General features: G+C 38.9%; 3 protein-coding genes across 7 annotated transcripts; 1 reads left to right on the top strand and 2 right to left on the bottom strand.

The window, feature by feature from the left end:
• The first annotated feature begins 25,815 nt into the window (after positions 1–25,815).
• Positions 25,816–46,350, top strand: ptk2bb (protein tyrosine kinase 2 beta, b). Of its 4 annotated transcripts, none has more exons than XM_044169568.1 (31): positions 25,821–26,016; positions 32,134–32,369; positions 32,787–32,965; positions 33,104–33,191; positions 33,855–33,934; positions 34,108–34,170; positions 34,432–34,486; positions 34,626–34,766; positions 34,920–34,994; positions 35,684–35,785; positions 35,952–36,069; positions 36,222–36,261; positions 36,491–36,522; positions 36,703–36,747; positions 36,840–36,937; positions 37,723–37,804; positions 37,898–37,998; positions 38,269–38,384; positions 39,497–39,597; positions 39,843–39,932; positions 41,295–41,499; positions 42,122–42,230; positions 42,336–42,395; positions 42,513–42,635; positions 42,804–42,956; positions 43,174–43,209; positions 44,064–44,088; positions 44,215–44,249; positions 44,503–44,637; positions 44,765–44,845; positions 45,344–46,350. In XM_044169568.1, exons 2-31 carry the CDS (start codon positions 32,172–32,174, stop codon positions 45,557–45,559), a joined length of 2,982 nt encoding a protein of 993 aa, XP_044025503.1. In that variant the 5' UTR covers positions 25,821–26,016; positions 32,134–32,171; the 3' UTR covers positions 45,560–46,350. The 4 variants fall into 4 exon arrangements, with proteins under 4 accessions (XP_044025504.1, XP_044025503.1, XP_044025500.1 ...); XM_044169565.1 differs by having other exon boundaries at positions 25,823–26,016; positions 36,488–36,522; XM_044169566.1 differs by lacking the exon at positions 25,821–26,016 and adding an exon at positions 29,647–29,791 and having other exon boundaries at positions 36,488–36,522.
• A 422-nt stretch (positions 46,351–46,772) lies between these two features.
• Positions 46,773–58,212, bottom strand: chrna2b (cholinergic receptor, nicotinic, alpha 2b (neuronal)). The gene is made up of 6 exons (XM_044169570.1): positions 57,444–58,212; positions 53,115–53,266; positions 52,391–52,435; positions 52,112–52,221; positions 49,874–51,041; positions 46,773–48,169 (listed from the first exon to the last, which is right to left on the bottom strand). Exons 1-6 carry the CDS (start codon positions 57,508–57,510, stop codon positions 48,044–48,046), a joined length of 1,668 nt encoding a protein of 555 aa, XP_044025505.1. The 5' UTR covers positions 57,511–58,212; the 3' UTR covers positions 46,773–48,043.
• Positions 58,213–59,561: 1,349 nt separating this feature from the next.
• On the bottom strand, positions 59,562–65,508 carry si:ch211-142k18.1. 2 transcript variants are annotated; one of them, XM_044170084.1, is made up of 3 exons: positions 65,355–65,508; positions 60,091–60,632; positions 59,562–59,799 (listed from the first exon to the last, which is right to left on the bottom strand). In XM_044170084.1, the coding sequence occupies exons 2-3, from the start codon at positions 60,624–60,626 to the stop codon at positions 59,661–59,663; spliced, it is 675 nt and encodes a 224-aa protein (XP_044026019.1). In that variant the 5' UTR covers positions 60,627–60,632; positions 65,355–65,508; the 3' UTR covers positions 59,562–59,660. The 2 variants fall into 2 exon arrangements, with proteins under 2 accessions (XP_044026019.1, XP_044026018.1); XM_044170083.1 differs by having other exon boundaries at positions 65,241–65,485.
• Between the last annotated feature and the right edge of the window lie 6,581 nt (positions 65,509–72,089).

Raw genomic sequence — 72,089 nt, 5'->3', positions numbered from 1 at the left:
CTTATTCCACCATTGAACATAACACAACATAACATAACATAGCATGGCATAGCATAGCATAACATTCAAATGTCCTTAAATGCATCCTGGCTTGATAATGGCTTGACAACAATGTAATGATATAAGCATAGAGCCATTTTCAGTTCAGCCCCTGAGGGCACCCATTGTTGAACATGTTGTCCTCCTTTGATGGATGCACAGTGACAGTGGAATAAACAGCAGTCGTGGCTGGTGACCCTCATTGCAGGGTGGGGACATGCCTACCCATGGCATCACTCAAAAGAGGAAGAAAAAACAGTACAGTGAAATCAAGCCTTATCTGCAAAAAGGGGTTACTGAGTGCAAAACAAGCAGGCAAGAAGAGTGAGACTATTTGATCTATCGTGTGAGTCAGATTTTTTCCCCAGGAGACAATTTCTGGATGAAAGCAGATGCTGTTGCTTTTACATTGAGCGTTGGTCAGTCCGCGCAGGATGTTATGTTTTCACACTGTCCCACTCCTTTATTGTACAGCTGGCAATGTGTGAAGTGTGATTTTCTCAACTTGTCACAAAATTCCCATGCACAGTTCATTGGCAGACCAGCAAACAATCCCAGCTCAGCCTTGTTTAAGCTGCCAACCCCCCCATCCACACCGACCCCCTCCAACTCCAATCCTGCAGCGAAAAGGACCCCACCCAAAATTTGGAAGAAGACATCAGATGGTGGTTGTTTTTGCTCACTCTCTCTTTCTCCCTCTCTTTGTATTTATGTGTGTGTGAACATTCAAGCAGATTGCATGCAGAGAAATGAACAAAAATAACAAAATGTTTCTGTTATTTTGCTCTAAATCCCCACAACCTATCAAGTGTTAAACCCCCTTTGCATGCTTTGCATTCAAAATATAGGGGGAAAATGGAAAAGTAGACCTACTGAATGGTTGCTTATTCAAATATTGCGACTTCTTCAACAACATTTTTGACCCAATAATACTAGTATTCAAGCTGTCATGGTGTTTACATTTCATAGCTGCAACATAAAGAGTCATGGAGGTGTCAATAGCAAATATTTACTAAGTAATTTAGATGAACCCAAGTTTTATGTTGGCAGCAAATGCTATACTATTTGATCTGAAGTCGACTGATGTTAAGATATTTATGATTTGAAGGACACAGCTGTGTTATGTGAATAATAACTAATAAATACCTCATTAAAGCACCTTTTGAAGAATAAAAAGCTGAATCAAAACAAAAAAAACCCCACTGGAATTAAAAAGTTTAAAACATCAGTTTTGCAACAGTTTGATGTGGTATTCAGGCATTTAAAACTACTTTTCAGAGGTGGAACCTTTAAAAAATTAATTAGTCCAATGTGTGCTGCATTTGAAAAACAAAGACATGAAAAAAATCGAAACGCCCATAAGCATTTCATGGCTTTTTTCTCCCCGACTCCCCCTTATCAATAACTAATTAATGTTCCTAAACAACAGCTCCAAGAATATTGCATTTCAATCACAGTCAGTTATCTCATTGCCAGTGGACTCTGGGGTATACAGTAGTTTTTCATCAGTTAAATGGTGGTTTGGTGAAGTCTTTTTGAACACAGAGCTGTTAACCACATTTGTGTTGCAAATTGGATTTTTGTCTCTGTTTTGGCAGAGAACATAACATGATGCGCTGTCAATGCAAGAGATTCAGAAACACAAACGTCGTGCATTGTGCAACATCATCCACAGTTTTAAGTCACTTGCTGTCTTTTACTTTCAAGTGCACAGCTTCAACCCCTTTGAACAAGGAAAACAGTCTTTGTGTTGGTGCTGAACTCAGAACTTGTCATCTAAACTGAAACTTCCAGTATCTCTAATGTGTCAGCTGCAGTGGCAGACAATGTGTCCCAGCCCATTTTTATTCGAGCAGTTTTCCCCAGTGAGGCAGTCAAAAATTATCCACAGTGAGTTATTTCTGACTACGTGCTGCCAGCAGAGGTGATAAGGCTCTGGATGTTGAAATTTTTCAAAGTTCACTGCATAATGATACAATTTGCTTTGTGGCTTTTTCCCTAATGGTGCCTGACGTCCAGACGCTTTGTCTTCATTCTTCAATCCGTTCTGCACCCAAACAACTCCGTCAGTGTTTGTACTTGTACTGCATGCACTCTCGCATCACAATTTTATGGTTTCGATCCCCGTGCCATTTAATTATCTACCTAAATCCCTGTTTTAGGAGACTGTTTTTCACATAAATTGATTGTGAAATTTCATGACAGACATGCCAACTTTTCACAGGTTATTGGAAACCTCTGTCCGCCTCCACCCCCTCCTCCTCCTCCCTATTCTGTCAACACCTCTTGATTTTAACCACAGGTACAGCAGGGACTCAGCGAATGAACATGGCTTTCCCAGAGTTCATCCAAAGGTAACACATTTGAAGCCCAGAACCACCCGAGGGAAACACTTTCATACGGTTATGCGTATTTTGACACCACTTTAATGCCATGAATTAAATGTAACACAATAGAAAAGTAATACTGGGCATGTGTTGGATGAAGTGTTGTATGGAAATGAATTTGTTGCATTGTGCTGTTCAGTTTGTCTTCACATGTTTCCAGCTGCAATGGCAAGTGGAAATAACTGAACACTTAATGATTACTGAGCAGCAGCTCAGGTGGTAAACAAACCATTTGTCAGGCTGACTGGCAGCCTGATGACACCTGTGCAACATCCAAAACAATTCCTAGATCCAGTTTTCAGGTGTCCTTGCACTGGTGTATAGCCATAGATTAATGTAGTTACATTGTTACTCTTTGCTAGGCTACATCGCTAGGCTATACCTTTTATTACTTGAAATGCAATGTGATTTTATTCATCATTTGTTATGATTTATTTGTATCATAAAACACAGACTCAAACTGTTCCAAGAGCACCTGTGCACTGACTTCTGTGCAGAAGCATGTAACTATGTCTGGGAATTTAAAGGATAATTTCTGGTTTATTAAAACTTTGCTTTTATATTCGTAGTTTTGGCCAGTTTGGCCGTAGTTTCCTTCTGATCTTATGATATCACTTTGCTCACTGGTGTAATTGCTGAGTTCAGTAACCCGACAACTTTGCCAACAAGTTTTGCCAAACTGTGTGTGCACAACTACAGCAAGTTAAACGTTAAAGATGAACCAGGAAGCCATTTTGTAAACTCTGATGGATGTTTGCAACAGATAGTTTGGGTTATAATTTTTATTTATAATTTAAATTTTTTCTTCTTTTCTTTAAAACCCAGCCTTGTAGCCTAGGAATTACGTCCATATTGGATGATTCCATTATTTTTAAAACGCTTGCATTTGCAAGTACAAGTTGAACACAATCCGGTGTTTTGCAGAATTGTCGTCTTGTCTGGTGATAGGTTTGTTAAACCTATGTGATTGTCTGACTGCGTATGTTCCTTGCCGGGTCAGACGTCTTTTTAGTAATGTTGCCGTCTTCCCAGATTTTAACCATTAACTTAGTGAGTACAGTATTATTCATACCAATAAGAATGATGGCCAAAACTATGAAAATAAGAAATAAACCAGAATTATCCTTTAATATGAAGCTATAGAAACACAAATGGGTTGCCATGTGTCACATGGCCATTAAATCACTGTTCTTTGTGTCTATTTTGAATAGAAGAATTAGCTTTCAAAATTTGTTCTGGAGTTTGTGACTTTGAGATATAAGTGAGCATGTCATTTTGAGGTTGCTCCACCCTTCCATGTTGTGTTTTGAGGGAGAATGAAGTGGATGCACAGTGGTCGTCTGTCCACTCACTTGCTGCTCTCGAGTTTAATACAGTGTGCACTCAAGTGGCAATAATGGGATTTTGGGAAGCCTGTGTCAGATGTGATGAACTACCCCCCTCTGTTAACAGAGAGTTCAAAGGGGGGTGGGAGAGATAACATGTTGGTGAAAGATATGTCTGAGTTTGTTTTTTAGGGTGGGGGAGACCAAGATATTCTGCGAAACACCAAGACAGTTAATCTTGTTACCTCGCAATCTTAACATGTTTTGAGCGCTGACAGCAAAAGTTCAGGTGCCACGGTACAAGATGTACCTCAGCATGTGCTTCTGCAATTCTTCATCTCTGCTTTTATACAGTTCCTCTTCAGAGATGTCACACACTTTTCTAAATACTTCATTGGCTGCTAAAGTGTTGGTAGGTAGGTGCTATGCAGTGGATTAAAAAAAGACGATAAATCATTGAAGGAAGGAGACATGGATGGAAATAGAGTTGGAGTTGCTCTTGTTTCTACGGTAACTGTCGATGGGGAGGTACCAGGGATGAAAGTAGAGGGAAAACAAACCTCCCCACTCCGATGGCAACAGCACAGCAATTGGTTCTCGTTTCCTGTGAGGACAGGAAGAAAAAAAAACATAACAAGGTCCCCTAGTAGCCCAGGAGACACAGTTCGATGTTGCATCAGAAAGCAAGAGGCAGGGCAAAAAGAACACGCGCTCGCAAACATGCACACTCAACTTGCACATACACACACCCGCTTGCTCTCACACACGCACACACAATCACATGCTCCACTTAACCCTGCAGCCGCCCCTCCCGCTCCTGCTCTCTAACTCTCCCGCCAAAATATCTACAGCACGTGAAACCTGCCTAGAAACCGAGTGGAAACTTCCGCCTTGCTCTGATTGGCTGAGCTCCCTAGCAACCGCGAATGCCCAACCAGCCAGTCAAGCGCGTTGTGAGAGGCACACTGACCCAATGAAACAGATTATTCAGAGGCGCGGGGCAGGCACAGTGACCTGGTAACAGTCAGGAGAAGAAGTCAGGGAGATGCTAGAGGGAGAGAAGGAAAGCTTTCTGTGATTGGCTCACAGATTTCCTCTTTGTTCTGATTGGCTTCATGCACTCCTCTTTGCAGTCATTCATACATTTCTCTGCCTGCCTCAGCACTAGTTGCTCTGTTTCCTTCACCCTCAGCCAGTTCGTTCAACTACCTAGTGGCCACCCTGCCCTCAAGGAAATCCACTGCCCAAGGTCAAGGCAATAAGACTGCCCTGCTGAAATGGGATTGGTTTAGACAAGCAGGAGCAGAACAAGATCCTAGTAACAAGTCTACCTCATGTCAGTGTGGGATTAAAGCTTGTGATCAACAACTTGTTAAACAACAGAAGTGCTCTTCCTGTTGTAGCTGCTGATGAGCTTGTTATTGTGTTGCTTGTAATGGGCACGGGCCAGTGAAAGGCGTAATTAGCTTTTCACTTAATAATGCAGTATTTGACAGGGCTGTTCTCCGGGCAAGTTGAAAGACACAAATTAGCAAATGGTTAGTTTGTTTTGAAAAACTTAGCTTTTAAAGACAGCCCAGGCGAGGTTTGCAGAGTCTTTTTTAACATTCCAAACTGCTTGCTCCAGTAGTGTGGGGAATTAATGTCAATACCCTGCAGGATCAGGAGTTCACATTGAATAGTTAATGAGTTGGGGGAGAGAAGGACTCAAATAATTCTGCGAATCGAGCATGCCATGCATACTGCCTAATTTAACATAACTGCAGGCAAAAACTCACTCGGGCAAGAACATTATACTGCTATGATTAGTAAAAACAACATTACCATCCAACACAGAAATTGCTCATAGCTCTCTAACAAATTAGTTTACTCGGGTTGGAAGATAAACTGAATCAATATTAGAGAATTTATTTTCACTTTGAACAATAAATGCTGCACTGTGTTATTTATTTTGCACTGAATGTTTCATTTTAAATTGTGATTTGGAGCTAATAAGTGTTTTCAAGCTTTTTACCAATGGTACAATATACCTACCAGAAAGTGTGTTTTTCATTGAATGACATCACAGAAGACTGACTCGCTCAAGTCAACATATGCATGAGTCAAAACACAACTGCAGTCAAAAAATGTTTCTCCAGAGAGAGGCGATGTCAAAGGTTTTACTGCACTCTGATGCACTCACTTGACAGTTTATTCAGCACACCTAGTTAAAACTACTGCAGTCTAACACAACAGCCCTGCAATAAAGCCGGCCTTGAGACTGGAGGGAAATAACAGAAAGGACTAGAGTTTCTGAGGAGTTCTGAGATCAGTCAGAGGCTGAGCTGAAAACAAACATACAGGCACACTCCCACAGATACCACTGATGCGTACGTTAGCTTACAGCTAAAGTCTGTACAGTTGGTACATTGGCAGTTTGGTGTGGATAAACACAAACGGTCCAAATTTGCACGAATGACGTGAGGTGAAAATTTGCTTCGCTTTATCTGAACACGCCTTCAGACTGCAATAGTGTCAGCTAGGTGTAGGCTACCTAATAAACTGGCATCTAAGAGTGATTCAAGACTTTTAAAGGAATAGTTCCACATTATGGGAAATACGCTTAGCTCTTGTTAAGAGTTGGATGAGAAAGATGAAGCACCTCTATAGCTCACTAATTAACATGTCATATCTTGTTTGTTTACTTGAGCCTCTGCTGGTTGCCTGGCAACCTTGCTGTGACAACAAGACTCCAGGAAGTCACTGCTCCCGGCCAAGAAATAGCTTGGCACATAACCACAGTGTGTCATCTTTACACTTTGTTTTTTGTAAAGATTAAAGAAAATGAGATATGACATGTTAATTAGCGAGCTTTAGAGGTAGGTGGATTTTGTTACCTTTGGACAGAGCCAGGCTAGCTGTTTCCCCCTGATTCCAGTCTGTGTGCTAAGCTAATCTAAATGGCTGCTGGCTGTAGCTCCATATTGACCGGACAGGCAAGAGAGTGGTATCGATCTTCTTATCTAACTCTCAGCATGAAAGTGAATACGTGTGTTCAAAATGCTGAACAATTTCTTATACTAACTCAGGGAAGGGTGTCAACAGTCCCCTAGTAAAAATGGGACCTTTACCCTATGTTTTTAGCCCTGCCCTTCTGCATTTTGTATGTGCGAACATGCACTTGAGTTAAGTCAGTATCCATGCTCTGTTGTATATGATAGAAGCTAACTTTGTTCCCCAAATGAATTGAATTGCTATTAGGAGTCCCCTGGGTCCTCGGTAGCCTGAGGAATTATGAGATACGGATCACATCACGTTTAGCAGTCATCACAGGAGGATTTCTCATAGGGAAATCTACTTTTGTGAAATCTTAGATGTGAGTTTCTACAATATGCTTATTGTCAATATGAATATTAGCTTGTGGGAGTCTACATGGCATGTGCAGTTGAGATTAAAGGAAGCCTAGCAAGCCCTATATCATAAAATATATCAGAAGGTTTGATCTTCAATGCGAAATGTCAGCACCCCAAGAAATTTTGCAGACCTTGTTGTAACAGGGTCAGCACAAAACTTAATTTATTTCCTGCACAGACCTTTATCTAACTTGTTAAAGTTGGTTGGCGATCTTAGTTTGTCTCTTAACCAAGGCATGATTAATGTCAGAGGGGATGACTTCAAGACAAACAACCCTTGAGGGCCTTTCAAAATGGCCTGGAGCATCCGATGACTCACCTAATTTGCATTGTAGGGGACCATAAATCCCCCTTTTCAATACATGGCTCCGTCTTTCACGAGTCCAGGCACTTCTCGGAAGCCGATATGTGTCATGATTTAGAAGATTTTATGTTTTGTATTACGTCATCCCTCCACGCTATAGGGATTTACATATTCTTGGGTTTCTGGGGGGGATCAGCAGAACGCTGTGCTCATCCGTGAAATGACCTATTCAACTTTATTTTTGTTTGGCCTGTAGAGGATCACCTCTGCTGTCTGTGTGAAGTTAATTGGATACAGCAGAGCTTCCAAGCCAGGCTTCACAGCCAAGGGGAATAATTCCAGGAAATAAAGCATAAAGGTATTGTCTCCATGAAAACAGTGTGCGTTCAGCATTTTAAGCACATCACCATCAACGGAAAGGACTGGCAGAGAGAGCAGAAAAAATGAAAGAGGTTGGACAGGTCTGTGAATAGACAGCAAAATGCTCTCTTTTCCTCTGAACACCGACACACACACAGTTTTGATTCCACAAGATGTAGTATTATCATGCAAATAATTACTTTAGCAGGAAATGTCAGGGAAGGGATTAACATACGCAATATTCATTCATATTAAAAGAGGTCCATAATATTTGGCTATAAATCTTCCAAATACTGCATAGCCTTGTTCTGATCAACTTGACACACTAACTGCAAGGTTGTTATTATGGTATAGTTAAAAACTGAATATACTCCTTGTGGAAAGAGAATTTTAAATGATACAAATGCTGAGAACTTAGCTTTAATTGCATATCATTTATTCATTCAGCGCTGACCTACATAGCAACTTTCCCAAAAATCATTTATCAACCAAATCAATAATCTCATCTAGGGTTAGCAGACATAAAAGACCCACTAGAATTTTACAACATCACCTCTCTGATATGGTTTAGAGATACAGCAACCAAAACCAATTGAGCAGCTGCTCCTTTCTTTGAAATCTCTCACACTTGTGCAGCTTCCTGGGCAGCCTCAGTGTATCTCAGGGGGGTCAGCAGCTCTGAAGGATCTTCACTGTGCTGCTTAAGATTGCCTGGAGGTGTGACAGTCACCCTCTGATCTACCGGCGCCTCTGAAGATCTGAGGACAGACTTTGCCCATATCGTCAGTCGCACACGCTCCTCACATTAAAGCAGTGGCACTTGAGCAAGCCACGCAGGCACACAGCATGAGCCCTAATTTCCACCGTCTTCCTGAAAATAAAGAGCTGGAGAATATCGAGGAGGGAAAGGCAGATATACTGTAACCAAGTCAGTCCCCGGCATGTTTTGAATAATTGTAAGGTTGCCTAATTAGACCACCATTATCCAGTAGCTCAGTCAGTGTACACTGGAGTGGTGGTGCAAAGCATTTTAACTAACACCCACCATGCTTCACACCTCCAATGTTAGAATAAGCTGAATGCAATTTTGTACCCCTCAGCAGCGGCTTTGCTGAAATTTGTCAATCGGTGTTAAGAAATTATCCAGTTACCACAGAGGAATTTTATGCTTGCGAAATTCTATTTTCTGGTCAATTTAAGAAAGAAGGAGGAGGCTGCATGACTGAGCTGCAAATTCATTTTACTGTCTTTACTCTGGCTTCCTTCCTCTTTTCCCAGGGGCTTTGCTTTTTGGGTGACTGAGCCTTACACAGCTTTCTGTCACCGTTGCATACAGCACATGGGCAGCAGATGTTAGCAGTCTGATTGCCAGGATGGTATTGGTACCAGAATACCCCTTGTACTGATTCGACAGATGTGGATCCAGGCAGAGAGTCTGACAAGCACACCTGTGGCCAGGACCACCTGCTTTTGACGACCAGCACATTCCTGCAGCTCACAGTCAGTGGAATTAATGGGTTGTTCTGAATTCACTGTGTGTGTAGGAGGGCTGGCTATACCACAAAAATTCCCTAAAACATTAACAAGACCAAAAGTCTACAGCCATGTTAGTGGCTCTTTGAGGCTGTATGATAGGATAAGAATACTTACAATACAAGCCATGCCATATCTGAGAGACACGAAGTAGAGGGATACTGATTAATAAAAGCTAAATATCAATGTCAAGTCAAGAGAGGATGCCACTTGTGTTCAAAGCTTGAGCATAAAATATAATGACTTAATGAGCTGTGTTCAGAATCTGTCTCAGGATTTTCAAGAAAGGGCATCAAATATTTATGAAGATGTTTCCTAGGCAGATATTTTTAATTGTAAGAGATTTCTCCTCTGCCTTGTTAATAATAGAATATACCAAGTAGGCATCTAAGCAGCAGTAATGGCTGGAGACATTGTCTTCTGCTCGGAGCATTTTTGTGCGGATCAAACGACCATCATCCAGGAGCGCTCGCACACTCAGACAGCATTGTGACAGCCATGCCTTAAATTCAGGAGTTCATAAAGGCGAATACGTCTCTGCCTACTTGAGAGAGGATTAGCAGATTTTGGCATAGTGGATATGAGCTGCAGCTGGCTGGTCCTCCATAGTGAGCAGTCACAGTCAGTCTCCTCATCTTCCCCTAGTCACCGTCCCAGGGGAAGCAGGAATTGACGTGCCATTAAAGAGGCTTTGAAGAGAGGCAACTGTCAGCATGACTGTCTCTGCTTTTTTAGCAGTGAAGGAATGGAAGTACAGATCTGGGTGCAATAAGGACAGAGTGAACAGCTTTGGAAATATATCTCACAGTGTTTTGTGTGCTACAACGAAAGGGAGATAGGTAGAGTTGTCTCTGAAGCAAAAACTGAGAATTTATTAAAGTTTTTTCCACAGACAAAAGATAACAAGAACAATATGAGTCACATGCAGAAAATATAATTGTTTTGCAGACATGTTCCATTGAACACAAAGATGCAGCTGTAAATAAACAGTGTAATTATTTAGTAGTTACAGGAGCATCAGTAAAGAATATAATTCATCATATCATAATTTAGAATACATTAAAGTAATAATATATAGAGGATCAGAGTTTTTGTCCCATATTTCAGTTTGTCCATGATCCTAGTGACATCACAAAGACCTAATTATCTCAAACACACACTGCAGGGGAGCCAAGCGTAACCAAACCCACAATGATGTCATGAGTTCAGTAGCCAGCAAAGTGACTCGGCAGAGGAGATGACCTCATTTCCTGTGTTGTGAAAAGGAGTTTTGGGGACTTTCTCTGTTGGCCTCAAAGTTGACATTAATTAAACTGACTGACACAAAAACAACATGATGTATGCTTACTTTTACATCAGACACTGAAACATTTTGCAAAAGAAGAGACACAGTAAGTATGATTTTTATTTCTTGCGTGTGTGAACTGCTCAAAAGTCTTTCTACTCCTGCTAAAGATGATTTATACAGTATGTTCCTGTAAGGCACATTACTGTATATAAAGAAAAGTGTATGCAAAATGGCATTTATGCATATGTCAGAGCTGTAGCCTACAGAACATAATATCATTAGATTCAATGTCATGAATACATTTTATGTATGTCATAAAAAATAACACCCAAGAGCCATCTTGTTTTGTAAGCAATGGTTTTTTAAAATCATTATCCACATCAAGCCAGTTCATGCCACACATCATAGTAATGACTGCTGCATTCACGCTGCAACCTTCATGTCTCATTTTCCTTGACTGATTTTGTTCATTGTTTGTCTGCTGAGTCTCTCTGAATAAGCATGTGCCCCACCCCTCCCTACAAGCACCACCGCCACGTCTGGTAGCACAACTGGTGTGGGATCAAAAGAAGTCGTATAAACAACCCATGAAAAGGGTTATGTTACAGATGACACCATCACTTAATTACAGTGTCTTACACAAAGCCGAGTCTTGCTTGTTGCCACCATGGAGGGATATACAACCATGGATCCAGATGATGCTTCTTGTTACTGGGTTGCATATTTTTTTTATAGTAAAGCCAGTAAAAATGTTCAATAGAGAATAAAACAAACATGGGTTATCACTGTAGTAAGTAGCTTATCATGAAACCTCTGACTGACTGACTGACTGACTGATCCATTTAGCCTCCTTTGAAGCCCATAAGTCCACGACTTAAGTTACAAGTATGGTTTAAATGCTGAAGGAGAAGTGGCAGCTCTTGTATGACCTTTGACCTTGTTTGTGCCACTTCCCCCCCGGCACAGGATGAGATCATAAACCCTGGGCCCCATCTAGTTTCTCACAAATCTGCACAAAAAACAGACAAACAAATCGACTTTTGATTTCCTAAGAGCTGTATTGCATTTCTAACTCACTCATATTGACCGAATGAAAGCGAAAGCGTACACCACCATTATTTCGATAGCAAGTCATCATCATCCAACAGTGTAAATGGTAGGCTATTGTTTTTGCATTTCTATCACACATTCTTGTGAGGAAGTGCGAAAAATGTATATCTGATTTTGCATATTCAGAGCTTGATTACAGTACCTGCTGTGAAAAACTGGATGATGTTCAGCATGTTTTTACTTGTCATTGGTTGATTCGAACTTCAACCCCACTGTCATCTGAGAGCAACAGTTTGCTGTCTTTGCAATGTTCATTAGCAAACCCAAAAAATGGCTGGTCTTTCATTCATAATCCTTCTTATTTCTTAAACATAATTTTAAAGTGATCTTGAAATGTTATTGTCAGTATTGGTTAAATATTTTTAGTCCTACAGCTCTTACAGGGCAGCTACATTCCCAGAAGTGAACCTCATCTGACCAGACTGGACATAAACGACTGCCACAACATCCACAAGCTGACTTCATTTTTCCTGAAAAGCCCACAGGTTGTCAGACTGGGTTTTTTTTTTAGAGCAATGGCTTTGAAGTCCTCACCCTGATTTAGCAGGGGAAGGGAATGTTAGCTTAGTCGAAAGTCAAGGGAGAGGCATGCTGCTGGACAGAAATAGCTGCAAAAACTTTTGCCCCTCTTTTAGGTGGGTGGACAGGACTTTGAGCAAGCAACAGAGCCAAACAATGACGTCAGGATCACCTCCCACGCTCATGTACATGCACACACACACACACACACACACACACGCACACACACATTTCAGTACACAGCCTCCGCTCCTGTGGTGATTGAGGCGTTGGCACGTCAGGATTAAGTGATGTCATCCCCTAAGCAGCTCTTCTGTGGTTACCCTCTGGGACCCCTGTGACCCTTCAGGAGCCATCTACAGTTCATAAACATTACCCGTGTGCACATATCAGGGGGGTTCATAGGAAAGGCCACAGCCCACATGGCCAACAATGGGCGTCAGAGATGCAAAGGGCCTAAACCAATGCATCACAGCATTCCCGTTACGTGTTGTCAGCCTGGTCAGGGGAAATCCACCTTAGGAATGTTAGTTACTTTGTTACTTTGGGTCACTGAGTATGAGACCTTTGACTATGACGACAGCCTGATAATATGGTGGCTGTGCAACCTTGTTGGTTGTGCACATTATTTGATTGAATTGATGGAACTCACCAAAACAGACTCTAATAAAATTTTAACCACTACTACTGACCTATTAATGTCGTACCAATCAGAGCATCACAGAAAGGTTTGATCGAGTACAGTTCATTCTCGAACAATAGTTTGACAAGATAATCTTAAATCAAGGTCCACTTACTAGGTTTTACCAGAGGTTTCAACTGCAACTGACAGCTGGGAAGATTCTGAAAAATAAATGGATCTTGAGTTAAAGGAATAGTTTGACATTTTGGGAAATACGCTTATTCCCTTTCTTGCCAAGAGTTGGATGAGAATATTTATGCCACAAGCAATAATACAGCAATATCTAGCCAAAATTAGCTCAAGTTAGCTAACATTAGCCACCATAAGCTACTGGTCATACCAGACCAAGGAAGTCTGTAGCAGCAAAATGTATTGAATTGAGAAAATGTGTGTTTAATTACTTATGATTTCAATTTATAAGAGGAAGAATGTGTTTTTTTCATTTTTAAAAGTTACATAATCTTGCTTTAAAGCTATAGTGCGGGACTTTACATATAAAAGAGTGTCTGTTACATTCAAGCCCTTGCCAAACAAATTCACACAATGCTGATTAAGGCTATCACCGCCAGGTAAATCTCTCTGTATTTCGCAGTATACAGAGTTTTTAAATCTGGTGTCTGTGGTGTGGCACACTGATTATGATACATTTTACGCCAGCCAGCAAAGATTGGTTTGGTTTTGATTTGATTTGCCAGAGTGGGGAGCAACCCAGAGCCATGTAGAGAGGTCCGCGATCCGCCATAGCTGTAAAAAAATAAAAGGGTCCATTGGAGAGAATGTTTATTGTTTCTTTTGTTTATTATAATTGTATAGTTTCTGTTAATATGCTTTGGCAATGTTGTATGTTGACGCAACTCTCTCTCTACATGGCTCTGGAACAACCCTAGCATGAATAGGCTACAGCAACTAGGAGTAAAACCTAAGAAGCATCCAAGAAAAGTGTCTGATGCTTCAGATAAAAAAGAAACTCGGCACTCAGAGGAAGGATTACAGTCAAAAAAAGATAGCGATGGACAGCGAGGACAAACACGGATAACCATTGGTGTAGCTTTAGCTTTTCCTTGTTGGAGAGCGCTGAGAGAAGGGACTGAGGGCAGATACAGATGTCCCGTTACTTAAGTTGTCACTAATTATTTCATTAATAATCAATTTTCTTAGATCAGCAATAATCCTTTAATAAAAACACCAGTTGGTGGTATGCTTAAAACACTGACCATGTAATAGACCTTTGTTGCATGTCATCCCTCCTCTCTCTCCCCTCATTTCCTGTCATCTCATTAATGTCACTATCAAAATAAATGCCCCAAAAACTACTTGAAATAGTGTTTTTGGGTTGCCAGGTTGTAAAAAATCAATTTGGCAGGTGTATATCCTCCTCTAGCATGACTAGCTTTGTCTTTTTAGAGCTTTAATTTATCATGCCTGCAGCATGCATTCACAAAGCTGCAAAGAATCTAAACCAAAATCTTTTTATTAACATTTTATTTATTTATTAACAATATAAACATTTACAACTGCAGACCTGATGGCTTTTTAGATGATGAGAAACTCATGACCCTTTGTTAATGACCTCCTCACTTTGTCATAACCTTCATGTCTGGAGTTAATAATGTTAATAAGTCATTTAAAAAAAAGGTCATGGCTTTCTCACTTTCTAATAAGCCATCAAGATGAATTAAAGGGCCAGTGAAAAAGAGGAGGAGGAGGAGATACACCACTTAAAGGGATTTTCCTCAACCCAAACCTGTTATGGATCTCTTACTACTGATCTATAAAACGTTAATAAATTATTTGATAACCATAAATAAAGCCGATAGTTAAAACTTGATCAAGTATGCCTTATTAGAAAGCAGTACCATTTTGAATTGATTACCTAGAAAGGTTCCCCAGCAGCTCTGTACCTGTGCTGCAACGTATCAAGTACAAAGTACAGGAACCCTGAGAGCATTTAACATTAGGTACCTCAGTGACACCTCAGGTGTCGGAGAATATCTCTACATCTTAATTAGTGTTTCTACTATCCATCCAGTGTGGTTAAAACTGTGTCACAAACAGCCCAGGGGTGATAGGAACAGGCTCCTGTACAGACACTAATGCGTGTCTAATGAGTCCATCAGCCTGACAGCATGGCATCCTGGGGGACCCTCCGATCTTGATTACCAGTGTATCACAGATGAATGTTCCTGGATTGAGAATGCCATCTGTCACTAGATCTGAGAGTATGTTTACCAAACAGGGGTGCGAGGTAATTCATGTGCAAGTGCACCTGTTTGTTGTTTTGGCAAATTAGAACAACTTCCCATCACATGTCACATCTCTCTCATTTCCTCCATACTCTCCACAAGTCAAATGTGTGCATGTGTGTATGTGTGTAATGGACAAGGTCAGGCCCCATAAAATGCAACTCTGTATATGTCAAAAGCCACCAAGATATGAATGATTTACTAGCCATACCTCAAGAGCACATGCATTATATTAAGGTTTCAATAATTGATGCTACATCCAGTTAGTCACCACCACAATTTTCACACATCAGGTGAGGCAGTCAAACAGAAAATTATGTATATCAACTTAACTTTGCATTTCAGGTTTGAAAAGGGGTCCCTGTGGAGACACAGCGAGGTGGAATTACTCACATAATATAAAAAGGCACGCATCACATCAGCAACCTCTTCTGCGCTCATAGCACTTCATGCTGAATGGTTTTAACTCACAGATTCTGTCAACACTTGGAAAAAGCAATTTCCATTACTCAGAGTACAGTAAATATTTTCACCATGTCGTTTTCGCTATGAATCCTCAGCCTGAAGATGGAAAGCTTTTCATCAGTCGACCTGACTGCTATCATGTGAGCATCACATCACATGTCATCATTCAGTAATTTACTTTTATCTCGCACTATGTACAGGTGCAACTCTCTACAGGGGTGAAAAATCTTAAAACCAGGTCAAATGAGATGAAAAAATTATGTATGTGTGAGAGTGGGTGTGTTTGATTTGCCAAACATGATTTAACCAAGCACATTAGAGCTCTTTGACACCTCACATCATTCCTACATCTCAAACATGTATCCATTAAAAACTCCTTGTTGTTAACATATAGTCTGTCATTGGCTAAAACCCAATCACTATATCATTGTTATGTAACATGTAATATTTTACAACATTTTTTCTTTAAAATGCACTTCTAAAGCTTCACATGCATGCTAAGATATTCAGTATGAAATGTCAAACTCTAACTTTAATTGAAAACTTGCTGACGTTGAATGTACTTCTTATCCGTTATTAAATTGGCAGACCTAAAATTATGTAATACAGGAATAATAACAACAGAATAAAAATAAAACATTGCTACATCGTGAATTTTCACAGCTACGGTTTGTGTGTTGTAAGGAGTGAATAAGCATGTGTGCCATGTGTTACATTTCCACAGTGTTTAGTTGCCATGCTGCCTTGTTATTGCTCATGTTCATATTCAGCACAGTTTTGTGGACAGTTGTTCTTTCTACAGTTGTAACATGTGCTCTGGTTTCTGGTCGACTTCCTCTAGGTGTGAAGGGAAGCCGTCTGTGCCCCCGTGATCCAAGTGTGACATACGAAAAGCAATCATATGATAAGACAGATGCTTATGGTTTCAGAAAGCTCTTTTTGCCCAGATACAGGCTGAGTGTGTGTGTGTATGTGCGGCGGTGTGGGTGGGGGGTGGGAACTTGTTTACAGCTCACACACGCTGCTTTGAGTCCTCTCGACAGGGGAAGAAAGACAGCGTACCAGAACTTGGCAGAGTGAAAGTGCAGCACACTAGCGGTGAGTTTTCAGGGATAAAAATACTGCCGGTGAGCAGCTTCGAGCTCAGCGGTGAGACTAGAGGTACAACAGCCTTTGGGCTTTGAAGCATCACTATCTGTGGCAATCAGCCCAGTGTGCTGAAGTAGGTTAAACCAAATCTCCATGATATGCAAATGCCTGGTAAATCTTCGGATTAAACTTTCTGGAAACTAAAGTTGCCTTTTTATACCATATAGAAGTCATGTGTTTTTGTTAAAGGTATGTATTATGTATTATATGTCCTCTTTGAATAAAACTACCCCACAGCATGCACATTTTTACAGCCAGCATAAGGCTTTGGAGCGGGTAAAAACGCTTAAGCCTTAACCACTGACTATAATACATAATATAATACATTTCTGGGAAGAAACAGGGTTTGTATGAAGGGAAACCTTAAATGAGCAGATCCTTAGGGTGAGAAGCTCAGCGAGGGACTCAGTGCCAACCAGCCCTGCAGCCTGGCAGCTCTATGCTTGATTGGTCTCAGTGGGCAACTGGGATGGAGGGCAGAAATCCCATCTACATACACATGCGTGCACACAGGCGGCATAGACGTGCAGGGCTATACACATGCTGCCACAGGGACACGCATAAAGTGATGTAAACAAATGCTTTAACAACATAAAACTGATGCACAAGCTGACATCCCTAAAACAGTCAAACAGCGCAAATATTAAAACACATAACACCCACGTTCAAACACGTGACACCCACACACATTAAGAGTCTCTCACATCACAGCTATGAGCACAGCACAGGGGGGCTGGGTTCACATTGCCTGCATGCTCTGTGCTTATTCAAAAGCTAATTCTTCTGCGCTGCGATTCAAAGAGCCTGGCCAGCCACCTGCACTGGTGATGGGGAGAGGAGGGAGAGGGGGAGGGAGGACGGGAGGGGAAAGAAAGGGAGGAGGGGAGGTAGCAGTGGAAGAATGACATCACCTTCCCTGAAATGTCACCATTATCTCAAGCCTCGGCTTAGCTGGCTACAGAGGTGACATCATCCTCTCTTTGCCCCTCCCCCCTCTGTTCTCTGTGAGGTTGTGTGTGGTGCGGGAGGGTGTTTGTTTGTGTGCATGTGCAGGAAAGCATTTTCAAGGGAAGCATGAGTGGATGTTTGTCTGCGCACCCGCTTTCATTTAAACTGACAGGAAGTAAAGCCTCCTTCAGTTAAAACTTAAATGGTATTTGCTTCTTTTAGTGTAGTTTACAATTACAATCAATGTTTCGTGCCAACAAATATGTGTTTCAGTTTTAAGGCACATGCTGCTTTGCATGTTGATTTCCACATACTGCTTAGAATTTTTAGTATATGAAGTCACACTGTGACGTAATCAAACCAAATGTTTAAGAGTCAGTTCATCCAAATTATGATTTGATATTAGTTTCTTTCTACAGGACAGAAGACAACACACAAAAAAAAAATCAATGTAAATGTGCCAGGGTTGGCTCAGCAGCTATTTTGCACCTGTAGTCCCAACTCAACTAAAAACTGACAAAAGGATATTACAGATTATGCATAGTCAAGTTACAAAAACAAAAAACAAACGAAACTGGAGCAATGCTTTGTCTTAACAATCTTAAACAATACAGTCAAAGAAGTATAAAACACTACAAACAAGTTAGTCAATCTATGAAAAGACCAGATCATTCATGTGTACATGAGTAGATTTTAACCATAATTTAAGTTTGTTTTTAAAAAAATATTGCATTGTGCAGTTCCTTATTTACATAGGTAGAATATTCCAGAGGTTTGCTGTTTTCACAGAAAATGCTGATTGAGAATTTTGCTGCCTCTGAATGGCATTTAGCCACACAGACAGTTTGGTTTTGAGATTTCTGCACAACAGAGGTCAATGAAATTTTGTTTGTGATGCTCAAACTATTAAAAAAATAATTATTTGATTCAGCCGAAACATCTCTGTCCAGATACAGTGCCTCTGTTACTCTGGGCAATCCACAGACCTCGCTGTCAACTGTTTTTATAGGGACTATTTCTTTGGTAGAAAATAGTCCCCAGTAAAACTGTTAATTTCAGTTTTTGTTTTTTCTAATTTGGGTGAACTGACCCTTTAATGTCACTTTTTAGTGTTCTACACAGTGCTTTGCCCATGCCACCTGCCCATATTCCCTTGTTATGGGGCTGACTATGAGCCGCTGCATCCCTGCTCACGTCCGGCCATGGACCTTTGTCACGTATCATTCCCCACTTCTCTCTTTCTGTCATCTCTCTGCTGCTGGCTATCTAATAAAGGCATAACATGCCCCCCAAAGTGTACTTTTCTTCTCAAAAAATATCCTCTATTTTTACCTTATTTACAATTTATGGCGGTGCGCAGATGCACACAACCCACCTAACAAATTCACTCCCACCCATTAAGCCACTGCTCCTGTCTTCATCATGTGTCTCAGTAGACCACTGTGAGGACTGATGTCTGTCATGTTATTGCACTATCTGATGCCATCAGCAGCTGAAGCTCGTGAAATCCACCGAAGCATGCCAGCCATGCCATCGCTGCCCCTTGTACGTGTCCCAACACTCCCTGAATACACTCACTCTGACATGATCTAAACGAGGCATTTGAAGGCCGTCATCCAAAGGAGAATGGGGGTGGCAGGTAAATGTGTCATTTCATCTTAACATATCTCATGTCTAATTGGTAACAAATAGGTTCTCTGGTTATTTTGTAAAACCTATACTTTATACTGTCACAATGAAGAACCTGTGCATTATACACAGTTATTTCTGCGTCCCAGAATAGTTCTGTTACAGTCTGTGAACTTGCATCACTCTACTATAAACATGAGAGAAACCACTGACCTTGTGGCGTCGCTGGAAAGTAAAATAAAGATCTGAAAGGGCGGTGACTTTGTGTAACCAGAAAGTTTTAAGTTACCGCACCAAAAATAACCTTATATTCAGGCATTTATAACAGGTGTATGAACAGGAATTTAAACCTAATTTGAGTGCGAGTCATCCCACAGAAATCTTATGGGTCATCAAAATCAACGCCCAATCACATCATTTCTATGGAGCAGTGCCATATTTTATATCTTACTGAAAGCAATGATTAGTATACAGTTTCTAACTTAAAGCTGCTATAATCCATTTTTTTATATTAACAATGGATCAAATGACTGTGTGTAATGTAAAAGGTGTTGCTTGTAGTGACAAACTCACAGAGAATTATCACAACTCTGCAGGACCTCTCAGCTCTAAGGAACATTTAGTTAATTTTTCTCTCATTTTTTCTTACTGTTTTGGTTCACTCTCACCGCTCTCATCAGTGACATTTCCAGTTGCAGCACTGAAGACACAGTTCATGCCCTGTCATGTCTCTATTTTGCCATTACATAATTGTGTTTTGTCTTGTTACTACTACTGCATCAACTTTGTGACATTCTGTTTTTCCAACTCTTTTCGATCCATCACCCTTTTTGCAAATTATAGCGAAACAGGAAAACAATCAACTAGTTTTTATTGCAAATTCCTTCACTCCTTACTTTATTTGACTATTTTTGTCTCAGTATGCTTTGGTGTATATAGTATTTATTAGTTTTTATTTTTGTTTCTTCATGCTTCATTTTGTGTATTGTAGATGCTAATAGTGTTTATAGTATTCTAGTTTTTTAAGGTCCTTATATAAAGGCACTCATACTATGCATCTGTGTTTACTGCTCTCATTTTCCCTGCATGGGATCAAGTAAATTGAGACACTTTAAGTTAGCATTTTCCCTATTTAACAATAGAATCGGCCGAATAATGTAAAATAAAAAATAAAAAGGTTAATCACTTAACACCAAATTTCCATGACATTTGAAAGTCTGTGTGAAAATGTAAATAGCTTTGTTGTTTACCAGTCTAACCTGTCTTTAATGACCTGCTGTTTTTGATGTTTTTACAGCAGGGCCCATTTAACCACAACTGTGACCTTTACTCTTTCCTCCAGGAGGCTTCATTGTATATCATTTTAAACAACAGGTCTCTATTCAAAATACCGCTTTAAGGATACGCATGGGATATTCTTGTGCATTTTGTCTTGTTTGCTGAGCTGTAATGTGGGGCCCCTGCTGCTTCTCACCTCTATTGTAATGCAGGCCAGGTTTATAATCCACTCCTGGCCTGGGCCACTTCACACCTCAGTGAACACTATGGACTCCCGCTGAGTTTGGATGGGATTCATTGACCACCCCTTTACAGGACATACACACTCACACACTCTCTCTCTCTCTCTCTCTCTCTCTCTCACACACACACACACACACACACACACACACACACACACACACACACACACACACACACACACACATAAACACCAGAGACCTACACACCTGCTACCCAAACCAAATAACTCCCCTGTTTCTCCTCCAGCATTCTGGTGCCCGATCTCTTTGTCTTGCAGGTGTCTGTTCCTCGAGTCAAAAGGTGAACAAATAGAGAAACAAGTCATAGCTAACCATTACTCAGAGAAGTGATGTCAACAACATTTTGACCTCAGAGGTCACCGCTGGAAGAATGTGGACTCAGTGACCATCAGGGGAAAGATAAATATTCCAGACATTATTAAACAGACAGAAGGTGGGGCAAAGATTTCTGTAACGAGTTAGTAAGAGGTGGGGGGAGCAGAGCTATAAGATCAAGGCATACCATGTCAACCATTTGAACAGCAAGCTTTCAGGGTGGGGACTTTGGTCATTAGGGTGGGATGCTTGGACAGGAGTGGGAGTCATCAGAGCTTTTATAACACTTCATCCCTCATAAAAGAGCAGCCTCTAAAAATAGGGGTAAGTCAAAATAAGTCAACCTCAAAATGTCTCCAGCAGGTTAAATAGAAATATTTTGATAGTCAGCACCTTCAGATGTTCACACTGGTAGAATATATTCATTAAGGTTTTTTAACATGACAAACCATATTTTATGCATCATCAGAAAATCTGTGTTATGGATCCTCTTCTGGACAGAGACAGAACTGCTATCAAAGCACAGCAACAAGGCTGGTAAACGAAAAAACAAACTACATGACAATGCCAAGGCACACACACGCACTTTACCTTTAAATTTTAAGGACAAATCTTGATAAACAAACAAAACACTTCAGCAGTGATGGACAAGGTTGAAAAGTACTTTCACTCAAGTATTGGACCTAAAAACAGTTTTGAGAATTGGACTTTCAGAGGGAAATATTGTACTTTAAATTCCACTACATTTATCTAACAGCTAGAGTTACTGGATACTTTACAGAGAGATTTTTCATACAAAACATATGATTAGCTTATAAAATACCATGCGCTGTGCTACCCAACGTTATGTAATTACAAGGAGTTTCACCTCAGCCAGCGACAGCTTTAAAATGCTGTCTTTACGTTAATGAATCAGTTATAAAAATCTAATAATATATGTCAAAGCATATGTAACACACTAGATTTTTCTTATTGTCTGTGAATCCCATGAAAAAAACCAAACCAACAATGCAATCATCTTACTAACAAGTACTGCCAGTTCATCCAAAGTCTGATATTTCTTTCCCTCTGTGCTGTAGAGCTCCATCAGTGAGCACTGTAGTGTATTTTGATTTTCCTTCACACATACTCTGTTAATATTGCAGCAGTAAATATTCACTGGAGCACCAAATCAGCAGTTGAAAATAATCCCCAACAAATGCTGTATTTACTTGTTTGAGTAACATTTGCTAAAATGAAAAATTCAATTTTTTGAAAATGAAATGATCTCTCAAAGTATTGAGAGACGGGCTAACACATTGTTGTTTCTTGTCTGTTTAAAGGATTTGTTGACAATAAAAAAAATACAGAATATTGCTGATAATGATATTGCTGTATAATGAGTACTTTTACTTGATCATTTAAGTACATTTTGATGATAATACCTCTGCACTTTTACTTAAGTAAAGTTTTAAATGCTGGATTTTTACTTGTAATGGAGAATTTTAACTTTATGGTACTTTTATTACTACTTAAAGGATCTGAATACTTCTTCCACTGCTGAACATAATTTTATTCAATTACTCAAATACTGTACTTAAGTACAATTTCAAAGCACGAGCAAATATTTTCATTTGTTGCTATTTTATACTTCTACACCACTAGATTTCAGAAGTAAATATTGTTCTTTTTACTCCACTATAATTATTTTACAGCTAAAGATACTTGTTACTTTGCAGTAACTAGATTTTACTTACACAACACAATCATCTTATGAAATGTGCAACAATAATGCTGCTTCAGTAGTAAGCACTGAGGCAGCATTATTGTTGCACATTTCATTAAGTTAATGATAATTCATTTACTTTTATTTAACTTTTTGCGAGGATTTTTACTTATAATACTCTTACATTATCAGTATAGGATCCTACTACTTCTTCCACCGCTGTACTTAAGAAATATTTGCTAAATGTTCAGTTCAATTTCAATTATATGTTTATTTGTCATTCCAACTATAAAAAATAAAGCTGAAATAAAGTATTGTTTCTCTCAGGACCTGGGTATAAATTCAACAAAACATCTGCCAAAACATAACTGTGCAGTTTCATCACGTTATCATCATCATTTTATATACCCACAGTGACAGAATGAGTAGAATAACAGTGAATCATATTATTAGCTTCTTTGCTATATGCTGCCATAACATATCAGATACTTTTCCCTCAACACCTCAGACTCCCTGGAGAAGAGACATTCAGCATGAACATGCCACAAAGCCACCTGTGTGCCCCCAGTTTATGTTTCTGAATACTTTACACAGCTCCATACAGGGAGGTGGCTCCCAGCGAGGGCACAAATGGAGGAGGAGGGGGATGTGATGGTGATGATTTAGAAGTTTCAGGGCAGGAGGGGTCTCAAAAAGTCAGTGATATTGATCACATAGAACCCAGTGAACAGTGAAACCATTGTAACTGCTATAGCTTACCATTGCAGAGGCTGTGCCTGCTCCTGTCTGAACGCATACAAATCCGAGCTTGACGGGCACCTGTTGTGGATTCTTGCCGTTGACACTGCTCCAGTCTGCTGGACGGTGGGTGTGGTTTGGTCTCGTTCTGACCCAGACTTGAACTCCCTTACAGCTGTCACTGTTCCACACAGCTATGCCAAACCCTCCGGCACAGAAAGCAGTACTGGATGCAACAACGAAGGAACAGCAGGACAAGTGACAAGTCTAATTCAATCAATGCATTTTACATACATAGCAGTATATACATAAGAAGGCTGAAAATGTGGCTGTTCATGGAGATGACCCTTGTTTAAAAATATGTGCCTTACTATGTGCTGTTGAGAACATGTTTATTGAAAATATGTTGTAATTGAGCTACAAGTAACTTTTTGGGGCCGGTTTATACCAGTGGGGGAAAGTAACTTAGTCGAGTACTTGTACTTTACTTCAGTGTTTCCATTTTATGCTGTCCTCCACTACATTTCAGAGAGAAATATTGTGCTTTTTACTCCACTACATTTATCTGACTGCAGTTACTAGTTAATAGTTCCGCAGATTACAATTTTACGCACAAAACATACTATCAGTTAATAAAATATGATGCATTGCTACAGGTTAAACTACCCAACAGTATATGACACACTTAAATTAGCTCCATCTCGTCCAGCTACAACATTTAACACGCATCAGTAATAAAAATCCAATGACATCATGTATAATAATATAACACTCACTGGAGCCATTTCACTGCATAATGAGTACGCTTACTTTTAATACTTTAAGTAGCCTACATATTGCTGATAATGCAGGACTTTAACTTGTAATGGACTTATTTTACATTGTGGTATTGCCTTAATCAGAGGATCTGAATACTTCCTCCACCAGTGGTTTATACATCACAGCTGGTGCCTCTGTTGCAATGTGTAAACAGAAGGGAGTTCTGCTTACCAAAATTCAAAACACAGCATTGAAACATGCTATGACTAAATATATATGACAGATATTTTAATACACAGTCTGACACCATACAACAACTACATCAGTAACGTGTGTGACTATTCTTGGCTGTTAGCAAGAAACAAACAATGCAAAAGAAGTTACTTTTAAAATAATGCATAGATGTTACCCAGTGAAAATGTTATTGTCTAAGTATAAACTGGACTTGGATACTCGGATATGTTTTGTTAAACAAATGATGAAACTTTAGTTCACATGTTACTTACAGTAACTGACAAAGTATATCTGTTGATTTAAAACATGAATGTGTGCTGTTTGGTGTAGGGAAGGATGATATATCTTATCCTGCATTCATATTTATCATGTGCCAAAAACCAAACTTCACTGTATTCAATACCACTTTTAGTATCTATCTGGGCGCCCTGAAAGTTAGTCAGAATTGCTTGGCCATAAAGACTGTATCAATATGAGAAAATAGTCATATAAGATCATTATAGAATAATTTGTTTTTACTCTCTTTTTAGTCTCTCTCTGTAATTTTTACTGAACGTCTGCATTTGCTAGCTTAGTGTTTTCTCTGTAGCATTGTTGTAAGCTCTGGTCTCTACGTAAACTTTATGAAAAAAGCTTGTGAATACTTGTGAAACGCATAAAACATTTGCGCTTGTTTTCCACCATCCCTTCAATTCTACAGAAATATAACTGTAATATACACAGTTAAACAAGGTTTGGCCTTTAGTCAGTTTACGAGTCCTGATTTTTTTTGTTAGCTTGTAGCGCCATCTGCTGTTCAGACGGTGTAATCACGTCATTACAACGCCAATAACAGTTTTTAGTGAAGACGACTGAAAATAGAGGTAAGGTGTGTATTAAAGACTAAAACTCAAATGAAATGCGCAAAAGTCCAGTTCCTTCGAGGCAGGAGATTAGTTGTTAAAGTAACCGTTCTGTATATCAAAGTCGTTATTTCTAAGTAAAGCACTTCTACGTATTTTGAGCGTTTTGCAATTAGCAAGGTTTTGAAATTCAGCATGACATTTCAAAATCATTTCAGCGTGTGAAAGAGTGCAAAACCCCTGCGGAACTCAGCAGACATAGATAAGAAATTATTGTTAAAACGTTGCGAAAAGAGTGAGAGGAAATCCGCCATATTCCTAGAATATGAGATTCATGAAATGAGGAAGTGGGCCCACCTTACGGCACGATAGGTGAGGGAGTGGCCACCTGCCGCCTCCGGCTCGACTAACAGTGTGAGACACAAGCTGTCAGGCCTGGACTCTCCGTGACGAATACCCTAACTCTTTCTGTCAAGCTTTTATCCTAAGAGGAATTCAGTCAGAATCAGGTAAGACACAAGATTAATAGATGTTTGTGTTTATGTCAGCACAGAGATTTCCAACTTCTGCTGAGGTGAGCTGAATAAGCCATTACAACTGATACAAGTGCTTGTAATAGGCTCACATTCATAGAGGTTAAAGCAATAAACCGACAGGCCTGCATTTAAACCATTACATGGGCCTAAAAGTCCAAATTTTCTGTTTAACTGGTTACAAACAACATGTGTTTTTCCATTTTAAAAGATTTTCATTTTTGGTGGGACCATGCAAAATGTGAATCTTGGCTTTCAAGCTTGAATAACTGTATTTTAGTAGTAGTAGTAAGTGCCATTTTCTTGCAGAGAGAGAACTTTGTTCATTATCAAAGCAAGTCTGTGCAGGTGGAGAAGCAGCCAGCTGCATTCCAGCGCCTGGGGTCATGACGTTGCAATATGCAGACCCTCAACACTGTGTAGAGAGCAGGCCTGTCTCAATACCTGCCTGTGTTGACAAGCACCTACCAGGAAATGAGGCTTCTCTATAACTACTGCGCTTTTAGACTTTATAGCATAACTGTGTCTTTATAAGAAAAGAAGTATCTCTTTTCACACTGTACAATACCCAGATTATTTCCACTTGATATACCAGTTATGCAACCATGAGATTTTTATCTCAATAACATCCTTTTTTCAAATTACTTTAGAAAAGAAAATGCAGTCTGATAAAGAGCCATTTCAGTGGCTATAGCATGATATGATTTCTGAGAATTTCTTGCTGACAATTTTCCTGTAATGTCGATACCCACAAACACCATCTGATGACACTTCTGGATGGAACGGATCTTAATACAGTCAAGAGCATGTCAGCATGTCATGACAGATTCTGGCAAAGACAGTGTGTCTTCCATTGCGCCACTGTGCGTTTTACTTAGACAGACAGCAGAGAGACAGTCAAAGTTTGAACCTGTGTAGGAACTATAGCCCGGCCAATACTGGATTTTTGAGGCTGATACTGATATTTGGGCATTTAAAAAATTCAATAACGATATATATCTGCCTACAGTAATTTCTTTACATAAACACAGAAACAAACAATATTTGGATTCGGATCCCTTAGATTTGTATTTTTGTTTTAAAGATTGTGAACAAGATACATAGTGAGCAGGACATTTCACAGTGGACAAACTCTGTAATGGTGACACTGTTTCTAATTTACCTCAAACCTTGTTTGCCACATCTGCACTGCAATTTCTTCTTACTTATCAGCCAACATACAACTAACAGTTATTTTCATTATCAATTGATCTGCCGATTGTTTTCTTAATTAATTGTTTAGTCTTTAAAATGCTAGAAAAAAACGTCATCACATTATTCCAGTAAGCTAAAGTGACATCTTTTAAATATCTTGTTTTGTATGACCAATGGTCCAAAACCTAAAGCTATTCAGTTTACAGTCATATAAAACAGAGAAAAGCGGCAAATCCTCACTACAGAACTTTGGAATGCTTAAAAAAATACTTCAACAATTAATCGATTATGAAAATAGTTATTTTTCTTTCGATCGATGATTAATCGTTAGACATATATACCAATACCGATATATCTGCAGTAAGCTAATATCGGCCGATATATCGGCCTGGCAGATTTATTGGTCTGGCTCTAGTAGGAACTTTCTGAATGGACTGAATATAATTAGCAGCATAACCTTAGTAGCAAGATTGCCTGGCAGCAAGTACATCCAACTAATTTGCATATTGGATACACAGTTGCACATGAATCAAATTGTCATCATTTAAAAGGTTGTTAAACTGTGCAAGAAGCCAAATAATGGAAAAAGTTGGTTTTCAGCAAATAGCTCAGCCCACATGACGAGCGAACAAAAAAGCAGCCTCTGACCATAAGCTTACAGGGTGGTTAACATTTTTTTCACACATTTCCCCAGCTGTGTGCAGTGAGACTTATTACTGTAAGACGTACTGAATTGCAAAACGACTCTAGTCTTCCTGTACAGCCTCCACTTTTTCATAAGTGCGGCCTTGTTGAAGTGCGTTGCTTCTCCACCGGTTGCTGTGGAATTTCATTGTCATTTGTCGTAATTTGTCACCCTGAATCAGTCCCTGTCATTTGCCATGTCATCCCCCCAGTAGATACTGTACATTTCTAACAGAACACAACAGTTCAGAAATGGAAGAACGGCTACAGTGATGTGCAGGAATAACTCCTAATGTAGACAAATGTTTGGGTCCTGAATATTTATATTTATTGTCCCGCTGCAGCGTTTGTCGTGGCTGAGTGTTGAAAGAGTTAGTTCACTCCACCTTGGTCTCAGTTTGTGATAAAAAATCTCCCTCGGGAACAGTTGTTACCATAACAACTCAAGTGCCAGCATGACAGTGTGTGAGAGAAGCAACAACACTGTGAGCTTGGAAAGTGTTGCTTTTATTGACTTAAAAAAAAAAAAAACTAGAGAGCTGTTAAAAACAAGTAGAAGAAAGGAATTCAGGGCTGTCAATAATTTTAATCAGCGTTTTCTTTTGTGTGAGTGCTCTGTCTGCTTGAGAAGACTGCCGCATATAAACTTACATAGAACAATACAGATTAAATTTAATTTTAATATAAATTGGGATTTATACAGTATCTGTAAATATCTGAATCAAGAATAAGTAAATAAGACTATGAATCTGACCAATTATGATTATTTTCACTAACTGATTACTGGTAATTATTCGGTCTACACTATGTTAGAAAATAGTGACAAATGTCCATCAGAATTTCCTGAATTCCAAGGTGACATCTTTAAGTAGCTTGATTTGTCCCACCATCAGTCCAAAACACAAAGATATTTAGTTTAGTGGCTTCACCTGTATTTTTCCTGCTATAACAAGTCAAAATGTCTGCTGTGAAAAAAGCATATTGAGATTTGTTACCCAGCCCTATTTTCACCAGTCCTTCTGTCCATTGTTTTGGGTTTTAGTGTTTAAGTGTTAAAGACTAAAACTAGACATAAATCAAGTCTCACATACTTGTTACCTGAACTAGACTAGAGCTCACAGGGTGTGACTGTGACAGAGAAAACATGCCCTGAGCTTATTTATGATAATTAACATTCATGATTCAGACTCGACTTTATCTTTCCTGTTTCCCCCAGTTTTGTCTGATGTTGTTTTAGATAGCTGACAATTTCAGCTAAAAACCCTTTACTGTAATAAGCCATTTATTGACAACTCATTCCTCATTTCTCTTAGAGTCGTGATACATGCCAACTATTTTGGCACAGCAGATTTTGCAATATTGTCAGAGTAATGTATATGTCACTAGGATCACTCATTGTTTCTTCCATGTGAAGCAAGGAATGTATTTGTGTATCCACAGCCCCACATACTTTAAACCATGGATGTTTTTGTTATTTATTTATTTCTTAGAAGTAATCTTAAACTTCCCCCTCTGCCTCCTCCATCCCCTCTTGTCAGGCCTCCCACACCCAGGTGATGGTGCAACATGCCAGCCGTGCTGCACACTCAGCTTCTCTCTCTTTCCCTTTCTCTCTTTCTCACTACACACACGCACACACACACACACACACACACGCGTGCACACTTACACATGAACACACCCACACTGCCCTGCTGGGGAATTCATGGCCTCAGGCTAACAAAACACAACCCTGTCCAACAGCGGCGGAAAGCCCTGAGAGAAACTAACACAGCTCAGCTCCCTCACAGCAGACTATCAGCATGGAGCTTCATTTATGAGAAAACACGTTGTGACAGCCAAAAGCCACTTTTCTGACAGGCACGAATGTGAGGTGGGTAACCAGCAGAAATCTCTACCTCTATAGCAAGGTGTGTTGTCAAGGTTGTTTTTAAGTATTTAGTTCACTCTTACTGTGTTTGCTGGGTCAACATGCACTCAGTTTGTTTGATTGACAGGGCAGAACATTAATGTGAGGAGTGGAGAGTCAGACTGATGTTTGGGTTCTTAAGGTGAGAGCAGCTCTGGATGTATTTCCCTGATGTTTTATTTGATGCATCAGTAGGTTGCTGCCCTTCTCAATGTCAGATGTAACCTGAAAGTTCAATCAAAGCTTGTGCAGGTTTTCAGCTTTTTCGACCAGTGGAAAGATTTCAGTTGACTGTTTCCAAGCGTGTGGTTGTGGCTGTGACTGTGGTTGTGTGCCAAAGTTCTTTAGTAACCGTCACCGTGTTTGTTTAAAGCTAAGTGGTTGGAGCAGAATCTCCTGTTGCTGGGGTGTATTTCTTATGAGGTATTCATGTCTATTTTAGGAAATAGTCTTTTTTGCTTTCTGCCAAGGTTTAGATGATAAGATCAATACCACTGTCTTGTCTGTACAGTAAATATGTAGCTGGAGCTAGCAGCTGGCTAGCATAGCTTAGCACAAAGAATGGAAACAGGGGGAAACAGCTAGCCTGGCTCTGTCCAAAGGTAACAAAATTCACCTACTAGCGCCTCTAAAGCTTACTACTGTAGAAGCTGTATCTTTTTTGTTTAATACATTACAAAAACCGAAGTTTAAAAACTACCCCATGGCAACTCCAGGAAGTTACTGCACTCAGTCTTGAAATAGTCTGGTACATAACCCCCCTTAAAACCACAAATTGTCGTTATACTTTTCAGCTTTTGTACGTATTAAACAAACGTGATGCAGTGTGTTACATAGTGAGCTTCTGAGGTGCTGGTAGGCAGATATCATTAGCTTCAGACAGAGCCAGGCTAGCTGTTTCCCCTGTTTCCAGTTTATATGCCAAGCTAAGCTAGCCATCTCCTGGCGCTAGCTTAAGATAAGCCTTATTGATCCCCCATTTGGGAAATTCAGTTGTTGCAGCAGCACAAAGAGACACAGAAATAAGTACAGATATATAGGGAAATATAAAAAATAAATAGTAAGAGCTATATAAAACGAGAATAAGAATAGAAGTAAAAAAAGGAAACTATACAAGAGCAATTCAAGACAAAGTTACAAGGTAAAGTGATGTGAATGGTGTGAATTAATAGCAGCAAGTCTAGTGTATATGTAAACAGCATACACCAGACTAATATATAATGTGATTAAGTGATGATACTTAGTGTTTGCTGTATTAATATATAATTATAATAGAAATATAATATAGTATATAATGTAGTAAGAATGCAGTATAACATATATAACATAATATAGTACAGTATAGTATAGTATGGGATATAACATATAGTATGAGGTGCAATGTAATAGTATAACATATATAGTATAGTACAGCAATATAACATAGAATATCAAAAGTAATATGCTATGGTATAGTATGGTATAATATAGTATATTGAACGGACAGATGTGAGAGTGGTATCAATCTTACTTTATCAATCTATCTCTTGGCAAAAAAGCAAGTAAGAGTATTTCCCAAAATGTCAAACAATTTCTTTAAGAAGGACAGCTTCCCTGCTACATTAGGAGTTTTTTTCCCACCCCAATAAACACAGGTTGCATAACGGCCCAGAGCTAAGAAGCTACAACATGTTAGTCACTCTGTTCTTCACTGTTGTTTTAGCAGATTTAAGTGTTGTTTCGGTTTACAGCATTTTGTAGTTTCCCCTTCCACTTTGCATTTTCAATATGTAATGAAATTTAAGTTACATTTGCATTCAGGGAGAAGACAGAATTTCAAGGAGTTTGTAGATTGTTGAAGTAGATGATGCAAGTCTCCACACAGTCACAATTTTGCTTTATGAATCACACAGGCCCTCACTTGAAATCTCGGTTAGGAAGGAATGTAATCAGCGGATCTCAGAATCAAATAATGTGAAACATAGACACCACGTGGCACAAGATCACAGCATCAGTGTGCAGAATAGCATGACTGTAGTATTATGATGAGGCAAGTCAAAGAACGGTGTGTACTCTTGTGTTAAAGACACAGTATTGTCACTACAGACTTTCAGTCAATATATGCAGTTCAATTTTTGCTTTTCCTGGACCATAATCTTGAAAACCAGCACTTTATTATAAACAAAAGGCTGTTCTTTTGCTTTTTTCTAATTTCTCTACCTCAGGATTGAAGATTGCAACCAGTTAAGGATCAAGACATGGATATCTGACTTTTCACTACTCATTTTAAATCTTAATTAAAGTATTTTTCCTTTGTCTGTCGAAAGGATTATGTGGATATGATGGTGCCAACACAACCTTGAGAATGTATGAGGTGATGTCCGGTGACACCCTGTCCTGGAAGGTGCCCAGTCCAAGACAAAGTGAATCAGAGCCCAGCACCGAATTGCACTTCACTGGGAACGGAGGGCCCGTCAAGATCCTCAAAGTGTGCTTCTGCACCAACAACAACTTGGGCAAGAACTTCAAGCTGGTTAAATGTGACAGCTCCTGGCAAATCAGGGTGAGAGTAATCTAAAATAATATGAGGAAGGGAGGTGACACGTTAGAAGACTGTGATAAAGAGGGGAATTTGTTTATCTGAGATTACAAATTCGAAAAAGACCTGTCAAGGTTTAAGTGGTGTTTTGTATTTGAGCCAGAAATCTGTTTTATTTGGCCTCCTTATCGTTCAGGAAAGATAATAAATCATTTATCAGTGCACAAATAATCTTATTCTCTCTTTGAGTGTACAGCAACAGGCAAAAATAAAAGTTTAACATGTTATTTCCAGAGCTTCTTCTCATCAATTTTTATTTGTTAGCCCTTACAAGTAAAGATGAAGCAAGTATCAACCAGAAAGTGCAGTAAATAGCAAGGCTAAAAAGTCATGATAATTTTTTTTTTGGGCGGGGGGGATTGCTCATTCTGTTTCCTTCAGGCCATCATTCGTTCAATTCTGGTCAGCGGTCGACTGGGGCCGAACATCGAACACACGCGATGCTATGGTCTCCTGCTGAAGCACCTGAAGTCAGAAGAACTTCACTGGCTGCATCCAGATCTGACTGTCGGCGAGGTTGAACAACGCTACGAGAGCCATCATGTGGAAGCTGAGTGGAGGTACAGATCGATTACAAGGACGTTGGTATCTGATTTTAACTTGTAGAGTGAGTGTTTGAATGCTGTCTGTTGAGAGACATCTACAGTATTTTGATATTAAAGTATGGCATTTGATATCTGTTTTCTTTTTGAATGCAGGTATGACCTTCGTATCAGATACGTTCCCGTCAATTTCCTGGAAAAATTCAGAGATGACAGATCTACGTTACTGTATTTTTACCAACAGGTAACAAGCTACAGTGTATTTTACTTTTAGCTTTTTGGCTGGTATAGAATTTACTTTTGTCAATGAATATTCTGCAGTAAGAAGTGTTTTCATACCTCATAAGAGAGCAGCTGTCAATGTGTCCAGCATTGTAATGACTTTTTCCTTAACTGGTTTTGTGTTGATAAAGTTTGAGTTTCTGTAGGTGACACTCCTTTTGTTTCAAACAAATCTACCTTCAGTACTGTAAAACAGGGGTTACTAGCCCCTGGGCCATTTGTTACCGGCCCGCTGGAAACCATTTGATTCTGCAGAAAAGCTGAATAATAATTATAAGTATATAATATTATATGTGTAGGCTATTTTGCGGTAATTACCTTGAATTTGGTGCTGTCTGTGTTTCTGCACTTCCTCATCACTCCCTGTCATGCTTCTGACAAAAACACACAAATGATTAACTATAGTAGGTCATAAGTACACAGGTAAGCAGTCTGTCATCAACACCTTTCAGCATTTAGCGGTACATGAAATCTGTGCCGTTGGAAAGTCAATGTAAAAACGGTCCGTGATAGGAAATGAGAAAATAAATATAAATCTATATAAATTTTGCCACCGTATCCAAATGATTTTTACAGTAGTGTTATAGTCCAGTATATCTGATTTCTCTGTTTCTTTATATTACAGGTGCGTAGTGATTACATGCAGTATCATGCCAGTAAGGTCAGTGATGGGATGGCGCTGCAGCTCGGCTGTTTGGAGATCAGGTGAGTCACTGAATTCCTTTCATTCTTTTGCTCTTGCTGGTCAAACTTTTATTTTCACTTGTTTTATTGAGTGCAGTGATAAGGGCTTGATTTATCGTTTAGGATGAAGAACATTTGGTTGTATAGAATTTATTAGTTGCTGAGATGTTTTCTTTTTACTCTGTTTTTTACAGGAGGTTCTATAAAGACATGAATTCAAGGGGTCTAGAGAAGAAATCCAACTTTGAGCTGCTAGAGTAAGTTTTTATTTTCCCTTCATCTTAATCTAACTGTAATTTTGCCGACATGACTTCTCTCAGATGATGACAAATCAAACCCTTTTAAAAGTCCCACTGGATAATGTTAGAAATGCCTTGTAGCAGCTTGACTACCATTTTCTTAGTATACTAAAAGCTGATGACATTTAGAACATATGATTTTTTAATTTGGCAGCAATATTTTAATAAAAAAAACAAAACAATTTTTAATTCCTACTATTTTTTGCTTTACAAATGAAGAAAAGAAGTGGGCCTGGACCTTTTCTTTCCACCACAGATGATTAACAGCATGAAGGTAAACTATCCTAACCATGATTTCAATTCTTAATGACTAGACAACCACTAATTTATTTTCCTTATTTACTACTGGGTGGTTGACCTTCATCAGAGTGTACATAAAAACACTATTTTAAAGGTCCCTATTTGTGTTCCAGCCAAGGCAGCTACGGAAGTTGATCCAGCAAACGTTTCAACAGTACGCAACACTCAAGGAGGACGACTGTATGGTCAAGTTTTTTGAGACCTTCAAAGATTTCAGCAATTTTGATGAAGAGGTTTTCCCATGTGAACTAGTGGTGAGTAGCAACATTATGTTCAGCGTGATACTGAGCAACGAAAGGTCTCTTCCCCTAAATCCTATGATAGTCACGGTTCTAAACATCCGGAGCTTAGTCTGCTCTTGTTCACATTAATATTGCAAACATTTAACCACTCTCACTTCTCAACAGCAAGGTTGGAGTCTGTCAGTGGAGTTGGTCATCGGTGGGAGGGGAATTCGCCAACGCACACAGAAGGATTCAGCGGTAAGCATTGTGAAGATTTAGGTATTACTTGAGATGGCTTTGACCATTTTTGGGCTTTCATATTACATTTTGTTGTGTTATATATCTTATCTATCTAGCCTAGTTCCAGCATTTTTGTTATAGAAGGAATAGAAGATGGATACCACTCTCATGTCTGTATGGTAAATACAAAGCTACAGCTGGTTAGCATAGCTTAGCATAAAGACTGGAAACAGGGAGAAACAGCTAGCCTGGCTCTGAGGAAACAAAATCCACTTACCAGCACCTTTAAAGCTCAATAATAAGTGACTGAAGTCTCCCCTGGTTGACTGGCAACTGCTCTCGGCCAAAAAATAGTCCGGCACATAACTCCCTGTAAAACCACAACTTGCCATTTTTACTCTTCAATTTTTGTACAGATGAAACAAACTAGATACGTGTGACTTAGTGAGATTTAGTGGTGCTGGTAGGAGGATTTTGTGACATTTGGACAGAGCCAGGCTAGCTGTTCCCCTTTGTTTCTCTGTTGCTAAGCTAAACTAACTAGTATTTCAAGTCAAGACATATTTTGCAAAGAAACTGGTTCATATCTCTTGACCTTGTTAACAGCCATCAGTGGATGCTGCATCATTATATATCTAACACAGTTTGTCAAATGTAATCAGCCCCATCATAATTTCACTTATTGTATTCCTCTTTTTGTGCCTCAGCCTGTTTTTCTAGCCGACTTCAAACAGATCAAGAAAGTACAATGCTTATCTCAGGGCGACAGCAAGGCTCTCGTGAACTTCGACATAGTGGGGGCCAGACAAGTAAGTACCACAACAACACTATCTACCTATTGTACAATATTACTTTGTTCAGAATCAGAATAGCTAAAATTAGTAAGTACATTTACTATAGAGAGCGTTTGCGCAGGAAATTTGACTCGGTACATGTGCTCACATTGTCATATCCTTTTTTTGTTCTTTCTGATAGCGTCTATCGATCAATGTGGCCACGGTCCCTATGGCAGAGAACATGATGGACCTTATTGACGGATACTGCCGCTTGGAAAATGACACAGATGATACTGTCATCTACCGACCCAATAGAGGTGTGTATGAATGTGGTTAAAGCTCCACGTATGCGTGAATATGTTATTTTGAAGGTTGGAGCATAGTTGGATGCCTTAAAAGCTGCACGGAAGGCTTTTAAAATGTATTATTTAAACTTAATTGGAATTATCATAACTAATTTCTATCCTAGATGCCAATGCACGGAATTCCCTACCTGAGATTCCTACAGGGTGAGCGGATTTTGGCTGTTTTACAACTTTGAATGATTTGTGCCCTCTGTCGGCCCCAGTGTAGTCCAAGCTGAACTCATTCCTTTTTTGGTTGTAATATGAAATGAAAAAATAGAGTTATTGATGAGAAAGGCTATTTTATTGAATCATTCTGTCAGCGCTCTAAGGAGCCATAACTTTAAAATGTATGACCGGGGCCTTCTCGCATCCTGTCTTTTCTCTGCAGCAGCACAGACTCTGGATCGACCAGACACAGTATGGGTGAGTTGACAGTTTACATAGATTTACATAACCTTTATGTATAATGCAATACATAGCATGTTCATTTCCAATTTTAAAAGCTACACCTTTATGTCACTATCTTACAAAAACAAGTAACAGCATATTGATAGAAGCGGTGAGGTTATGATCAAGAAAATTTCTTATTTTTTTTGTATTCAGGGTCAGATATCTATTGTGAGATTCTCGATGAAAGGCCGAAATCAGGTTTGTTGAAAGTTTGAATTCACGTCTTTTGCAGAATTGTAACTGTGGGAAGTTACTTTTGAACTTTCATAAATTTAAATCTTGTTCTGTAGTTGTTAAGTACGGGATCAACCGCAATGACATCGTTCTCGGACGAATCCTTGGTGAGGGGTTTTTCGGGGAAGTCTACGATGGAGTTTACAAAAAAGCTGTAAGTGTATCTTCCTAGTTGAAGTATATTTATACTAACAGCAAAAAGGATTGAAAAAACTATAAAACTATCTATAAACTAACTATGGACTTAGTTGGAGAAATATAGATTAATAAAATATTTGTGACCATGAGTCACAATTGCACTATATAGTTACAGAATATAAAACCTTCTTAACTGCTAAAGTTGATTTGCATTACATGTATAGTAGTTCTGCAACAAAAAATTATTTTCATTATCGATGAATTGTTTGGTCTATAAATTGTCAGAAAATAGTGAAAACCGCCTGTCACAATTATCTAAAGCCAAAGTTAAGGTCTTCAGATTGCTTGTTTTGTCCGACCAACAGTCCAAAACCCAAAAAATACCAGTTTATAGCTGAGTGAGTCCCCAGGTTGATTCCTGGTTTGCTGCATGTCATTCCCCTACATTTCCCCACATTCCCTGTTTTTCTCCACTATCACTATCAAATAAAGGCATAAAATGCCCAAGAAAATAATCTTAAATTTATTTATTTATTTTTTATTTTGCAAAAGTTTAGTAAGTAAGTTTTTGCTTGAAAAATGACTTAAACGATTAATGGATTATTAAAATAGTTGCTGATAAATTTTCTGTCGATCGATTCATCGACTAATCGTTTGAGCTCTAAAGTATAGTATGTTCACTTTACAGATACAAACAGGCTACAGTGTGTACAGAATGTGCTGTTTGCATAAATGCTCTCCCTAGTTTTCATTAAAATGTTTACAACATCACTGTGTCTTTTTCGGTTGTTGATTTAACAGAATGGCGAAAGGGTTAATGTGGCAGTGAAGACCTGCAAAGACTGTTCACCTGACGTGATGGAGAAGTTCATGAGCGAAGCAGGTTATTAGAACAATGTGTAGAAAATAATAAGAGAACTGTGATAACAATAACTATGACAATAACATTCAAATGTGAACTTTGTGTATTTACCAGTAATTATGAAGAACCTCAATCATCAGCACATTGTCAAACTGATTGGAATCATAGAGGAGGATCCTGTGTGGATTGTCATGGAGCTTTATCAGTATGGAGAGGTTAGTGCCAATCTTAATTTCTTGATTTGTTTTTCGATTTTAATGCAGCCATACTCTGTAATTGATGTGTTTTTAGAATGAGAGTACATTACACTGCTCCACAGGATTCACACAAAAAACGACTGCAGCCCACTGAAATCTCGCACAGTTCTGGCATGAGTCATGTCTGATCGTGTTGCAGCTAGCTTTGTGCATCTCAGCACGGCAGAAAGAGTGACAGAGATACTGTAAGTGAATTCCTGTCTTACTTAAACGTTGACATTCTTGCAGCTTGGGAACTACCTAACTCAGAACCAGAACAAGCTGACAAATACAACGCTGGTGCTGTTCAGCCTGCAGATCTGCAAAGCTCTCGTCTACCTCGAAGGGGTCAACATGGTACACAGGTGAGAGACCCCTTTTCTTTTATTTTTTTTGTTATCCAGGAAGTGCAGATACTGCTGTTGTCTTTTGTCTATGCTGATTTTATCACAGGGGAAATTGCTAACAAAGAACATATGCACTTTTAAATTTCTTATCCTGGCTTGAAAAAAAACTATCAAATAATAGTCATGACTCATAATCAGTTGTACAATCAACTGAAAAATCTTCTGTAAATTGATGGAGCCATATTGTAACATATGTATGTAAACATGTAACAGTACAAAACTAGCTGTTGAGTCCCCTAAAAGCAAGGCCAGCTAACCCATACTGATTTTGTATGTAGTGATAATGTTTGTACAGTATGTCTGTGCTAAAACTGTCATCATTTCCTTAAGTAGGAGTAATAGGTATTTTATATAATAAATTAGTTGCTTTATTACTGTCATAAGAAAAGAGGCACAACCTGTAATGTTCTGGGACAATCATGCAGAGTTACATTATGTTGTTGAAATAATTCGACAAATCTGAGATCTCATCAGATTTCCTATGATTTAGTGCACAGTGTTATTACACAGGGATGATGAAGAAAAAGGGCAAGTTGACAGTCCTGTCAGTAGATATAGCTAGAAAAATAACATCTGCATCTGAATGGAAAGTGGAGTCATATAAGGTAGTGACAATAGCAAACCTTTTTTATTTAAACTAAGACATAACATTACAGAAAGTTGATGTGAGATGCCAGAAAAACGCACTTCACTTAGTTGTTTCTGCAGAATGTTATTAGCAGTTGCAGGCAGCAAAGCCGCTCGTGGACTCAATCTCCTGTGAAGAAAAAACACAAATAAAAGGAAATTAGTTTCTGCCTGTGTGGAAAATGCAAACAATCCCTTTGTATTATTTTCTGCTGCAGTCGTGGCAGCACTGCAGTAATCCAGAGGCAAATTCAGGTCAATCAGTGAGGGCTTAAGGTAATTTACGACACTGTGCTCTGCCCATAACAGACAGACGGGTTGCCAGTTGAGTGATAAGATCCACATCAAGTTACTCTACAAATTCTGCTTGTATTATCTTCATCTCCATTTGTACCTTCATAAACCCTAACCTTTCCTTCTGTCTTATTGGTGTTTTGTCACAGAGACATTGCGGTTCGGAACGTGTTAGTCGCCAGTCCAGACTGTGTGAAGCTCGGAGACTTTGGCCTGTCGAGATACATTGAGAATGAAGAATACTACAAAGGTAAGAGAGGCACTTAGGAAAATAAAAGCTGATTTGACTCTCAGCCACCTAATTGTATAATTCCTGATACATTTCACATTTTGTCAGATTTAAGCGAATCACAGAAAAAAATAAGTACTATACACATATTCTTGTCAAAATAGACAGACTAGTAAAGAGGAAACATAACACACACCTCTTTATATTCCTCTTCAAACATGAGAAATGCTGACCACAAAATACCAGCGTCTCCCATTTGTTTGCAGCGTCTGTTACCCGGTTGCCAATCAAGTGGATGGCCCCAGAATCCATCAACTTTAGACGTTTCACCACAGCCAGTGATGTGTGGATGTTTGGTGAGCTTGTGATACATTAACATACAGTACAACAGCTCAGTGCAAAGACATTCAAGGGGTTCGGGGCACAAGACAGGAAAGCACACTCCCTCACGCATGACAAAAGGCATGTGGCTGGTTAACTCAAACAAGCACTGCATGATTTTATGAATGGTAAAAATGATTTGAACTGATATCAGAGCTACATGGAGGACTTATGTCTTCCTTAGGGGCAAACAGGGATGATGGGAAATCACTTTATATATGTTTGTATAGAGCATGTACAGGGTCTCCTAATTACATGATTCAATAATCAAGTTACGGTATCATCTGTTATCACCTGTATCTCTACCTGTCTTCACTCTCAAACCAAATCAGGACCATCTCCCGTCCACTTCATAGCCACACTGTGATGGTCTTCTCTGGTGCATTTCACACCAATAGACTTATCACAATCAAATAGTTCACAATAAACATCTTAGATCTAGCTCCCCATGTGTATTTACTTCTATTTTTTTTTTTTTTTTTTTTACAGTTGTCAGGCCCAAAAATTATAATGTTGGCCTGTGATGATGGATGATTTGTTTAGACACCCTCACATTTTTGCCCAAGAGAGAGAAAAGTAAACAAGGCATAACAAACTTAATGCTCCTTATTATTAATATGCCAAAGGTAATAATACTGGCTTGTATTTGGGAAATACAAGGTGACAACTGACTATTTGGATATTCTCCCCTAAAGCAAAACATTTTCTGGAACGTAACCAAACGATCTATACTTTCTGTTTTCAAGGCATAGAACTACTATAAACAAGATAGCAATCTGAATGCACTGCTTTTGAAGCAGGAAACATATTGTATACATAAATTAAACATATTATTGCCACATGGCTAGATCTCAAGTGGTTTTTTATGAACAAAATTTATTTGATTGTTATAAGTCTATACATATAATGTAGTAATACGTAAGTGTAATACACTTGAGACTGACTTATTGTGTGGATTCTCTGGGAGGTGTGAATCGAAGCGTGCAGTGCTGTTAAAATATTAATATAGAAGGCATGAAGTTTGTGTGTGGTTTTCCTTCTTTAATTATTCATAGTTTCATTCCCAACAGCACCAGCACAATTACATTGAAGCTGTAGTGCTTTTTAATGTTGTTTTTATGGAAAAAAGTTGTGCGTTGCTTCACTGTCTTCACTTGTGTTCATGACCACGCAGGTCTCCATGCTGCTATTTGTCTGTCTGCTGCTGAAAACCAGTTCAATTGTGCCACAGAATCATCCTTAATGCTTTCTAGCTGAATCATAGACTTTATGATGAATAATAAATAACAGTAAGCATGTATCTAAGCATTTGTTTCTCTGTTTGCATTCCTTGATAGCTGTATGTATGTGGGAGATAATGAGTTGTGGGAAGCAGCCGTTTTTCTGGCTTGAGAACAGAGACGTAATCAACCAACTGGAGCAGGGAATCAGGCTGCCCAAGCCAGACGACTGCCCTCCTGCCCTCTACTCACTCATGACCCGCTGCTGGTCCTACGACCCCAGAGAGAGACCCAATTTCACTGAGCTGGTGGTCAAGATCAGGTATTTCTTTATTAAAAATAAAAAAGAGCTCTACTCTCACAAAATGACTGGTTGTACGGAATGAACTGAATGAAAGGGTTTAGCCTTTAACTAAGGCCCAGATAGTGGAGCTAGTTGGTTAGGATGATGAAATCAGAACACATTCACAAGTTGGATCTACGCCGATGACCTTTCTGTCATAAGTTTCCACCCAGTATTGATGTATGACGAAATAACCCACTACAGTTCATATAAATAAATGTTTATGTTTTTCTCATTAGTAAATGTTTTGCGACTCTCAATTGCCAATTTCTGTTGACACATGAACAACAAGGAAAAAGGCCTCACAATGCTGGTTTCGCTGTTTTATTGTAGCCTTTGCAAAGATGAAATTGTCTTAATTTAATGTATTAATCCATGTTAATTAATCCTAAATTCAATATAGAATAAGTTAGATTCGTTGATCTCTTGTTAGCTTTTAAATTGTAAAAACGAAGATGGGAGAACAAATATTGAAGATCAGCAGTGCACTGAATTCAACCAATCCGTTTGAAATGATTTAGTGCAGTATGTAGCCCATTAGGTGTGTTTTTGTACCTCTCTCACTAAGACATGATATAACTTGTTGTCTAAAATCTGTCAGCGATGTCCACAAGATGGAGAAGGAGCAGGAAGTGGAGAGAGAGCGGGACAGAGCGCGCTCCACAAAATTATTCGACACCAAGCTCAACTTTCACGATCCTCCTCCCAAGGTATGAATCTGTCAAATTTGTTGCATGTTACAAAATAGCAGATTATTCAAATTGAATGCATGTACTTGTGCATGTTTTATTGCATCTTTTCAATATTTACTGTAGCCTTCAAGAATGAAACCAGGGCGGTTTGGGAACATGCTCAACATTGGTCTACACATTCAGGTACAGTAGTGCACCCAAGTAACCTCTAAAGATGCCTGTTTCCCCCAAGATGACAGGCTTTACTTCAAAAAGATTTTTATCTAAGTGATGTGTGTATGTGTGTGTGTGTCTGTGCAGCTGAACGAGGCTTTGTGTGCCAGCTCACCTGACCTGGCCAGCCCATGTGATTATCAGTCCCCTGTCGACTCCATGAGCACTCTTCCATTGCCAATCAGGTCCCCTCGCCATCGAAGCATGGGGGTAAGAAAGACTCAGCTTTGTGTGTGTCCTTCAGTTTTCTTATATTTGAGGTCACATGTTCAAATGTTGATAAACCTGTCGTACTAAAACGCTACATGTAAGTTAAAAATGAATGCATTAAGAGACCAAAAAAGACTTTGTGTTCTGTTATACTTCCCTCGATTGTAGGAGGAGGAGTTTCTCCGATTGGAACCAAACAGCAAGGAGGACGCCCAGCGCCTGTGGCAGAAGGAGAGACATCACATGCAGGACACTCTCCGCCAGCAGAAAGAGCAGATGATGGAGGATAAAAAGTGGCTGAAGAAGGAGGAGAGACTCCTGGTGGGAAACAGAGCATCATTAACTTTTGTCAACCCCCTCTCTGTGTCCCCCCGCTTCCGAATTTATTGTGGCCCTGGAGGCATCATTAAACAATATCAACCCACTCGTTCACTCTCGACGCCCTGCTAGTCTTAAATTGAATGTTCCACTGAGAACTGTTCCAAACAGGGGGTCCATGTCTATATTCTATTAAATGAACCTGCCTATTCTTTTGCAGGACCCCATGGGACCAGAGGACATTGCCAGCCCAGTGGTAGGTGCATATCCAAACTTTGATTTTAGAGTCAGATTAAAGAAAAATCTACTTTAAAACGTGTTAACCAAACAGCTTTTGGCAATGTAGCTGACATTTCTGAGCCCAGACCTAATGTAGTGACCAAATGTAGTCAGCATGATGTCACACAACATGTGCTAGTTTGTGTAGTCTGTTGTGTTGTGTAAATATTTCGAGTGCAGCTACTATGGAGTTAGAAAACATGTTTTTCAGCTACCTAAAAGCGACTGTAAAGTAAGCTTGATTATTTAAATTGGTAATCAAACCAGTGAAAGTGGAATGATGACAGCTTGTGATCACTTTAAAAGGGAAAAACTGACAATTGACAACATATATTTCTTTATATATTTAATTAAGAAATATAACACTGATATAATATTAATACATATAATATTTGCTATATTTAAATATACATTTAAATAATACAATAGCATATGATCTCCTCCAGTGATCATAAATACATTAATTGATGCACTTTTATGTATTTACAACAATCCAATACAATCATAACTCAGACAAATGCAAAAACTTCACATATTTGTTCTTTGGGGTTATCAAAAGGTATTCTGGGAAATATAGGACACCACCAACCGAAGTACAGGAGGCACATTTAGTGGACACGACTCATTAAAGTGTATCTGTATCGTTTCCTTAGGAGGAATCTAAATAATATCTAAGAAAAAATTCAGTTGAAATGCTGTTCACTAAGATTACCTTTGTGCATTATTGTCTATAGATTTTGTGAGCTACTGAAAATCTTCACAGTGACAAGTACAGACAGGATGTTTTTGTATTTTCTTGTCCTCATGAGATTTATCTTTTATTCTTTTTAGTCCCCTGAAGCTGAGGCGGAGAATGGTAAGTGCTTAAATGAAATTCACATTTCATTCTGAATACTATTATTCCTCTCTCTCTCAATCCTCCTGTCTGTCTTTTCTCTTCTCTTTCTCTGTCTCTCATATTGTTCATCTTTCTGCCCTGCAGCACCTCCAGAGAAGCCCCCACGTCTCACAGCACAGGTAATTATATCAATTCATTTTTGTATTGTAATATTTTTACCACTGAAAACACCATTTTACTTTATTAGCTTTGATTTTCAGATAAAAAAGAATTTATAATGAACTCAGTCATCTCAAAAAAGTAAAGTTACACTTTAGTTGAAAGGGAACTGATGCCACTACGCATTTAAAATAGTGTCCAGTGATCCTTTGTGTAAACTAATGAGGTATGAAGTATTTTAATTATTAAAACACATTATTCCCTCTTACTCAGCCTGCGCCCACAGCTGAGCTGGACCGCTCTGACGACAAAGTGTATCACTCCGTCATGAACCTGGTCAAAGTTGTTGTCCAACTCAAGAATGACATCACCGAACTGCAACCGGAAAAATATATCACTCTTGTCCAGGTACGCTGAGACAAATTTCTGTTTTTCACTTCAGTTTTACAGTTTGTTGCTGCTTTAGATGAAAATTTAAGGTGCATGAGTTGAGTCATACAGCTGATTAATTCCCTGCATTGATCTCTGCCCGCAGTCTGTGGGGATGGCTTTACGAGATCTGATTCGCAGCGTGGATGACATACTGCCCACCTTACACAAGTCTGTCAGGACTGAGGTACAGTACATTGTCTGCAGCTTGTTTGTTGTTTTCTCATCTCCTTACTCCCCTTCTTTATTGATTTTTATTTTTTTTTTACCCCCAAGCTGTCCCTGCTGCTTGTCCCTGTAACAAAAAGTGACAGAACTCCTCTTCAAACACAAAGAAGCAAAGAGAAAATGATCATTTCATGTTTACTCTTCTGGCAGAGGACACAAAATCCATAGCTTGCATATTAGAGAAGTTTCTACAAAGCTATATTTATCAATTTATCAAACAGGGTACAAAAAAAAAGTTAAATTTGATGCATTTCTTGCTTTCTTCAAACACCAGCTGATATGTGCACAGGGGGTCAACAAATGTTCATAAAGGACCATATATGTGCTGTATGGACAAAATAATATGAACAGCTGACAATGTAATGCAGTTGAGTTGAATCAAAATGTCTTCCATAAAAAAAGCCAACAGTGCCCATCCAAAAAAGTCATCCATTATGTTTGTTTACCGTCCCCACAGATCGAGGGCACCCAGAAACTGCTAAACAACGACATGGCGGAGCTGATCAGCAAAATGCGGCTGGCCCAGCAGAATGCCATCACCTCTTTGAGGGAGGAGTGTAAGAAACAGATGCTGACTGCAGCTCACTCTCTGGCTATGGACAGCAAGAACATGTTGGATGCTGTGGACCAAGCCAGAGTCAGGGCCAACTTAGCCAAGCCAGTGGCCCCATAGTGGACTGTAAACTCTCTTATTCAGTTTACATATCAAGCTTAAATCAGACTTCTTCACATCTGTCGGTCAGAAATAACATTTGCACGCAGTCGAACATTTTTATTGTGATCAAACTGCTTAAAATAAGGCTGTGGCAGTTCTTCGGGGTCGTCATACCTGTAAATGTGTGTTGTTAAGTTTAAATATAATGCCACAACTCAGTGGATATGGACAACTCTGAAAAAAGTGGATGTGTATGCTTACCAAGGTAGTATGTATACTGAAATTGATGATGATCTTTTGGCATTATATTTAGGATGCAAACTTCATTTAATGTAAACCGTTCTCATTTGTGATTGGTGAGTTATTGACTTAATTATCTGCTCTGAAATGGAATTATCCTTGTAAATATAAAATGTGTCTTATGACAAGTACAATACTAAAAAGAGTATAACTTTGAAAGATTTCCACGTGAGGTTTTACCGCAGAGAAAAAGAAAAAATAATGTAGTGCAAATTAAAGTAAATAGTTTACTCTTTCAAACCTGTCAATAGTAACCTGAGTGAAATGTAAAGATGACAAACCTTAAAGGTTAGTCAGTCATTCAGCTGTTCATAAGTGTTAGATCTATACAGTGCATATCTCAAGTTTAAATATGATGCATTATGTTAAAATTCTGAGATGAAGACAACAATGGTATGGATAGTGGATTGTGGATTCAACCTGAAAGAGTCAAAGGTTTTTGTATTAAGTCTGTTATTATTATAAAATATGCAAATCAAGTGATATAAAAATAAATATCATGACCTATACTACTGTACATTAATGCCTGTTTATTGAAACATATATCTTGTTGCTGTTGAGTATTTAAATCTTAGATGTTCTGCATTTCCTCTTATTGTTGTATGGCTGTTGAATTGGTTTGCAATATATTGTACAGTTGCCTTCATTTTGTCCCCCCTGCAGTACTATAGCATTGTGTTTCAACATACGGTACATAAACATATTGACATGGTAGAAATACTTAAGTAGACTTGGTTCTTCTTTATTCTATGACTCACTGTTTCTTATAAAAGGCTACTTTTGTGTGTTACAGTGACATTAATAACTAATGTCAGGGTGAAATGTCTCTTTAATTAGGTAAACTGTACAACAGAGGGATGTAGGAACATGTGCAGTATTATTTGTATTCTGGCAAAAATTCACACCACTCAATAAATGCTATATAGACTGATTTTTAAAGGTTTTCATAAGGGTATTTATTACATACTATAGTCATTCAAAAATAAGTGTAATCATGGCAGCATGGCCAGAAAGAAAAACTTGGGGGGGGGGGTAGGAAATTCTTTCCAAACCAGCACAAATGACCCCAGTTAGTGTGTCCAGTATACTATTAATTCCTAGTACAGTATGCCATTGTTGGTCAAAACCAAAGAAAGTTGAGAAACTTTAACTTAAAGCCATCTCATTTTAGGTGGAATGAAGTTTCTGGAGTTATTTGGAAAATGTAATCAAACTGATTTCATGTTGTTAACTGAAAATGTCATCACATCACTTTACTAGTAACTAACAGTAATTAGTTACATTGCTTACCGTTACTCAGCCCAGCTGGTGCCTTAACTCCAAAGTTGCCACATTTGCACTTTGTGGAGCAGCCAGCCTATAGGCATTGGAGGTATTACGCTACTGTCCATTAACAGCTAGCCCCAGTGACCTCAGACTTGGGAGTCCAGTCCTCAAAGACCTTTATTTACACACTGTACAACTCTAAACAAAACCCAGGTATTTTTTGGGTATACCAGTGGCTAGCTGGACAGCTAAGAAGAAAACACCATGTAAATAAGACAAATTTGGAGTTACCGGAAGGCATATTTTTGCTGGAGGTTAACCAATAGCCCCCTCTCTCGCCTCGAGCCACTCACAATAAGCTAACATTATGCATCTTGACCAGTCTCTCCACTGAAGGCACAGAGACAAAAACTGATGTTGATCATCCCACCCTAACTCCCAGCAAAACAGCAAGATTACTAATAATGTAGTTAGGGTACTGAATTACTGTAACACCTTACCCAATACTGATGCTGGCACCACACTTTTTAACTAGCATGTTACGCTAACTAACATGCTAAAGAGACAATAAACTAACAGTGGCATGTTAACATACTAACGTTAGCATGCTAACATGCCAAATCTTAACGTGCTAAACGTTAGCATATTAACATCCAACAGACATGTTAACATGCTAATGTTAGCATTCAGGTCAAACACAACCTACAGGTGAGGCTGAGGAAGTACACCTGAGGCTGACAAAGTGCACCAGACAGATGAAAGTTGAGCCAAGTCTGGACAGCTGAGTCTGAGACATCCTAAAATGGCCCACTAGTTATAAGGAACTAAGAATAGTATAATTTTGGTTTGGTGGTGTGTAAAGAGCATAGCGTGTTACACAAACTTGAGTCACATTCCCGGTCTTGACGTAGAGTTCAGCTACATTTTCAGCGAGAGCTAGATCATGCCAGCTAGCCAAGGGGGTAGGAAGAGGCCAATGGTCCCAAGCAGGCACACAATAATGAACATCCACAGGAAGATGCGGTCAATCACCATGGCAACATACTTCCAATCCTCTTTCACCTGTGTAGAATTAAGAGCAACAGAAAGAGACAGAGAGAAAACAAGAAATGAAAAAGTTACAGATATAAAATTCTTATTATGATGTCCATAGTTTGCTTTGTAAAAATAGATCTTAATGAAAGTTCAGTCACGAAGACTACCGTTCATACACATGCTGTCTCCATACTCGTGTATATTTCTTGCATTGACAACTGGCTGACCTGTTCCCGCTATTCATTTCAGCCAACATCCTTTTCTTATGACCTCTTTTGAACCAGTCATCTTCGTGGAGCCAGACTTAAAATGCTATGTAATATGCCCCGCTTTCGCTCGTCATCTGACCCAGCCCTATAATGCTCCAGGTTCAGTCCACTGAGCTCATCAAGACTACTGCTCAGGTAGCTTCTATCCAGCTCTTCAGGTTTGTCTACAGAAAAAGCTCTCTTAAACCTGCAATAACTGATTTTTTTGGCCACTTGGGGGCAGCAGAAACAAGTTGTGAATACATGGACATAACGTCACCTTTTAAATTGATATGGTGAACTTGTTAGCAAACAGTTGCTCTGTTTAGACATCCAGCAGTTACAGAGCAACATTATCATTCATTTGGAGTTGTGTTTCTGGCCATCTGGCAGAGCTCTGTTTTTGGTCTCTACCAACTCCTGAGGAAAAAATCTGTTGCTCCACTATGTTCACCAACTAGTCGCTAACTGTGTCTGTCTGCCATTTGGTGCTGAGCAGGTAGTGTACAGTGGGTTTTTAGAGCTTTTTCACTGAAAACAGCTGCCTGCTGCGGCCGAAAATGACATTATGAGAGCGGTGAGAGTGAACCAAAACAGTAAAGTTACAGAGGGGACAGCTAAACAATGAGCTGAAACTCGCTATAAAGCTTCATAAAGGAGGAGCTCCAGATTCAAATGATAATTCTCTGTAGGTTCATCACTACAAGCAACCCCTATCACATTATCACTTGTTTTCACATGATCATTTGATTTTGTTAGTATAAAAATATAAACTATAGCCGCTTTAAGTCACCAGATAATCTTCAGATGTTCTAGAAAGTCCTGTACTGGTTTCAATGGGATACCATCCCATCAAAATAATAATTTTATGTTGGGGTCTAATTGCAAAAGAATGACTAAAACAATTACTCAATTAGTTCATCAACAGAAAATTCTATTAATCGTAATTTATCAAGCAAAAATGCCAAACATTTTTAATATATTATTAATTAAATATGTTTGGATTTGGGAGTGTGTTCAAGTGTGAGTCATTTGAAGACATCACCTTTCTGTTGGTCTTTTTTTTTTTTTTTTACTATTTTCTAACCATAACTGAAAATAAATTATAATGAAAATAATCATTATTTGTGGCCCTAGTTAAGGTTTTTCTGCTTTCTTTTTTGTCTATGATTTGACCTGTAGTTTAGGGAAGACCCTAAGCCCACCTTGCTTTCAGTCCTCCCCTGTGCACCTTTAAATACAGTAAAGCAAGTCAAGCAATAACGCTCGTCAATATTTTTCTTTTAATTAGTCTCTCCCAATTGAGGTATTGGATTCTATAACAAAGTGCATTTTTGGCATACAGTTCATTCACATGGGCACATAATCCATATACAATGAGGAAGTTGGATGAAATAAATCATGAACCTTTGCAGGCCAACACTGATGCAAATGAGAAGTGCCTTTTAAGTGCTGATAATAGTAGCATTTCATTGATACTCACGCTGAAGTCAGCATCCTCAGCCCTCAGATGGTCTGCAATGTAGTGCACCCCTTCCAGAGCACGCATAACACTTGGTGAAAGCAGGAATGTTGAGTCTGATACTGTACTATCAACTTTAGTTGGCCTCTGAGTGGAATTGACTCTGGCCCCTGTTAAGTGTCTGTTTGTCCCTGCAGCCCCCTCCTGTCGGTTCTGGCTGTTCTGTGAGTTTTTCTGTTGTGGTGGAGGAGTCGACCCTGGAGGTCTGGGTGAAGGAGGACGGAAGGAGAAATATGACGTCAGTGTTCCCAGCTCTAAATCCTCGTAACTGCTTCTCTCAGGGTCCTCTGACATGGTCCCATCTCTTAACCAGTTAGCCGAAGTGCTGAGGCAGTTTCCAGATTTGCACCCAGCTATCCGGCCCTGCCGCCGCTCCACCACTGCTTCCTGCTGGAGCAGCAACAGCCTGCAACGCCGGCCATCTGGTAAGGGCCGTCGCATGAACAGCCAGCGTGGGATCAGGTCCAGGAACACAGAGTGGACCCAGCGGGGCATCTTGTGAGTGCTGGGAGAGCGATGGTGCACGTTGAGCACAAAGACAGTGATGACAATGGAGAGGGTGACGAAAATCATGGTGAAGAGGAGGTACTCGCCGATGAGTGGGATAACCAGGGATGTGGACGGTATGATCTCCGTGATGAGGAGAAGGAAAACAGTGAGGGACAGCAGCACAGAGATGCACAGCGTGATCTTCTCACCACAGTCTGAGGGTAGATAGAAAACCAGAACAGTGAGGCAAGAGATCAGCAAACAGGGGATGATGAGGTTGATGGTGTAAAACAAGGGAAGCCTTCGAATGATGAAGAAATAGGTGATGTCTGGGTAGATCTCATGGCAGCAGTCGTATTTCTTTGTATTGTATGTTCCCACAGCGTTGATGATGGCCCATTCACCGCTCTCCCAGTAGTTGTTCAGGTCCACAGTGTTTTCAATTCGCTCGAGGTCAATCTTGGCTTTGTCATACGTCCAGGAGCCAAATTTCATTTTGCAGTTCTGCTGATCAAAAGGGAAGAAGGTGACGTCAATGCTGCAGGAGCTCTTGTAAATGGCAGGAGGAACCCAGCGAACTTTACCATTGTGGAATAGGTGAGCTTTCGTCATATGGGTCACAGCAAACTCACCGTCAGCACTGGAAATACAGAAGTTATCATATGAGTGATGGTGACAAAGGCTAAATTAACAGGTAAACAATCATATCCTGCGTTGTGAGAAGTTCTGCTACCCCTTTTGCTATACAAAATATCTTTTTTTCACTTTAGAAACTATGCAGTAAAAAAGTGTTATGATTTCCCAATAATCTTCTCCAGTAATCTCCCCTCCATTCATCGCTTTAATGGTGATAATAGCTTCTGCTGGAAATGTAATCATGAGTCCTTATCATTTAATCAGTTTCACCTTTTTTAATTTCACCTACAAATTGTGATTACACTGGCTAAATGGAACAGAACTCCATCATCAACCCTCTTGGTTTAATCTCCATGATGAAAAATTTGGGAGAAGGGAGAGGTTTCTCAAAAATCTATTTCACAATAGATTCAAACTGAAGCAATGCACGTGTGAAGGTTGTCTTCATTTTCAAATGAATAAACTGCGGACATTAAAAGAGATGCGCAATACAAATAAAGTTAATGGAAATGTTTAACATAGCTTACAGTGTGAGACAGGTAGAACTGTTCATGCTCTATCATAGTTTGTTCTAGAGCTGTCTTCCAATGTGAAGGTGTAGCAATTTTAACACAGGAGCAGAATGTTTTATGAAGTCCACTAGATGGCGCCATCTTCATATCATATACAATCCAGTAAAGAGGCATCAAGTTGAGCCAATTTATCACTGCATGATGTGTGAAGCTGTTAGACTCTTCTCTGCAACTCCATTACAAGCATCCACTGTAGCATGTTATGAAAATAGGTTTTAGTATTACTCTTAAATTTCTATTACCTTTTCAGTGCAATAGAAAGAAATAGTTGGCTTGACCTGATATTGAAACCACTTAAATAACACGATTATGTTAAGTATACAGTGGATTGTTGGTTGGACAAAACAAGCAATTTGTCAGCTCAACTGTGGGAAATATTATAGACTAAACAATGAATCAATTAATCAAGAGAATGGTCGACAGATTAAACAATAATGAAAATAATTAAGGCATAATGTTAAGGTTCTTTTTTACTGTTATGTTAGTCTCACATCACACTTACTTGTTGTAGAGGACGATGTCTGGTACCCATATGAGCTCTGACGGCACTCTTATGGACGTCACATTGTCATAGTCAGATGGTCTCCAGCGAAGTTTGTAGTCATTCCACTCCTGGGAGATTCAAACAATATGAGATGTTTTGGGGGATATGATCCTTTACTCAATTGTCAGTTATTCAATTCTTCATAAACTTTGTCAAAATAGAACTGTATAGGAAGGTTTTCATATTCTTAACATTGTATATCACCATATCCCCTAGTACAGAAATATTTTTTCTGACCTGTTTAAGCCACACATTGGTTGTCATCATTTGGTTCTTCTCATCCTAGCAGACAGACAGACAGAGAGAGGGAGAGAGACAGAGAGACATACAGACTGAGTTAAGACTGTCAACTCTGGGTTCAGGCCAGAAGAATATATATGAGAGGTTCTTGGAGGTTTGTCAAAGCCGACCCAAATATAGCTTGCAGCAACTTTACTTCAGTATCTTGATGGATGTGAAGTATTCTGTAACAGTTTCCTCTGTGACAAGGCAGAGGGTGCATCTAGTTTTCCTAAGTTTGTTTTGCTACTGTATATAAAAATGCCAAAACATATTGTTGAAAAACCAGGTATAGTGTAAAACTTAAGGGTAAAAAGGGTTAAAGTTGCAGCGGCTTAAGTTTTGGTAAGTATAGGGAAGACAATGGAGTAATAATCATACTAATTAATGTGATAGGAATAAGTTATTCCACTTAAGAATATACTAAAATGTCTGACTTTTTTGTTCAAATGTACCCAAAATCATATAAAAATCCACATCTTTAGTAAAGGGGTTTTCAACTTAAACGGACAAACAGCTTTTTTTAAAGACATAGGGACAGAAATTGCATCCTATTATGAAGTCTTTGGTTCACATTAAAAGCAGCAGCTACCACGGCACCAAAAACAACTTATCACCTCTATTAATGTCTTTTTGTACTACATGAATTGGACAAACATGCTGTAAACCGTCCATGACTCACCACGTCAATGAGCTGTGCTATGGACAGTCCAAACTTGACAATGACCACATCAGAGATGTTTGGCACGGGTCTCGACCACTTGTTGTAACCAGCAAACAGGGTCTTGAAGAGATCATCCTCAGCATGCGAGTGGGTCTTCTCGTGACAAAGAACTGTAATACATTATTTATTTTAATCTCTTAACATTTATAGAGGACAGATACAATGTAAGAGTAATAGAATTTATTTGGTCACATTTATTCAACACTGTGCAAATGAAATTCCAGCTTCTATTAAATTTCACTCCAATCTGCAGTTAAGAGATCTATCAAATATTTCTTGAAACTATCTCTCCTGAAACTGCAATATGAAACTGTTAAAACTAAAGTAACTGATGTGACTGCATGTCCTTTTCGCATTTTGACACCAAGGTCATTTGGACAGTTTTAACTCGTGATTTTGTTTTGCTGGCATTCAGCAATTAATATTGATGGTATGACATATAGAGAATGTAACAATTACATAGAGAGTGAGTACTGTGGAAGAGGACAGGAGTAAGTTGCAAAGTGAATGCTGGGATCATGTCCATGTTCTCTCATCCGTGTCTCCCCTAATCCTCACTTAACAAACAGTGGTAAATCAGGCTGGCATGCTATTGTGGCTTTTGGGAGTGAGGGTGAGAGTTTTGAACATCTCATGTTTCAGCACAGCCTACTCTAAACATCTACGATTTTTCTTGGTAAAGTCTTATTGACTTTTCCACATATTAGAAAATCTTTTGATCTCTTGCTCTGAGCTCGACAGCAACATTTCAGTTGTAACCTTTCTCTTTATCGCTTAAGTGTTATTATTATGTATATGCGACTTCACAATGAGAGGTGGCTTAATCAAATTGATTTTGAATATGCAGTCTAGACAGATTTGCGTACAAGCTCAGACTGAATCACTGTATTATTTTTCTGCAGAATGAATAGCATGGAAATAGACAGGAATCCCATCCCTTGGGGATTACTGCTTCCACCTTCATCAATGTAGTCAGAGTCAATTACACACATCATTACTTGCTTGTGTTAAATGGAGGTGAGCTAATTCCTCACTAGTGAAGGGTGTTTATTGTGGAGCTGTCTGTCACTCTGTGTTACAACAGATGCATAAAACATTTAACTGACAGTTTTCACTTGAAGCAGAGGGTGACAAAAGTGTGTGTTATTAAAAAGTTTTTAAAAATCTGATGATCATATATGGCCAATAGTCATTTTTTAAAACAAATACATAACAAAAACATTTGAAAAGAATCCTTTAAATTTGTTTTTCTAGAGAATTGTGACCAAGATATGTTCTGAGAGAGACACCTTACATTTAACAAAAAAAGTGCCCTTTGGTTGGCAAACTATGTAATAAACTATGTAATAGCATCAGAGTTTGTAAACTACTTCAAACATATCTTTGGCATTACTGTACTGCAGTTACTTGTTGCCTATGATATACGATGATAACTGTATATCAGCCATAAGCTAACATCAGCCGATTTGAGGGTCGAGCTTCTGTGTATACTGTACGTGTGGACCTGCATTAGTCATTCATTCTCTTGTACTGACATTAAAATAATTGTTTGACACTTTGAGTAATACACTTTAATGCCATTCTTATGTCTGTATGGTTAATATGAAGCTGGAGATAGCCAGTTAGCTTAGCTTTGCATAAAGACAGGGGGGAACAACTAGCCTGGCTGTCTAATGTAACAAAATCCTTCCAACACCTCTAAAGCTCATTAATTAACAGTAAAAAAAGTGTGCTTGGCAACTGATCCCAGCCGGGGAATAGTCTATATGCTAAGCTAAGCTAACTGGCTGGTGGCTCAAGCTTCATTTTTACTGTACAGACATGACAGTGGGCTCAATCTCGTTTCCCAAAACGTCAAACTATTCCTTTGAAGAGTTGTGACCAAGATATGTACTGAACTAAGCGGAATACTTTACTTTTTTTTTTTTAAAAAAGTGAACAAACTATGTAATGGCATCACTGTTTCTAAACTACCTCAAACATATATTTGGCATTATTGTACTGGAATTTCTTGTTACTTATAGACTGACATATACACAATACTGCCAATAACTGCAGTAAGCTAATATCTGCCAATTTATCGCTCCTGCTCTAGTGTGAACTAGTATGTGTGAACCTGCATTAATCATATTTTTACAAATGCATGAAATGTATTCACTGTTAAATGTACAAAAAGATCTTATGACAAATATCTCATGATAGCTTCTCTCTAGAGATTTATGTTAGGAAACGTGGAAGTACATTAATAATTTTATTTATATAGCACTTTTCAAAAACAGAGTTACAAGGTGCTGTACATACATAAAACAAAGCAAAGCAATGAAAGACATGGGGAAAAGAGACAAAGTGTCAGTTAGCAAAGCAAGTATTACAGGGGCAATTACGAATATGAGGGTCTATTTAACATAGATATGTGAATATCATGTGAAGTGACTATTTACGCAAGACATGATTGTTTTAGCAATAGTGTGTAAAAAAAAATAAAAATAAAAAAAAGAGGCATCAGACGTGGTAAATAGTATAAATTCAGAGTTCATTTGCCCACGGTACACTTGGGCTCCTCTCCTGCCATCATGAACTAATTTCATTCTGGCAAACAAGCAGGCACCAGAGACGTCTTATCTGTTCTCTTGACAGTCAGGGCGGTGCACGTTCATCTGTCCGTGCATCTGGAAAGGACCAGATGTGGGGCTTGAAAAAAAAGGCTCTTGGGTGCCATAGATCAAAGCCTCCTGCCAGCAGAGACTTGAAATGAGATGACACCTCCAACATCCAGCACACTGGGCCGTGGATGTTGGATCTTGGCCAAGCCCCTTAGCGAGAGGTGTATGAAACACTGACCGGTTAGGATTATCGAGTCAGCAGCTTCTCAGCCCAGAGACGCTCTCATGAAATTGGGCTGTGTAATACCTAGAGTAAAAAGTTCACTAAAAAACAACATGCAACAATTTTGCGTGAGTTGACTAAAATTGCAGGACTTGAGTCAGAAAGCTCAACTCGGTGTCTTAATGAGAAGTATATTGGCACCTCCACATCTGACTGCTGTAGCATGTCAAGATGGAGGGAGGGGACATAGAAGCTACAGTGCATTTGATATCACAGGGCAGGCTGTGTTTTTAAACACTCGTACGTCACAAGAAGACATATGTAATCTTAGACCTCTGAGCGAGCAGTAGTATGTGGACACAAATCTTGCTTACATTTGAGAGAAGAGAGAACTCATACAAGCCCATGTAGAAGCTCCTGAATTGATTTTCAAATAGAGCTGCCCCGAGTTTCACTGTCAAGCTTGATGGATTTAAAGTCGAACTGAAATGAACTTTTATTATCTTAAACAATGTCCACAAAAAGGTCTTCTGGAAAAATGTATACAATAGGTACAATAGTTTATATTTTCTGAAACAAAAAGTGAGGAGAATTCAAATTTCAGTTTGACTTTAAGAGGTAACCCTGTTTATACAGTCTATGGTTTAACCCTGAAACCTACTCAAAATTCTGTCTATAAATATGCTTCTTTGTGTGTCCATTGCTGTTTTTGAGAAACATATCTGTGACCATTAACATCCACTGAAAATAAAGCTTTGACTAAGCTTTTGTAGCATATTGTGTGGAATATTTTCTCACACCGTTCTGGGGACAATTTTTATTTGCTTGTGAAGTGTACTGCTTCTCTTCTAAATGTGCATAGTTATGGACCAAACTCTCAGATGGTAAGAGACAGAGGCTAGCTAACGTTAGTCCTTTCATCTTTTGTGTTTTGCTAACACTAGCTTTTTGTAATGTGTGTCATTAAAACTAAAAATAAGTGACTACAGACTGCTGTGGGCGTGAAAGATAGAGTGCTCCCTACATTTACATTCAATGGGGAAACAACTCTCTTCCAGAGTTAATTTCTGGCTGTCACATTTCTGTTAAGATGTAAAACGAACATAAACCATCCAGTGGCACGAGGTGACAAATTTTGTAGCCTTTTGCAGACTGGCGCGAGGCGATGCTTTATGAGAAAAGCATTGTGGGAGTTGTGGATGAAAGCTGCTGTTAAGATTTAAAGAGAAGCTTACACTTAGCTAATTTTAAGCTTTTATTAATTCTAAATTAAACTCAAAATGTTAAGTAGCTCTGACTGTCATAGAGTTAGCGTAGTGTTGTGGTAAAATGTAGGCTCAAACGTGATATTTTGTTTTTCCATGTGCTCCATGCTACCATATTGGTGGCATGTATCTACTTCTCCGTGTGTGAAAGGCACGTTGGGGCCACCAGAAAATGTTTAAAAAGTGCTTAACTTACCTGAAGGACATAAGAGTAGCGAGCAGAGAATAGCCGTCCTCACAGAGAACAGGTGGTTGTGTCCCATTTTGTACTCTGGTACCAAGAAGTCCAACTTCACCGGAGAGTGCGGAGGTGTTTCCGTCCACTGCCAAAACGTTACCTTGAAGCCGTGATGTGTGAGCAAAATCTGTCATCTTAGCAGCTGGGAGGCATATCAGGACAACTTCACCACTACTCTTACTACAGCTGCGTTTATATCTGTGGGCGGGGAGTGAGTATGACGATACTCTGTCTGAACAACTTTACTGTCTTTTCCCTAAAGCTCAGCATCGATAGAAGTGTCACCCTCCTCACTTTAGCCCTGCCCGCGAAATGTACCTTGTGTTTCCGCGCTCCAAAAGCCTGTCCGCGCACTGACTCGGTGAGCTATCCATCACCCGGTGCTGAATCAGGGAGCGGCACTGTAGCTTACCTCTGATGTATTTGCAGACTTAAGTACCAGTTCATAATGCTGCCTTTACAAATTTGGTCTCAAGAAATTCATTCACGGTAATATAGTCCGGTTAGTTGTTGTGTGTATGTGTGTATATTATTCAAACAATTCCACGTTTTTACGCACGGTGCCAAAAATTTACGCGTCCTTGGTGACCTAATCTAAGACTTTAATATCCATTTTGAAATTTTAAATTAGTTATTTTCCATGATTGGAAGCATTGTTAGTGGCCACTCTGGTCGATTAGGTCCGCATAACAGCATCATCCACTGTGAGAGGACAGGACACATCTGAGTACTTCGGGTCATTCATCTGGTACCTATAACAGTCCCTCCTCCTTCTCTCTCTCTCTCTCTCTCTCTCTCTCTCTCTCTCTCTCTCACACACACACACACACACACACACACACACACACACACACACCGTACGTAAAAGTGGTAACTTGCATTTATGGGAAACCAATAACCAATAACTCCAGCTAGAACCAGTTTGCTCTAAAAGAGTAAAGACTGACCGTTTATTTATTTTGTAAAGCATTAAAGGATGTGTAAATAAGTGACATATGCAGCTGAACAAACGCCCATGGGATATTTCTGTGGAAAACAGCTAGAGGGCAGACTAGGTGAATTAATATGCTCAGTGAAATTTTTGTCCCCTAAAATACTGAGTAGATGTGAAAGCATGGCAACAAATACAAAAAAACAAATGTAACCTTTAAAAAATAATAAAAAATTATCAAAAGGCTAATTTATTTGTTTGTTTCTGTTTACTGGATAAAACATACTTCATATCATACATTGTGCAAATTTATATTATTGCACGTTTTATCATTGCAAACATGAAAGCACTCTCTCTCATGAGTCCTGGCAGGGTTAAAGAGAGAATAGCACAAAGGAGAGGGACACAACTAAAACATGATTCTCATGTTTAAACAGGTAAATCCACAAATAGACGCACAATAGTTTTCTTTTCTGATCCTAAGGTTTACATTCTGTGTAAAATCTTGCAAGCAATGCTTTAAACAATGTGCAGATTCAAAGTTTCTCTGTTTTAAGAGCTTCATCAAGTTTTCTTGTGTGTTTGCTGCTTATTTCTTCCTAATCAAAGGAATTGTTTATGCAATATCTTGTCCCCCATCCACAGATTATTGTATAGTTCTCTCCAAACAGATAACAACACTTTATAGCAATGAGTTATAACAGTTGCATTCTTCTCCTTTTTTGTCGCAAAAATAAAATCTCCATTGGAACACACTAAGCGTATCCTGGCCTCCATCCTCGCCCTGGAACCAGATGGCTGATAGCTTCCTCTGGAGAAGACTAACAGAGCCATTATGTTTGGTCTCTGAAGGCCAATCTAGTTTGATCCATAAACACTCAACTTGGCTTAAACCTGCAGCACATACTGTTGCCACATTTGACCTGACCAAATTCCACAAATAATGCCTCGATGGAAAATAGTATTTTATGGGTTACAGGGTTATTTTTTCGGTGAAAGGTGTGAGATGTGAGATTACTAACATTCCTGTCACCTTTGAACCATGTTGATTCCTACAGTTGATGTAATGCCTGACCTTGACACATTGTTGTATCTCATTGCTGTAATGCACATATAGTTAAATTAATTAAAAATATAGAATTGCATGAGGGTTTATTTCCTTTATTTTGGGTCTCACACAGGATACCAGACATCATTTTAGAGGATGATACGTGAGCAGTGTGCAAAGTCTTTTCCACACTTCCTTAGCGATGAATTTTGGCAATGTCTTTCAGCTGCTTGGTGAATGAAACATGCAGGGCCTGCGATGAGATCTCCAGCCTGTTGGCGATGTCCCCTGCAGCACGGAGCATGTCTTCAAAGGCCAAGGACTCTTCTCTGATTCTGCTCCGGAAGACAAACAATCCGTGTCACCAGGTGGAGTGAAAGGAGGGAAGAAACAGGGACAGATGTGGAGAGAGGCAGAGTAAGTGAAAGAGGAGCTGAGGACATTAAACACATTATAAGTGGGGTGATACACATGGTTACTGTTAAAACTGGTTATGTAATGGGAAGAAATGTGTAAAGGGGACGACCGAATCATACGTTTATTTCTTTCTAATTTCTTTCCTTTATGAAGCTCTACAAAAACACATTCTTCTTAACTTCTTGTGAAACTGATTTATTTGCACTCACTTCTGCATCCCAGCGAGGGCACCCAATACTTCCCCCTTCAGCTGCTTTTCTAGATCCTCTTCAGCTTTCTCTACGACCTCGTGGCAACTCTTCTGGTCCTCTTGGATGCCGATGATATTTTCCTTAATCACATCTTCATAGCTCTGATCTCCCATCTCTGACCCCACAAACTGCTCCATGTTCTCCATCACCACCTTGTTTCCATCCTGGATGGCCTGCAGATAGGCCAGCTCCTCTTTCTGGGCCTTCAGCCTTCGAGCTGAAGCAGCGTTAGTGCTGAAGTGGACCGAGCACTTGTCCGGTTGAGGCTCATACAGCAGTGTAGGTGAGGGTGATGAAGAGGAAACTGCTGATGTGATCCCGTCTTGGTTGTTTCTCATCCGTGCAGGCTCATCACCAATTGCCTGCGACGTGTCATTGGTGGCCATTATCGCAGAGTAGATGTCAAAGCCTGAACCCCAATCTCCACTTTGGCATAGCGTTGGGGTTCCCATGGATACCCAGGCCAGGATGAAGGGCATCCAACAATGCCACATGGTAACCTGGGAAGAGGAGAAGATGAGTGACTGTGAATAATTTCTGAAGGTGAAGACGCACCTTAAAGACGTTGTCCAACATTTTGAGAAATCCACTTATTCACTTTCTTGCAGAGAGTGAGATGAAAAGATTGATACCACTCTCATGTCTTTGCAGTAAATATAATGCTACAGCTAGCAGCGGGTTAGCTTAACTTTGCATGAAGACTGGAAACACGGGGAAACAGCTAGACTGGCTCTGTCCAAAGGTAACAAATATTTAGTTGTTTCCCTCTGTTTCCCATCTTTATGCTATGCTAAGATAACCGGCTGCTAGCTGTAGCTTCATATTTAAAGGACCGATATGAAAGCAGTATCAATCTTCTCATCTTACTCTCTGCAAAAAGTGAATAAACGTATTTCCCAAAATGGCAAATTATTCCTTTTAGTGAAATGCAAATAGTATGCTAGTCTGTAACCTTTTTTCTATACATGTAGTGTCCTTCTCGAGCAAAACTGTAGTAAAATTATGGACATTAGCGTAATTGTTACATCTATCAAAATTAACTCATTCACTTAATGTCTCTAGTGGTAATTACCAAAAAAGTCACAACACTAACATGAGAAAATGCTAATTCATGTTTAAAAATATCTTTAAAAAAGTCAGTATCTCTACAGAACTTTGGAGCACTGAGAGAATATTAAGTGTGGACCACCTTTTTAAATCAAATCTTCTCCACTCTGCTCCCTCAGTCATCAAGGATAAACACTTTAATTTCTGCATGATTCAGCTGTGAATCCAAAGAACCACAGGCTGTTTATTGGGTACATTAGCACAGCAAAAAAGTCTAATCTGAAGGTTTCCCATGGTTCTTTCTACATCTCCATGTTTTAAACAGCTTTATTTCACACCAACATTGTGGATAGTTATTATGCCAAAAGAAAGGTGGTGGTCTCAAAGGCTAAACTGCATAAAAGGGACTTAAATCTGTCTCATGACCTTTAGACATTTTTTGTATACATTTCCCAGTCGTCAATCCTTCTGTCACACTGTACCTTTCAGTAATATAGATATGACTTCTATTTATTTTGTAGTGGCTCAAAAATGTGACACTGAATGTCACACCTCATATTTTATCAGCTAACTTTTCTTTTCTTGAACTTTTGTAATATGTCACTGACACCTTATATGACATTATAAAATGCAATATACTGTATAGTATTTAGTCAAAGAAGCAGGCGCTGTAGTCATTGAGTAAGTCTGATCAAGTGATATTAGGAAGACTTGGAAGCCTTGCTTTCATCAAGACTGTACACATCATAATCATTTTAATTTTACAAGCAACTGAACACCTATTTGAGAAATTGATGTGATTTGAATTCCCCTCTTTGAAATTTCCAGATGGTCATTTAGATTTTAAGTATCTTTTTGGGGTCCTTTTAGTCAGGTTCAGATTTAAAAACAGGTTGCTCAAATTGGGTCGTTGAAATGTAGACACCAAAAATGAAGATGAACAATTCTAACTTGAACATCCAGGCTACCAAAGATTGATCAGACCTCAGTCCTGTCAGGTTACGTTCAATGAAGAACTATCCTCATTCAAGTTTGAATTTTTCATCTTGAATTTTGGTTCCTGAATTTCACCAATCCAATTTGAGCAACTTGAGTATTTGATTAAATCTAAATATGTGAATATTATTTTTTGAATAATGGAAACTTGAATACTTAAAATTTAAAGTTTTTGTTTAAATTAGGTAAACAAAGTAGGGAGTTCAAATCACATAAATTCAGATAGATGGTTTTCAAAGATTCAGTGGTATTTAAATGTCATCATTAAGTCTGAAGTTTCTCATAAGATTCTAATTATTACAGAAAGCATTACTTGCTTCCATAGAAATCCACATGACAACATCTCTAATTGTACTTTTGATTGTTGTGTGCTGCTTGTATTATGTTTAAATACAGGAGATGTCCTCACACTGTGGTTGGGCTGTGGCTTACTGTAGCAGATGCATGTGTTGTGTCATGTTAGGACTATAAAAGCTGACAGCCCCATGCAGCAGTGTGTGTGTTGTTTTTACTAGCAGTTGTCTTTTTTCTCCATTGGCCAAATGGCATTAACATTTTACCAGCCACTCAATAGATTAATTGTTTTTTTTTTGGCTGGTGAGTGAAGCAAATCTACCAGCCACTTGCATATTTTACCAGCATTTGGATGGTAGCTGGTGCTAATTTTGTGCCCTGTCTGGGCATCTTTCATGACATCTATTCACCTCATGAATCCTTACAATACATGAGAATATAGAGAGGGAGCTTCATTTGCATAATTTCTAACATCAGATGGGATTTTTATCACAAAGGGGGTTTGTTTTCTCTGCATATGTTACAGTGTTCAGTCAAACAGCAACACTGTTACTTTACCATTTTGCAGACTGCCATTCATGCCTCTCTCCTCTGCATCTGGAAATATATTTAAAAACCTGAACCTGTGACGTAGAGGCCTTGCAGAGCTCTGCTGTCAGAGCACATTTGGTTTCAGCTGCAGTTTACTTTTACAGCAGCCTTGAAACTATTTCAACTTCTCATAGCTGAAGTGAAACTTTGAACACAGAGAAACACAGAATGAATGCTCAGTCATGCTTGCTAGAGCGGACATCGTAAAATTGTCTATTTCTTTTAAGATAAGTTGTGGTGTGGTCCAACCCCCCATTTCTGTTTACTTTAAATGGTGACCTCACATATGTTACAGCAGCTGTAAGAAGAGTAGTAAACAGAAACCTTCAAACCAAGTTAGAGTTGTTAGAGTAATACATTTGCTAATTTCTTTTGATTGACACAAGCATTGTAACAGACAGGATGATATCACCCACTGGAATAAAGCTGATTTAATGAGTTTCTCCAGAGGTGACACATGGCATGATGAATGAATGAGGTTTGTTATTTGGACAGTTTGAATATTACAGATATTATTTACTCATGAGCATTTGAAAAAACATCTTTGCACTAGAATAGATATCTGCTGCTTTCCTGTAACTAGTAAATCTTTGTCCTTAAACCCACCACTCATATAGTGTATAGTGTGCAAATGTTTAGAAAAACATTTTATAAAGTCTACATTTTGTGTTGAATTCATTTTGACATTAACAAGATTCAGAAAACACTTCACACAGTAGATGCATTTACTGTGAAACTTGTCACAAGGTGAGAGCAGAAAACACCTGATTGCTGAAAGGTGTCTCCGTCTTCAAAGACAGGCACAGCATGTCCAAAACCTTTTTTTACTCTGAACTTTTACTGTACTTGTTTGGACTTTAGTAAATCAAAACCTCAAGGCATAGAGTGACAACAATTTCAGCCTAATGACAGAAAACAGCCAAATGGAAATGTAATTCATTTTAAAATATAACTTTATTGTCTCTGTGTTCAATTACCATCGCAGCAGTAAAAGGCACAAGTCAAAGGACATTTAGTGACATTAACTCAGTCTCTTAAAAGGCCTGCTAACTAGAAGCACACATGCTCCTCTGTGTCACAGATTGGCAGGAGCAGTTGCCTTTGTGTTTGGAAAATGTCTGCACAATTTCCACGCTAGCGTCTTACGGTTTACTTGAAACAGTGTTTGTGTTAGACTCTCTGTGGCCTGTAGTGACCTTTTTTGGCTCCACTGTGAAGGATCTGTCATTGTGAAGTGGCTTTTATAGGCTGACTTTTCTTTTGGCTTAAAATAGCAGAAGCTCGCCTGTAGAAGGAAAACAGTTCATCGCCAAAAGCTCAGAACACCAGGAGGATATTTCAGTTCTTGTTTGTAATCTTTAAAGAACTGCACAGACTACAGTAAATCCGTGTTTAGTGGTTCTTCTGACAGCAGCAGCATTGATTGATTTATTTATTTATTATACAACTAAATTATAATGAATCAAATCAAATTAATAGAATTAATTTTTAAATTATGTCATTTGCAGAATTGCATGGTTGTGATACATTTACCAATTCAATCTCTGTTTTCCAGCCTTTCAGTTGTAAAAGTGTATCTTGAATATGATCCCTGGAAACATCCTTAGCTGTGGGTGAGAGCTAATTTGAGTGTTTGTGGTGTAGCCATAGCTCAGCCCTGTGGCCCCTAATGTCAAAGCCTGAACAGGTGTGTTTCCCAGGTGTCGCAACACTCAACCACTTCAATGTTGCTATGACAACAAGGTCTTTAGCAATAAGCCAGTACAGCATAGAGAGGCCTCACAGGTTCATGGGCCTCATAGGTAATCATGTAAGGTGGAAACATACTTGGCAGCATAATAATTAGAGAGATAAGTAGAGATATGTTTACACACACACACATAACATATACACACATGTACTGTACTTAAATACTATCTGACTGTCTCTTACATTTCTATACAACTCTAAAGCAACCATCCACATCAATAACAGTATTTTACAAACGAACAGTAATTTAATTATGTGTATATAATACATATAAATGCCATAAAAATGTAACAGTTTGCAACTGTTTCAAGTAAACTGTAAGTTTTAAGTTATATTTCTCTACTTTTACCAATGGAGTGCCAGGTGAGAAAGCCCCAGCCTCCCATTATACTCTATAACTAAAGTTTTATAAATCCAAAAACCAAACTTACCCAACTCCAGTAATTTTTCACAGCTAAATTCTGCCACCTCCACTTTTTCAGTCAAGCAAAATGCTTCAAAAGGCTCAGGACTGACATTCACAAGCACAGAGAACAAACACTCACTTGGTTTCCTTCTTCATGTCAGAGAAAAAAAATGCGGACACACGCACACACAATTAGGGTTTGGCTGGAGAGTGTGATCGTCTGTGTGCCCCTGTCTGCTGTTGGGAGGGGAAGGTAGGGGAGGGGGATGTTTGTAGAAAAGCCTGAAACTGAATGATTTCTTTCTTTGCAGTGGAAAGAGGGGCTGGCATAAGGAGTGGTAAAGAGGGGGCGTAATCTACTTCACATCTGTGGGCTCTGGTGGGGGACAGAGGAAGCATGAGGTTTACTTAGTATGGGGGGAAATGTTCTTTTATGACCATGCTGGGTATACTGTATATTTCCTATTTATTCAAATATGTCTGAAGTATGCACTTTGGTATTTTAAAATGTGAAAAAATAACACCAAGTTCTTTTTCCCAGCAGATATAATGACTTCCAAATCAAGACAGTGTACAGTAGTGACTGATTAATAATGCACTGTAAAGTTGCATCTGATAATGTGGTTTAATTGCATTTTATTTCATGAAATGTTTTCTTCAAAACACAGAGTATTTGAAAGTACTGGGGAGTAGTTCTCACCTCATCTAACTCTGACTTGTTAAACTTAGTTTAGAACATTTCTTTTTAACTTGCAGCAAAATGAAAAATTACTATTCCTATTATATAGTAATAGTCATATATATAATATTAATCTTCTATATATTTTATACTAAAAACTGATTCTTTAAAAGCTTCTTAGTTTTGCATCTGAATTCCTAAACCAACTTGTCTATTATGAATAAATTTATTTGGAGTTACACAATATGTAATCAGTGTCTTATTGTTGAAGCAAGGTCAAGGAGCTTTTATCACATTTACACATGGTATTAAAGGGTAATATTGTGTGGAAATGTGTCTTTCTATCTGTAATTTACTTTATAGCTATTTAAATGTATTCTTCTTTTAGCTTCTGGGCATGGATAATTGGAAAATTGATTACAGCAGGTCTCCTTACAGTGTGAGTGTTATTTTATTGAAAAGGACATACTTTGGTGCTTTTGGGATTCATTATTGCCCTGTTAGACTATATTGGAATGCAGTGCTTCCTACTAACTTAGGTATATAGAGCTTTACAGTGAAAAACTGTACTTGATGAAATTTAAACCAAAATTAATCAGCGTGACAGCAAAAACTAGGAAAGCAAGAATAGGGTCAAAAATATAATTATTTTCTTAAAAAGCAACTGGGGTGTCTTATCTCAGCCCAGTATTCCTAAGAATTGTGCCCACGTTGGACGATTCTGTAGCGCATCATTTACATCCAAAGCCAAAATTTAGTGCCGAAGTAGTGTGCCCTTTTTGTAGTGAGGTAAAACGTAAAGTTGTAACATGTCACTTGTCTAACTTTCATGCAGGAGACAAGAGTCCTGCCCTGCAATTAATATGTATCTTATTAATCATAACCAAGTGTTTTACAATAGTTGCCTAACCTTAACCATGCCATAGTTTAGTTGCCATAACCATGATGTTTCCCTGTCCGTCTGTAACCATACAATAGTTGTAATTTGCGAGAATTGCAAAATCATCAACAACAACCTTCTTGCCTGGTGATAGAGTTGCTGATCTTGCGTTTGTAAAAATTTATTACGTTTTTCGCCCACCACTCATTGTTGCATCCCTTCATCCACGGTGAAGGAGTCACAGTTCACAGCAGCTGCACAACACAGTTAGAAAACATGGCCAGGCACAAGAGTCAAGAGACAAAGCTTACCATTTAAAATAGAATAGAAATGTCACAGTTTCTCATCTAATGACCAAACCGTGTTCAGTTTGTTGACAGTGCTACAACCCGCAGAGTGCATTTTAACACCAGGTATAAATTGGATCTTTTTCATTTCCCCTCCATTCACAGATGTTCTTGTCTTTTCAGTGCAGAATAATGGACAGCAAAAAATGCTAGAAAATAGTGCACATGTTTCTAGAATAGTGCCATAGGCAGGAAGGAAAAAAAACTCTTAATCTTGGAGGTACAAATCCATGACAGCTGCTGATTACAACCAGTAATCCAGATCGGCTATGTTTGAATGGTTCATGATACCTACTGCAGAACAATGTTTCACCAGAGGCTGAATTTTAAAAGGTCATGGAAGAGATCTGAGATTTTTATCGACCTCTAATCGGCAACCAAGACATAACAACATTGACAGGTCTTTGACAGTTTAATTTATCTAAGAAGAAGATTAAACACATTTTTAAATCATGGATAATCAGATATCTGATATAGGCATGTGTCATTGCAGTGTCAGGGCTGTTGTGTTGAAAGGGCATATTTACTTTTTGTTTGACCTTTAATGTAACTTTGAATTATGATATATATATATAAAAAACATGATTTTGTTCATTTTATCCTCACCTTGCATTTCGGTCTGTAGTTTAGTTCATTTGGTCCCGATAACAGTGTTGCACTGTTGCCTTTTAGTCCTGATTTGTGTTCACTGATTTTTTACAAAATAACCAACAGGATCAAACATGAATTCATATGGACTGACATGGTGACTCATTCATTGCACAGTTTTTGGCCATTGCTATCCTGCATCTTCAGTGCTGTATAGACCCATATGGGGAAATCAAACTCAGATGACTGACAGCAAGGCATGCAGCACTTTCCTGCGCCTTATGTGTATATTTATCTTCTGTGGTGTCACGAAGAACTCAGGAAAAAATAACTGATTCTTAGAATTACTGACTGCAACTCAACCTCGTTTTATAAATAATAAACAGAAAGAGGACAAAAAATAGGCATCTTGTACCTCATTAGGGATAATGTCTGTGTGGTTGCTGCATTTTTTAAATCAAAAACTACCAAAATACACAACTCTGCTGCAACTCCTTTTCACTCACACCTCAGCCATGTTTTGACATGCATGTAGCATGTCCAATATGCTCCATTGTGCCCCAGAGGACAGGAAGCTGTTTTGGGAGCTGTTTTTCATTCTCAGTGTAAACCATGTCACATAACTGACCGCAAAATCCTTGACAAATGCAATATATGCAGCAGCTTCCATTACGTGGGTAGGAAAAAAATGTTTTAGAAATAGCTGTTTGAATTCCACAACAGGTAGCAAATCCAGTCATCCATAACTGAGTAAGTATTTATTCGGATGTGAAAGTGGATTTTTGAACTAAATGTCCTTTAAAACCTCAAAGTGATTTGCTCGACAGATACATTCCATAGCACCGTGAGTTGCAGTTTGGAGACATAATTTGTCTTATGTGACACGTTCAATTAAATCTTAATAATAGACACAAAATATCAAAAATATAAAAAAAAATTACAATTTTTGTAAGAATTTGATGCAATTTTTTAAAATGTGTTTTGATATTCAGGAAATTCATGTTTTGTCTGGCTCAATATATTGCAGTAGAATGAATCCACTGTCTATAGCTCATAGTTTTTATATACATAGTTTTTCCCCTTCCTACCGCTTCTGTTTCACCCGCTCCCATGTTAGAACCATAATGTGAATGTAATTTCAAATGAAAGCAATATATGAAATTCTCAAAGGAGTTCCACTGGAGTGTTTACAAAATACATAGTAGATTAGACTGTGACCGTGAATATATTGACCAAGAAACAGTTTCAGCATTTTCTAATTGACCAGCACCTTATGTACCCTGAGGGCTGTTATTGACCATGGCCAAGGACTCAGTGCTCTCTGCAGCCACTTATCCACAGCAGTGTGCAAGCAATGAGGGCCACAGTGTGCTGATGCTGATAAACTCTGCTAATCCACTCTGGGAGCCCAACACAGTTCAGGCTTCTCTTAGTGCTCAGAACCAGTGTGCTCTGCCACTTTATCTGTGTTCCCTTTTACGGCACAGATTGGGGAGCTTTGGGAGTTACAGGCAGGGATTTGTGATAACGTTCACTTTTTAAATATATAACATGTCAAATTGTGTGAAACAATTAATAAATCTGTCACTGGAAATGTTCTGTGAAATTTAGGGCTGTTGCCAGAGGATATTCTGTAACAGTGACAAATTTTCTGTCTCCGGGCCCTGACACAACAGACTGGCCTCAAATATCAAGCACCAACAAAGGCCCACCAATAAGGTTGCACTTGAACACACCACAAAGCAGCCAACGGCCAACTGACACACTTGTACATTCTGACACGCCATGTATACAGAGGAAATACAGTACCGAAGTGGACATATCTAGATAGACAAGATAGACCAGCAAAATACAGTTTTACTCCAACAATGTGAATTATGCCAGTAAGTCATTTATGTACATGTGCATGTAGATTGTTTTGTAATTCTTACTGGCATCTATCTACAACAGCTTGTAGGCTTTAAGAAGGCTTTCGGTAGTTTGACTCCTTCAAGCCAATTGAACAGATAATTTGAGTGCTACGCATTTTCAAAATTAGACAATGCATGCCAGTTACACTCGCTTGCCTTGATTGTATCTTGTGCATCAGCATGTTATAAAACAACCATGCAAACCTTTGTGCGTTAGTATTTTACATATCTTCTCAGATTCTGCAATGCAAAGTGTGTTAGAGATGGTGATATCCCTGAGATGCACCATAATTGGCTATTTTGTGGATTATTGTGATCTCAAATAAAACCTTGCATCATTATGCACAATTGTGACCGGGCGTAGAAAAAGAGAATTTGTCATCAACATTTGGCATGTTCTTTTCTGCTATATATTTATATTTGAGCTGCTGCAGGATTACGTTTCACAATCCTGACCAAAAATATGAGTTTGCTCGTTGGAAAAGTTGGCCAGGACTCTGCTGACGCTGCATTACCAAATTGTCAGTATGTCATGGTCGCAAGAGCAGTGCTGTCAAAGGAAAGTTGAGCTGTGATTGGCTATGATTGATGCAAGCCACTAACACACCCACTGCTACTGTGATACTGGTCCCTTCTAATCTCACCCCATTTCCAAGAGGGCCACAGGTCACAAAGATACTAAAAGTGCCATCATGCCCTCAGCAAACTGCACACTTGACCACACTTAATGCTACACATCTTGTCTCACAAAAACAGGACCCCTCAATGGCATTTAAGTGGAAACTGAAAGGCTATAAGTTGCATCCCTGGTGCAGCCAAAGGGCACTTGGCTCTGCACAAGCTGCCTGGGCTACTTTATGTGTTTCACAACAGATGCCACCCTAGAAAAAGAAAACACAGACCTCCATCCAGACCTCATTATATAAGTCAACCAGCAGGAAATGAGACAGCCTGAGGATATTGCGAACACTGATCAATCAGACTGACACTGATTTGGACCAATGGAAAATACAAGTGTCTGCACATATAAAAGGCAGTGTTCTTTTACATCCCTGTTTAATGTAATTAAATATCCCTGGATAAATATAAGATAAATGGTTAGAAGGCAAGCCAGAATTTAATCAGGCAAACATAATTAGCCAGTTTGTATGCCTTCTGGAGACCATGAGGACAGAATAGATGACTACATAATGGAAATCATTGCATGACTCCATCCTCTTACGGTTATGTCACCACTTACCAAAAAGGCCACAAAACAAAATTACATGTAAATTTAATGATAGATATAAATATTGTATTATGAAGTAACATAGTACAGTGTCACTGGAAGATATTAAGCTTGTAAGATCTTATGTATCCATATACAAGGAATTTCTTTGTTATTAAATCTGTTTACACTTGTTTTCATATACTATTATCTAAACTTCACATGTTCCACACACATATTTGGAACTAATGTAACACTTCAAATTGTGAAATTGTACTCTTAATCCAGACAACTTTTCACATTTTTGTGTTATTGACTGTTTAACTTCAATATTATTAAAAACTTGGACATCTTCCAACTGTGTCGCTCACTGATCATTAAATTTAAGGGAGTTGACTCCTTGCTCACAATTTTCCTGTGGTTCTTTTATTGATTTATGCGGCTCAGGAGAGATGTGTTGTTCCAGAAGGAGGGGAATACACTGCTGGAGAGGAACCAGAAGAAGCTTTGATCACCTCTGCAAGACAGAGAGGTGTAAAGTATATGAGGTGTCTGATGTTACAGATTACTAATTTCAAAAGAACTTACTTTTTCATGTCAGTAAATCTTCAGTTATTGAGTTACTGAGTGTGTGACTTATGGTGGGGTTTAGTGTAGCGTCAAGTCCACATTATTGTTGTCTCAGTCTCGGTCTTGCCTACACTTTTACTTACCTGATGTCAGACTAAGGTGACGCAGTCTTGAACCAGAAGGATACAGTGAAATAGAAATGGTTAGAAGGTTTTTTTTTTCAGCGTGAATTTTGATGGTATTCACCAGCATACAGTACTGCTGGGAGAGAAATGCAGTAATGCCGCTAATATTAATGTTTTGATGTTCAGTAATAGCACTACCACCACTATGGCCTGAAGCAAGATGGATAAACCAAAGAAAGTAACAAATGTTTTCACTGGCACATAATTTCATGTGTTGTAAGTTTCACAAAGGCGGCATTGTATTGAATTGCCTCTGATTATACAGATGTCCATGCTGTGTCCACCTCATGCACATTGTGTGGTGACTTTATGTGCCCATTGCTAGTGGTTTTAGTTGGACTTGCCCTGTCTTGGAATTACCCAGTAGATGTGCATGCGTGTTTTGCCACTTTAAAGTAGCTGAAGCAGCAATGATTAGAGGAGTGGAAATAAAAGGGATTTCTCTGATGGAATATTTATTTGTCTGGAAATGAAAGTACTGAAAGTTGGCACCTAATGGTTTTGGCAC

The sequence above is a fragment of the Siniperca chuatsi genome, linkage group LG16 (genome assembly GCF_020085105.1).
Source record: "Siniperca chuatsi isolate FFG_IHB_CAS linkage group LG16, ASM2008510v1, whole genome shotgun sequence".
NCBI lineage: Eukaryota > Metazoa > Chordata > Actinopteri > Centrarchiformes > Sinipercidae > Siniperca > Siniperca chuatsi.
Note: the sequence above shows the minus strand (reverse complement) of the source record. Positions and strands in the feature narration are given on the sequence as shown.

What these genes read in the sequence shown, in the direction of transcription:
- ptk2bb (XM_044169565.1), top strand. Translation starts at nt 32,172, where the DNA reads ATGTATGAGGTGATGTCCGGTGACACCCTGTCCTGGAAGGTGCCCAGT. An exon ending in GGGGTCAACATGGTACACAG is followed by an intron (nt 38,385 to 39,496) that starts GTGAGAGACCCC and finishes GTTTTGTCACAG; the next exon opens with AGACATTGCGGTTCGGAACG. An exon ending in ACATTGGTCTACACATTCAG is followed by an intron (nt 42,396 to 42,512) that starts GTACAGTAGTGC and finishes GTGTCTGTGCAG; the next exon opens with CTGAACGAGGCTTTGTGTGC.
- chrna2b (XM_044169570.1), bottom strand. Translation starts at nt 57,510, where the DNA reads ATGGGACACAACCACCTGTTCTCTGTGAGGACGGCTATTCTCTGCTCG. An exon ending in GCTACTCTTATGTCCTTCAG is followed by an intron (nt 53,267 to 57,443) that starts GTAAGTTAAGCA and finishes AATGTATTACAG; the next exon opens with TTCTTTGTCACGAGAAGACC. An exon ending in TAGCACAGCTCATTGACGTG is followed by an intron (nt 52,436 to 53,114) that starts GTGAGTCATGGA and finishes TCTGTCTGCTAG; the next exon opens with GATGAGAAGAACCAAATGAT.
- si:ch211-142k18.1 (XM_044170084.1), bottom strand. Translation starts at nt 60,626, where the DNA reads ATGTGGCATTGTTGGATGCCCTTCATCCTGGCCTGGGTATCCATGGGA. An exon ending in GCCCTCGCTGGGATGCAGAA is followed by an intron (nt 59,800 to 60,090) that starts GTGAGTGCAAAT and finishes CTTCCGGAGCAG; the next exon opens with AATCAGAGAAGAGTCCTTGG.